Consider the following 72089-nt stretch of genomic DNA (forward strand, 5'->3'; position numbering starts at 1 on the left):
GTCAGACTATAGGCTTTTTGGAATCTGGTCAAACTGAGCGGCAGGTTGCTGTCCGCTTTAATGTGAGTGAGAGCGCTGTTGGTAGACTGTGGCAGAGATTTCAAGCTAATGGGTGGGATATGCACGTGGCCCAGGTCGCCCGAAATGATAAGCACATGGTGATCACTGCGTTAAATAACAGGTTCCTTAACACAGCAGATCTTCAGACTTCAATGTTAACAACGTACGTAAGGATATCCAGGAGCAGTCAGTCAGTCGACGTTTTAGGGTAGCTGGACTCCGCTATGGGCGACATGCAGTTCGCCCACTACTAACACCAAGTCACAGCCAGGCGCGTTTGAGATGGAGTAGACATCATGGCCGCTGGAATCAACATCAGTGGTCTCGTGTGCTGTTCACAGATGAAAGCAGATTTAATTCTATACAACTGATGTTTGCTAGTGCTGTTTGAACGTTTTGCCTGTATGTCACGATGTGTCAGCTTTGCCAACACATTAAACATTATGATGACACTCTTAGTTCTATTATTTCTGAGAAACATGTGCTATATATGATTTCACCCTCTATTAATGACACCTAGTTATATGTTACATTTGTCTGTTCTGTTCAGGTGACGTTTCAGCAAGCTTGAGATTAAAATGTGGCACTAGTTTTGTTGAAGAATGTCAGGATGACGGTTTGTACATTTGAACAATGTTACCACAATCTATTTGAAGAAAGGGACCACTATTCTAGTTCACTATAACCGTAGTTCGTCGTACGTATTTCGACTTAAATATAAATCATTTTGCTGGTACAAAACAATTCTTTATTCCTGTCAGTTCGATATAAACGTACCTTACTGTTTTACCACTTTAAGAAACTTGGGAAGAGACAGTTTCTGTTAACCCTCACGAAGATGACAAAATCTTCCATATCCCCCACCGATCCTGTTTGCAAATAGTTTAACATAAATGATGTACATTTATCACATAATATCACATTAGTGATGACTATAAAGGGAAGTGCATAATGCATCCATACCAAACACACGCAAAGTCAAGACAATGTTAACCTTACCTGTACTCCCTCACTACCTTTATAAAATACAGGCACACGCAAGAAAACACAGAAAAAAGTCCTATCAAGCCCGATTTGGTAAGGAACAACAGTTCTGGGTACAAATCTCGCCTCCGTTTCACCTGGAAATACTAAATAGATCGAAAAAACCTAATGGGCCAAATTCAACCCTAGTCTGTTGAGCATTCAAAGTTTCATGAAACAGTGTTTTGATGAATAATGTGGAATACATTTCCAAATTTGACCCACCAGTGACAAAAATGATTGTGCAACACATTCCCGCGTTTATTCAGGTAAACGATTTACTAGCCTTTGCATTTGTTTATGATGGGTGCCATCCGTGGGTGTCATGATGTCATACGTCATTATGTTTACAGACAGTGCCATCAAGAAGAATGGAGTGGTTCTTACCACGGCTCCGGGTTTACAGTGCAAAACATCCTACACACTGCACCTAAACATTTCGGAAGTTGGAAGAAAACTATAAAGAAATGTATCCTACTCGTGGATGAGACCAACGAGTACACGTCCATTGCTTTCCCAGCTGTTCCTCCTGGTATGTGGGTTCAATAGATCATTACAATAATCTTTACTTATCCTTACTTTTATCTTGATCACGACAGTATGGGTGCTCGTATCCTTATCTTCGCGTTTATCATAATGTTCAGTAAGAGCAGAAGAAACTGATCGGAATTAATAAAATACGTTGTCTCAAGCCTACCCTCATGTAATAGAAATTCGTGGGTTATACCGTTGCCTATTGTGATTGAGTTGTTCTTTCTACTTGTTTTAGAAAACCAGTTCCGACAAGAAGACGAATGTCCATCACGTTTGTATCTGATATGCTTTTCCTCTCAGAGGTACCGCAAGGATGGATGGCGCACCTGATTTGATTAACATAGGAATTTGGTCGATATAACATAAATGTCATATATGAGTCAATATTCAACAGATATGCTGCGGGGTTCTCTTGAAGAAGTATACGAGGAGGCGGCGAGGGAAATGGTGGACGCGGCCAGAACCATGCACACAACTACTGTGGAAATGATCCGAGTCTTCTGTCCCGACCAGTCCAAGTTAGCCACGTACAAAGACGCAGTGCTCAAGGCTATACCAGACCTCTCCACCATGACAGGTATGTAAGACAGGTATGTTTGTTTGGTGTTTAACGCCGCACTCAGCAATATTCCAGCTATACTACCCATCAAAAGTTTAGACTCACTAGTGTAAATGTAGCCACTTACTTCAGTCAACTGTTCTAAACTAGATTTTGCAAAATATTCCATACTTTTCAAAGGTACTGTTTATACATGTACTGATGTATTGTAAAAACAAATTCGAAACGTTGAAAACATTATTATCATGAGTTCAATAAATGGTGAAACTCAGTGAAAATTGGCAAAGTTCTTAACAAAATTCAACACCAAGAGACAGCTGTTCACATGCACGATATTTGCACATGCGTTCCAGCAATTTGATGCATGATCCTCTTGCAACATCATCTGCATAAAGTTTGCAATTGGTTCACCCAGGATGTAGAGAAATTCATCTTTTATGTAACCATATATATATATATCATCCAAAACTGTGTTCCACAGGAGATATCGCTTATGTGAGATCATATATCTCCTAGGAGATATCGTTTTGACAGTAGATTTTGTACTATGCCCTGACAATGCTATGATGTCATCAACTTGATGACGTTACAATGGTATGACATTCCTGCACTGCAAGTCTAATGGTAGTACAGTGTTGAGAGATGTACACTTTTCATTGAAACCTAATGAATGAATTTTTATGAAAAATAGAATTTCACCCTCGTGTCTACTGATGTCAATTATATCAACACTCGTTGATAAAGGTAAATATATCCTCGGCAAGCCTCGGATATTTGTAACTTTATCAACTAGTGTTGATATAATTGATATCAGTAGACACTTGGGTGAAATTTTTTATATATATACGAACGGTAATAGCTATGTCGTCATCATGCTTAACGTCATACGCATGATGATGACATAGCTATTACCGTTATGTGTCGCCTATGACGACACTCAGCTTTCATTGTACACCTGAAGAGCCGTTGAACGGCGAAAGATCCTGTGCAGATATAAAGGAGATTTGGCAAGAAGAAATATCTGGACTCATATTTTATATATTTATTGCTTATGCACCTGCAGAAATCACTTGTTTGTATATATATAACATATAGTGAGTTTTTTAAGTGAGTCTAAACTTTTGATGGGTAGTATATGTGACGGCGGTATGTAAATACTCGTCTTGGTCAGACAATCCAGTGATCAGAATCTAAAACAGGTATGACCAAATGAATGCATTTGAAGATAAATCTTATCAGCAACAACAAAATTAGTTAAAGTACCACTGAACGAAAGAATGTGCTTTTGCACCGCTTTCAGCAAAATTGAGGCAATATCGAGGGCAAGGTACAGACAGAAATGTGCTTCACACACAGTGCCCATTTGGGAAAGACGAACGAGTTCTTCAGCCAATAGTCCGAACTAAGACGAGATAGGATATTAAATTTCATCTAGTGCAGACATGCTCACCTTTAAAGCGAACACCCAGTATAGTCACTATTGGATAGTGATTAATAATATTATGTTTATGAAATACCTACTACCTAGTTTTGAATCATTGTCATGTCATAAATGTATTTGCTTTTCGTCTCACAAGACCACGAAACTTCTTTGTGTGGGATTCTAGAAGTTGGTGAGTACAAATAGACAAACTTTATTGATAGCGTCTTCTTTTTTTCGGGAGTGCGACGTTTCGATACAGATTCTTGTACCGCTTGTTGCACTCCATCCTCGATAATCTCCAGGGTATGCGTTACATTCACTCTCCACTATACCCTGGATGCACCCACGGCTTGGCCCGATGATTTTATTACCTCCCTTGGCTGGCTTTTTTTCCAATCAGGTGTCTACGATTGGAAGTTGAGCGAACGAATCACAACTCACTTTCGCTTCTTAATTATCTAACCGTATACATTTGGCAACACAATTGATGCAGAGGTACTCTGAAAGAGGTAGAAGGAGTTCTTTTATATATTTTTTGAAAGTTTCAGATCTGTCAATTTGTCTGTATTATTTCCTCAAAAATCTGAGTGGCACTGCAAACAAAGCTTCACGACTGCTACCGCTATCTTTGTTGACACTGGCAAGCACGGATGTAATGGCGGCTTAGCTGACTGGCCACTGTGAGTATGCAAAGCCAGCAAAGGGAGGTAATAAAATCATCGGGCCATTTCCTGAAATGGAATATCCCAAGTTACGTTTCCTGCCAACAGGAGGACTGAAGTCTCGTATAAAGGCATTTAAAAGGAGAACATCAAAAACAGAGACAACGGACGATGGTGTGCTTGAAACATTTGGCCTTAGTGTAAAGGCAAAGGTATGTTCCACATTGACAATCAAGGAGATACTGTTGCCCAGTAATTAAATCGCTGAATCTACACGCACATGACCCGCACGTCACGTATAAGATAAGACCCATGGAAATATGCACTATGATGCAAGATGACACTTGCTGGAGAAGCCGCAAAGGACTGTTCTAGCCGAAGGTGTTAACATGATCAACCAATCCCGAGAAGAGGTTTATTCAGCTTAAAAAATGCCTGAATGCAAGAAATATCAGAAAGATAAACACGCAAAACATCGCCATACGTATTAGTTAGACAACAACATGGCTGTATTAATCAAGTTCCATGAACACCTTCTTTACCATTTCATCATGTAATAACGTGTTCGAGTGTGGAATAACTTTACAGAATGTCATGACATGTTTCATTACCCCACCTCATATAATTATAAGAATGTCCATCTCTGATCTCACGTGACCTTGAACAAATGATCATGTACGCCCGGGCACGGCCGTACACCGCCCAAGCGGGATATAAATCTTTGTCAGGCAGAATAAATCATTTATACCCCGCCTCATGGAAAAAGCATGCATCCATGATTTGGGATACACGGAGTTTTATGCGTCCCTCCCATTATCACAATCTTACAGTTTGTATTGGCATAGCATATTTGAGTGTACCTTTCACTATATGTAATACCATATTTTAAGTTGCCGATGCCTGCAGCAGAACGCCCCAGTAGGAACGAGTCTGTAGCGTCAGTGACAGTGTATTGTCAGGGAAATAAGTGTGACGCAATCTTTAAAAAGCTGGCAGACAGATGTGATGAAGACTTCACCAGGAAGGTTGTGGACCAGCGGATACAGGAGCTGACGTCTTCAAAGGTAATAATACACGAGCAGTAAAAACATGGGAAGCAGGATGGGCCCCGGTGCAATATTCCCGATTCCCAGACTGACAATAGATACCTACTAAATGTCAGAGTAATTCATTCTTACTACAAAGAAGCAGGAGCTTTATCTGACTTTATCGATTTATTCCAATGCAGCTAAAATTCTAAGAACCATTTATGTCAGGTAGGTGTCAATGTGAGGTAGATGTGTACCCGCTACCGATTTCTTCATATTTTCAAAAGTACACGAAATTACTCTCCAGTACATTTCTTCTCGATCGCCTGTCCTTCAACAATAGTGTCCCTTTCCTATCAACCTCAGATTGAAGAATCTTGAGGCGTTTGCAAAGAAAGAGAGCGTACATGTCAACACATTAAAAGATAGGGGTGAGGTACATCTGAAGGGGCCATTCCACAGCTTCACCAAAGTGTGCCATCATTTGGATGAAATTCTACAAACAGTTGCTGATCTGGGTTTTGTGGGTAGGTATCATTGTTTTGGTTAAATATCTACGGAAGCGTAGTAGGGCCACGGTGAAAATTTTTTTGGGTCACTATCTCCTACGTAGGACTTAATATCTCCTACGTAGGACTTAGTATATCCTACGTAGGACATACTATCTCCTACGTAGGACATACTATCTCCTACGTAGGACGTAGTATCTCCTACGTAGGACTTACTATCTCCTACGTAGGGCATACTATCTCCTACGTAGTACTTAATATATCCTTTTTAGGGATGGTTATTAAGTTGAGAAATGTTTGGCTATGCAGGACGTTAGATAGTCGAAATGTGAGTCAGTGAATATTCATGACACTAACGCAGTGTTACTATACAGTGTTATTGTATGTGTATTACGTTAGGGTGACGTGGACCCTGTTCTTATTGCAGTTATGGAGATTTCGGTATGGTTATGTTTAATCTAACATACATACATCTATTCACACACACAAACACGCACACACACACACAGAGGTGGGTGGGATGGTTGGGGTGAGGTTGTGATATGAAACACGACCTTCGCAAGTTTTTGCTTGTCTTGGTGGGGCTAGGTTGGATTGGATGCAACGCTCGTTTGCGGTTTTATTCGTAATTGTTTACAGGTTGACTTGACTGGGGTGGACAAGCGTTGAGTGCGGCGTAAAACAATACGAAATTCAAAAAGGCAAAGAATTGTCATTATACTTATTTGTATAAATATCAGGGGATACGTACACATAGATTGCCACCGATAGTCTAAGACACGTCTGTACACGTAGATTATGATTCATGTGCAACGACCTCTGAAATATCCAATGCATAATAGTCAAGTGTAACCAAATGCAACATATAACAGTGAACTAACTGCAACGCATAATAGTAGAGCAAACTGAACGCAAGGCAGTAAAGTATAACAGTCGGTCCAACACAGTACTAATGTGCAACAATTAGTTGAACACACGACTCTAATAGTGAAGGAAACAGTAGACTCTCATAGTAAATTGAAACACATGATAGTAGACTCTAACAGTAAATGAAACACATAACTGTAAACTCCAATAGTGAATGAAACGAATGACTGTAGACTCTCACAGTGACTGAAACAGTGAAACAGGAGATTGTGTGCGTGTCTGGGGCTTTAAGTCGACCGTTTCAGATTAATCCATATAAACATATATCGATCATCTCCTACAGGAAATATTAAGTCTTACGTAGGAGATACCCACTTAGGAGACACTAACTCCTACGTAGGAGATACTATTTACTACGTAGGAGATACCCACTTAGGGGAAAATAGGTCCTACATAGGAGATACTAAGTCCTACGTATGAGATAGTAAGTCCTACGTAGGAGATAGTAAGTCCTACGTAGGAGATACTAACTCCTACGTAGGAGATACTATGTCCTATGTAGGAGATACTAAGTCCTACGTAGGAGATACCCACTTAGGAGATACTAACTGTCTGCTCTTTGTCAAGTGAGATACTAACTCCTACGTAGGAGATACTATGCCCTACGTACGTAGGGAGATACCCGTACTTTGGGAGATATTAATTCCTATGTAGGAGATATTAATTCCTACGTAGGAGATAGTAAGTCCTACGTAGGAGATATTAAGTCCTACGTAGGAGGTACTATGTCCTACGTAGGAGATACTAAGTCCTACGTAGGAGATACCCACTTAGGAGATACTAACTCCTACGTAGGAGATACTAAGTCCTACGTAGGAGATATTAAGTCCTACGTAGGAGATACTAAGTACTACGTAGGGAGATAAGTAAGTCCTACGTAGGAGATAGTAAGTCCTACGTAGGAGATCAGTACAGGTTTCACCTTGGTGGGATTGTTGTTAAAAACCTAGTGGTTTGAATTTGATGTTGATGCATCCTTTCTGATGCCAGTGACGTCCTCTTAGTCGTCGCTTATTGGCACTGTGTGGTTCTCTGGACAAAAGATTCATTAATTGGTTGTGTATTTCCTTTCACTTTAAGAATGAAACATGAACACGTTTTTCTTACGTGAATATTTGTGTATGTCCATCTAGCTTATCCCACTTGCTGGGAAAGCTTCGAGTCTGACCAGAGGGTTTTCAACGTTGCTGAAGGAAGCATAGAATACCTGAGTGTGAAGAACAGTTTCATGACGGCATTGGGTGAGAAGGGACATCGTGCTACCATCTTTAAGGTAAACAACGTAGACATACAAAAATGGGATTAACTCGGTACCAATCAATGTGATCTGATTTCAAAACTTTCCAAAGCTCATACAGTCGATGTGTTCCCCATGGCTGTTAGGCAGTCAGAGAAAATCTGTACACAAGGCATAGCAATTAGCATCTCATTGTTCATTAGGAAGCATATCAGTATCTTTATTTTTCACCTCAGATTGAGAGGATTCAGATTCGACACCTGTACGAGCAGTACCAGATCGAGATGCGGACAGTCCAGATGGAGCATCCCTCCAAAGACAAGAACGCATGATGTGCATCATGACGTAGAAGCTGTTCCCAACATCAACAAATATGGCTTTAATAGGTCTTACAGCGGAAAGAACGGTCAGTTGACTATCGGAATAACCTCTTAAATGATACCATTGGTAAACGTCATGAAAGACCAAAACATTATCACATTGAACAAACATTTGTGATTAAACAAATTACACATTATTCTAATTTTAGCCATGGGTAGCGGAATAGAATTATATACCCACTCTGATCTCTTCACATTCACATGGAATGACAGTGACTAAACACTTTATTGAGAAATATGTTGGACAGTGTGTGTTCGATTGATCTTTAACACCGCACTCAGCGATATTTAAGGAATATGGCGGCGGTCTGTAAATAATTCAAGTCTGGACTAAACTAAACAGTGAACCACAGCAAGAGCACATCTACGCAACTGGGATACGATTACGATGACATGTGTGACAGAGAGACAAAAACAGATAGGAAATTCATTCAGTATAACGGCAATAGGCCTGTAATACAGGCAATGTTTGGTTGCATGAATCACGAATGTCAGTGAAGTAATTGATTAACCCACTCATGTCCACATGTTTAAACAGAATATTTTAAGCAGTCCAGCGTCGCAGCATCAGATACCTTAAATAAATCTTGACATGGTGTATTTCCAACGTACTTTTGATCTCTGGACAATGTCACAGTAGCCTTGTTACTCTGTGTGCTTTAGTTCAAATACGCTTAGACATGGACATAACAACCAAATATTATGTTTTGTCTTGCCGGTTTGTACAAGTATACCTTTCCATCCACAACGGCCTTGTTGCTTTGATGTGAGAGTGGAGTGCCGGGGTGGAGGCGATGTGCGCGAATAATAACAATGTCCGTTGCCTACTCAGTACGTAACTCGTCGCGCAAAAGAAATCTATGATCCACATCCGACTTGTTAGAATTCGATCCTTTAAAATCACAATCAGCAAACTCTGATACATCAGAATCTGCAGGGTCATCGATCAAGACATGTTCCTGAACCTGATCCCTTTCTTGCTTCTTCTTGCTTTCTGCTTTGGAAACAGTCCTATTGTACCGCTGTGATTGGAATGAGAGGAAGCTTAAATAATTGGTAGCTTAAATAGTATGTCATTCAGTTTTCTAATTTCAGCTACCCTGTACGGACAAGGTGTGTACTTCGCCGTGGATGCAAGCATCTCTTCTATGGACATGTACTCTCCTCCAGACACCTATGGTATCAAATATGTCTACAGGGCTCGGGTCCTGACGGGCAGATACACCAAGGGGGATGCCAAAATGAGGGACCCTCCCCTTGTTGACCCTACTCGCTCTGTCAGGTTTACCTCAACCACAAACAACACTTCACGACCATCGCTGTTCTGCATCTATCGGGACGCACATTCCTACCCAGAGTACCTGATCTCTTTCCAGCTGTCACTGCCTCAAACATCATAGATCAGAACTCGGGACAGCGTCAGAAGGGCAGCTTTGATCATAGACTTGAGGACCTGCTTGTGTAACAAATATTGTTTTCTTCGTTCATGTCCAAGTCTTTCAAAGCAAATGGTAGCCACTATAACCTGCTTTTACTTCATAATCACTACTAAACATTATTCCATAGCGATATTTGTAATAGTTCGAATTCTGTAAATTGGTTGTGGAGAAATGGGCGCTTATAGGTAATTGTGTTCATAAATTCAGGTTATTCAATTTTAGTTTACAACATTATAAATTGATTGTGGAGAAAGGGGGATTATGGGTAATTGTGTTATTAAACTCAGATGTTTCAATTGTAGTTTACAAATGTCTGTTACAATTTAGTTTTGGTATGTGAACATTACAAAAATGTTCTAGGTTGTTGAGTTGTATGTAAACAAAAAGTCTTTATCTGACAAAAAATGACAATAATGAAAGAGAGAGGCATTGACTAATCTGCCACGCATATTCCACAGGGTTCCAACGGTGTAAATGAATGACTAGTATAGGGGAGGTAACTGTACATGGGTCAAACACATTAGTGAAACAAACATCAGTGGAACCACATTATTAAACGATATTGCATTGGGACGAGTATTTTGTTTTCTTCTAAATGTGTCTGGGTCACTGAAACATTTTGAATCATTTTATTCATTATATTTGTACTGGTTCTGTTAAGTCTGAGGGGTTTAAGGAGAATTATACAAAAAATCAATCAACGAGTATTTAATTTCTTCAAATATTTTCTCGTTATTTACATTACTATTAAAGTTTTCATTTTTTCATTTTACATCGAATGGATTTTCGTAATGCCAATAATTTCCTATTCCTTGAAATGATTTCAAAACAAGAAATTTTGATTTTTTTTCTTGATGCTTCCATTATTTTCTCGTAATTGTGAGTATTTTCTCTGTTTTCTTGTTTAGGAAGACGTATTCATGTTGACATAACTTTTTTAAAAGTTTCCGATATATCCTGGTTACGTTCATATTTTTCCACTTGAATTCAAACTGTGAAAATTCTATGCCAGAGAATACCTCATACGAACCTCATAAAATGGGATGGCATAGCACATCAAGTTCACATATGACGAGTCATATTTAGTTAATCCACCAGCATGTAAATGTAATTTGTTTCATAGTAACCAGTTTTGACTCTCCTCAGAAACATTCAATGTCGCGCACAGGGCAAAATAGCTGTTACAATTGTGTGACTTGAACATCAGCGGTCTTGAAAAGCAGCATGCCCTGCCGGACCAATAGTACTCGTGACTCATGTAATTTTCTTAAAACAGTGAGCATAGCTTGTGTGACACCGCATATCTTGTGTGACACCGTACAATAATCCTGCAATGCGATGGTGGTTCGGTTAGTATTGTAGAAACACAGGATTACCTTCAAGGCCTACAGGAAGTAAGGGCAAACGAGCACAGTGTGGGAAGAACTTGGTGACATCCTCGTTGATCTTGTAGTCTGTCTGGAGGTCGACGTTCTGTGTTTTCCTCTACACGCAGTGGGCAAAATGAAAGTAACATCCTTTCCAGGCGGAATCGGGAAACAATCGAACTCTCGTAACTGTACATAGGCCATTGTAAAAATGATACTAGCTTTTGTAACTTGATGGTATTTATACAATATGTAAGATCTGTAAGTGTACTGTGTGGCACTGATTGAGTGAGCAAATTAATTATGTTTTTCAAAGTGTAGTTGGATTCCATTGTGTAAAAGGCCAAACAGTGTTCAAAATAAACAGAGATATCATCAGAAACGTAATTGTCATTCATCAACATGGAGGGGGAAATGAAAAATTGAATGGTCCCAGCTATATCATCATAATTTCAACTCAAACATCCAGATATTACACGTATCGGCTTTTGAGGTTATATCTTTCATTTCTGAAGCCAAGATGAGGTAAAGCTATTCATTTAACCTATAACTGTTGAAAAAATGGTTATTTTATGATCTTAGTTTGAACTTTTCTGTACTTCGATTTAATTAAAGCTGTCAGAAACTTGAACCATAATGAAAAAAAGCAGATTTGAGACAATTGTCTATGGAGGTCTGTAAATAATCAAGTCTTGACCAGACAATCAAGATAATCCGTTATATATTGCTGAGTGAGACTTTAAACAACAAACAAATGTCATGAATACTTACGTCAAAATGGTCATGTTGTCTCCATTAAACAAAATTGCTCCGTGCATACCTGCACCAGTGACTGGTCACAGGCAGGTGTGTGTTAACATGGACACTGGTTTATTCTTTCCATGGCTGACAGACCACTGTAAATAAGCTTGATTTGTTCAGTATGCCAACTGAGAAAGAAATCTGCCAAAATCATTCATCGGCGCTAAAAACGTTAGACGTGACTCTAAAACCTGAAGACATATCCATTCTTCTTTTATACTGGATTCCAAAGCTACATAACATTCTGGGTCCATTAAATGTACCATCAAATTCTTGCGTCAAAGTTTAATCATTATCCTTAAAGGGAGACTTTCTCTTTATTCACACACAGTATTTAAAACAAGCGCAATTGATACCATGTGGATTCTCAAAAAAGCTCAAAAATGCAATTTTGTACAGACACAAACGGACCGAAGTCCATTCTGTTAAAAACATTTTACCACTATCCCACATTACAAACCTAAGAATAAACTTCATTCCTGGATATACGTAGATATCTATCCTCAGAGGTTCTGGACAAGTGGTCAGGAACGAAAGTAAATGCCATTAGAAGTTACCAGGGAGTACATAATGTTAAATGCTGAACCTCCCGTTTGATAGCATATATGTACAAATTGGGGGTAAAACATTTGGACAAGAAGATTGCTCCATATGGACACCAATGGTAAATACTCCTGGAGTTGCGCCCTTGCCTGTTTGGCGCGCTGTGGTAGTTGAGTTCAAGATTAGACAGGAAGGCCTACTGTCTCATACTTTGCTCCCTGCCACTCCTAAATAACACATGACTAGTCCCTGAAAGGTAGTGTAATTTGTTATCTTGTTGACGTAGTTTTCTAAGAATACAAACGTTTTGCTGACTCCACCATTGTCTCTGTGCCATTTTTTCAATGCTGCATCCTAAATGATGCAGTAACTAAATGGATAAATCAAATTTTGACAACACAAGCATCTATTGCTGTCAAAAGATTAAAAAAGAGCATGAGGTGGATACAGAAATATGTATAAAACACAGTTAACGCCTTTGGTGTTTACATTTCACAACCTCTGACGTACAGTCAATCATGCTCTTTTCATCAAGATTTCATGGAGTGTCACTTAAGTCCCCTGTTTTTGTTGTTTAGTTTTTGCTTGTGGTGTTTGTTTTGGGTTTGTTGTTGTTCTTTTTTTTATTGTTTCTTGGGGCGTTTGATGTGTGTGTGTGTGTGTGTGTGTGTGTGTGTGTGTGTGTGTGTGTGTGTGTGTGTGTGTGTGTGTGTGTGTGTGTGTGTGTGTGTGTGTGTGTGTGTGTGTGTGTGTGTGTGTGTGTGTGTGTGTGTTTGTTGTTTGGTGTTGCTTATTATCTTGTACAGTCAGTTGACTCTGCTCTTGGGATGGGATTCTTTAGGATCTGGAAAGGGGTTTTGCCGCTTCATGTACAGCCTCTTTCAACAACTATGCGATTACATCTTTTATATACTGATGTTGATAAACATTATACCGCCAAAATAAATGAGCGTCACAACCCCATGGTCGCCGGACTAATTCTGGTAACAAACTGGCACATACGCACGCATTTGTTAATTGAACAATTTATAACATATCGAGAATATCAGACGTCATGAAAGACTAAAAGAGTTGTGCTTTAAAAAATCACACAATGTCATCTTGTATATTTGGTTTTGGGGTCACTATCTCCTACGTAGGACATACTATCTCCTACGTAGGACTTAGTATCTCCTACGTAGGACTTACTATCTCCTACGTAGGACTAAGGGTCTCCTACGTAGGACTTACTATCTCCTACGTAGGACTTAGTATCTCCTACGTAGGACTAAGGGTCTCCTACGTAGGACTTACTATCTCCTACGTAGGACTTAGTATCTCCTACGTAGGAGTTAGTATCTCACAATAGCAGTCGACCGCCTCCGTGGTGTAGTAGTTAGAGCGTCCGCCCGGAGAGCGGAAGGTCGCCGGTTAGATGCCCGACCGCGTCATACCAAAAGACATATGGTACTTGTTGGTCCCTGCCTGGCGCTCGGCATTAATGGATACAACAAGGACTGGTCTGCTAGGAGTCAGTATAATGTGTCTGAGTAGGGTATTCATGCTTCACTGCGGCATAGTATCTCAGTGGGCTAGCACTATAAAACCAGCTTCAGTCTGGGCTAGTACAAGCAGGCGCACATACACATACACACGCATGCACGTCGTCATATGAGCAAAATATTCTCAAGCACGACGTTAACCCCAATTTCACCTCACCTCACAATAGCAGTCTGTGGTAACAATGTTTACAAAGCAGCAAGTTTATTATCTTTACACAACAGCTTGTCATTTGAGATGCATTTGCTTGACGACTTGGTTATGTAAATACCTTCCACGACGTTCTATGCTATGCTGGATTACTTAAGTTCTTGAAAATTACAAACGACACCTAATTCTGAAAGTATTTCATATACAGTAAATCAACAATTGTTTTCATCAGATTTGGTAATAAAATATGATAGTGACAGCTTTTGTTTTGACTGTGCCATAAACTTCTATTCATTCTTAGGAAAAATATCATTGTACATTTTGTAGTTGTATGGTTAGCATACTTTATTATGGGAAAAATATGTGAATATCTAGAAATATTTCCCTTTGTACATAGCGACATTTTGTTTGTTGTTTAACATACAGCAGTGTTTTAACTGTATGAGTCTGGATCAGACAAGCCAGTTATTGACGTCATGGGCATCTATATACACATTGGGGATACGATGACAAGTATCAGGCACGTCAACGAAGCTGTCAGGACAATAACGTTTGACATGTGACTCTTAACACTAACAAGCGGGTCGCACTATCGAATAGTTTAACCATGTTAAAAAGCATATCCTATTGTCAGAAACTCATCATAGCCATGTTGTTGACTGACTGACTGAGTTTGTTTTTACGCCGCTTTTAGCAATATTACAGCAACATCACGGCGGGGGACACCGGAAATGGGCTTCACACATTGTGCCCATGTGGGGATTCGAACCCGGATTTTCGGCGTGACGAGCCAACGCTTTAACCATTAGGCTTCCCCACCGCCCCGCCATGTTGTTGAACTTGTTAAAAGTAACTATGTGCTATTGTATGCTTGGCAGTTGAAAACGAAACAGAAGGTACAAGAAAGTATATTCACTCTCCAACATGAAAACATTGGATTCGACGTGAAAACTACAGCTCTGATTCATGACAATTATGAACTTATCATTAAAACACCAGGCGATCGTCACCCTTCAGCCCCCTTTCAAAGATAAACCGGGGGACACAAAAAGACGAAGTAGAGGTCATTGTGACACTATTTGTTTCTGATAAGAATACCCAATCATCACAAAGAAGGAAGTGATGTGTCACGCTACCTCGCTGTCAGTATAAAGGGTATGGGCTGTGCTCCCCTCAATTAGACACTTGAATATATACTGGAATTGGTGTCACTTTCAGGTAAGATGGTTGGTGTATGTATCTTACAGGGATTGTGGTTGTAGAGTAGATGGTTGGTGTATGTATCTTACATTGGTTGGAGTATGGAGTATTTAAATATACACTATGGTTATATACTTGAGTACATGTACATGTGTGTGGAGTATTTCTATGTGTATAAGTGTAGACTATGGTTATATACTTGAGTATATGCGCATGTGTGTGGAGTATCTCTACGTGTATTAGTGTAGACTATTGTTATATGCGTGTGTACATGTACATGTGTATGGAGTATCTCTATATGTTTAAATGTAGACTATGGTTATATACGTGTGTACATGTGCATATGTATGGAGTAGCTCTATGTGTATAAGTGTAGACTATGGTTATATACGTGTGTACATGTGCATATGTATGAGGCGTGTACTTGTGTTTGCGTCACTCATGTGTGTGTGTGTGCGTGCTTGCGTGCGGGCCCATGTCTATACCCTCGCAACACGAAGTGAAAGCTTTGTTTGTTGGAGAATTCTATGGGTATAAAACGCATAACTGTCTAGCAAGATCATCTTTAAACCAGGAAGTCGCCAATCATAAGACTATATATGCACATAACAACCTTTGGACCACTTACTCTGAGCATGGATGGCTCAGAATGTGTTAATATCATGTACAAGCACACGTATCCATGGTTTGAGAGGTATTCTAGAAGCTGTAATAGGATTGGGAAGTGTTTATTAATGATCAACGAGAGCAGCGTTTCCATAAAGACTTGTCATTCCTCGTATTACCATTTCCATCATAAAGATTAAAGTAATTCAAGGATCTGATTCGTAACATATGAAACGCACGACACACATTTAGGTTCTTAAATGTAACACTTGTTTCACTTTGGCACACGTTTCTAGGTAACGAAAACACCTATTTGCATATGTGCAAATACTAACCTCCTAGTTGACGAGCGCCACTGGCTAACCTGACATATCACTGACATACCCTTATTATCAGAACTAAAATTGCTGTACTCCATTCGCTTATGGATCACTTTCAAGTAGCCATGATGCCAAGTGTTTGCCACAAAGTAAGCTGAACTACGACAGAAGTGACAAACACACGCAAAGGCACGTACATTGTTCACTTGAAAAGTTCTTGAAAGGTCTATTCTACAAGTCAAAATAGGGGTATTGCATTGGAAATTCCTTGTTGAGTTGTTTACGAATTATACTTTCCTCCAGTCAGACATTCCACAAGAATGGCTGGTACGTTCCGTTTGAACAACCTGGGGCCACGTAGGATGATGGTCTTTGAGCCCGGTGAGAGGAGACCTCTGCAGGGTCAGGAAGGATGCACCATAGAAGTCAATGAGTATCAACCTCAACCTATGAAGTGGTCGGAAGGTTTGTCTGTTTGTATTTTGATTAAAACCACTCTGAGCAATATTCCAGCTGTATGGAGGCAGTCTGTAAATAATCAAGTCTGGACCAAACAAACCATCATCATGAGCATCGATCTACGCAGTTATAATACAATGATCCCGGATCTTCAAGGGTTTGGTGGGAAAGGTAGGTTTGAAGCCGACCAAGTGATCATCGGAGTTGAAGAGCTTGTATCGTTTTGGAAAAGTACTTGTTGCACAAAATGATGGCAAAATATTAAGTTTGTTTAGGATATTCGCTTGACATGCTAGGAATCCTAACACGTTTGTATTGTTGGATAAGATGAAATCGCATGGCTTCCACTCGCAGAAAAACGCATCGTATTTAAAAATCCAGTAATTACAGTTACAATATTAACAGAGACTTTTTTGTATCTATTCTACATGTCTCAAGTTCTGCAAAACCGATCTGCTCTTATCAAATTAGATCACATTGTTTGGTTGTTGCAGATACACACTTCAACAGGTCCTCTCTCATGGATTTGAAAGTGAAGGAAGCAGTGAGTTCACTTTGTGACTGGCGCGATAGGGCCAGATCAGTGTTAACAAAAATAACTGGTTTTGTTTTGTTTTCTTTGTAGCTTAACGCCGCACTCGGCAATATTAAAGTATATGGCGGCGGTCTGTAAATAGTCAAGTCGTTTATTATGGGAACAATGTGTGAACATTTAGAAATATTTTCCTTTTTATACTCTTAAAATAAGAAACGCATAGGCGATTTTGAGAATATTGGACTCATGTAGCTTTCGGCAAAAACACTACAAATGTACTATTTCTTTCCCAAACATCATCTTTGTGTGATTGTAAACCGCTTCAGCGGCAAAAGGCGGCAATTTTAACTTTCCCCTTGTTTTAGAAGCGTTTGAAGAAATATTGATCACTTTGAAAAGGAAAACGTTTTTTATTTTGTGCTTCCGTTTTGCCTGGAAAAGAGGAAATCATGATGCCACGAATGAGTGCCGCCAATTTAAACATCACCATAGGCCGCCTTGAAGCTGGGGAGTCGCAGTCAGCAGTTGCCCGACATTTCAAAGTCCATTAGAGCACCATATATCGCATTTGGGATAGTTTCCTGCATACCAATTCCGCCCAAGATGCGGCCGTCCAAGAGTTACCACCCAAACCCAGGACCGCTACATCTGGGTTGCTCACTTGGGTCATCGTCTTGCCACTACCGTGGAGACCGCACAACGAATCGATCGTTTGAGAGAAGAATTTCTGACCAAACTGTCAGGAATCGATTGCGTGAAGTGGACATACATACAGCACGCGTCACGATCCGCTACCTTGCCATTTCTAACGTCAAAATTTGTCTGCTTTACTGAGACCATTACTGGCCGTGTACATGATAGTTCTTTACCATTTCAGTTGCATGAATTGCACCTACGAAGATTAAGGGGACCTGAAGACAAGCGTTCAGGTTTAAGTATGCGGTTTAAAACTCCGTTTTCCAAGAACAGTTCAATATAGTTCATAGTATATAGATTCCATTTGTGACATGTTTGACAAAAACTAATAACTTTTATGATAATGATTTGTTCAAAGCAAGGTCCTTTATATAAGAGACCAAACCGTTTCTATAATCTTACGAAATATTTGCAAAAAGCGTTTGTCCATTGCACAATTTTTCAACTATATAATAAACATATATTAATGAATCACTATCAATAGTGATTGTGCCTGGTGTTCGCAAAGAGGTGACCTTATCCTGCACCACCTTTACAAATCTTTCTATGCACCTTTGTCCCAACTGGAGTTGTATTGGCGACTCTAATTTAGGAAGGAGCTGAAGGTAACCAAAGGTGACCATGTGCTGCGTTGCTGGTCTGAACATAGAATATGCTATATAGAGGTGATTTGTCACGTCTCGGTTTAGTTACTGTTCGGTTGATTCGAACTGTTGGATGAAAAGTTCGTTCCTCATGTCAAAGACCAGGGTTACACTCCTAAATGGGCGCAGTGTGTAAAGCTCTGTTTTGTTTATTGACTCAATTTTGCTGACTGCGGTACACTAACAACATTATATCATTCAGTGGTACTTAAACCATGAGGGTATAGAAGTTGTTATCCATAAAGTCTGTCTTATAATGCTCACGAAAAGTGACTGCGAAAAGAGAAGCATGTCAGTCAGTTATATACGTGTAAAATGCGGCTTTCCTTTCATACCATATTGAGTGATATCTCAAGTTACGTTTCTTGTTATCAGGATACCTGAGGTCGGGTAGAACAGAGTCTCCAACGGAAGTTGGTGTGTTAAAATGGATGACAAAGGTAAGTTCCACACTGATAATCGTGGAGGTATTGTTGCCCAGGTGTTCAATCGCCGACTGGATACGCTCATAGTCCGCACGTTTGAATATGTTATACCAGTCCAATAATTAATGTCAATAAATGTGTAATAACATATTTTAAAGTCGGAGGATGCCTGTAGTAGAACTCCAGGGTAGACACCGGTTTAGAGTGCCATTCTCACTGGGTGTCAGGACACTGCCAGACAGATGTGATGAAGATTGCACCAGGAACGTTCTGGATAAGCGGATACCGAAGCTGAAGTCTTCACAGGTAATAAAAACATGGAAAGCAGGATGGGAGGCAATCTTCCTGATTCCCATACTGAAAATGGATAGCTCTAAATGTCCAATTAATGGTACTCATTTTGTTCTTACTACAACAAAGCAGGAACTTAATCAGACTTTATCGAGATTTTGGAACACAGCTAAAATTCCAAAAGATATTTATGTGGGTAGGTTTCATTGTGAGGTAGATGTCGCGTACCATCTACCATTTTATGGTAAATATTTTTAAAAGTAAAGTAAATTACTCTGCAGTGAATTCCTTCTTGATCGCCTGTCCTTTTCCTATCAACCTCAGATTGAAGATCTCTGTGGCGTTTGCAAAGAAAGAGAGCGTAGGTATCTACAAATTAAAATCCCAGTGGTCAGGGTTCGTCTGAAGGGACCACCCAAGGCCTTTACCAAAGTGTGTCATTATTTGGATCAGACTCTACAAACAGTAGCTGATTTTGGTTTTGTGGGTAGGTATAAATGTTATTTGTTAAATATCAGTGCAGGTTTCATCATGGTGTTGTTGTTGTGAAAGCCTAGTTGTTAAAGTGTTCGCTTGTCGCCCCGAAGCATCATTGAAGACGTGCTTGACTCATGATTGTTTACGTATTGAATTTGATGTGTCTGGGCTTGCTCCTTTATGGCGCAAGTGACGTCCACGTAATCGTTGCTTATAGGAAACAGGTACGAAGAGATGTATCGAAAATTTGGATTGGAAGAATAAAAATTACAAACTTGCCTTTGAGCGTTTCCTCTTTAATAATTGGGTCTGGTTCTCCAGACAAAAGACTAATTAATTCTGTTATGTATTTCTTTCACTTCGCGAATGAAACATTAGCACGTTTTTCTAACGTGAGAATTTGTGTATGTCCTTCTAGCGTATCCCACTTGCTGGGAAAGCGTCGAGATCTGACCAGAGGGTTTTCAAAGTTGCTGAAGGAAGCATAGAATACAAGAGTGTGAAGAACAGTTTCATGGCGGCTTTGTGTGAAAAGAGATCATGCTACCATCTTTAAGGTAAACAACGTAGACTTATAAGAACGGGATTAACGTGGTATTAATCAAAGTGACCTGATTTAAGTAATATTTTCAAAACGGTCATTACAACTGATGCATTCCCACTGACCATTAGTCAGTCACAGAAACATGTACACAAAGCATAAGCAATTAGCATCCTGTAGTTCAGTGAGGAGGCTTATCAAAATATCTTCATTTTTCACCTCAGATTGAGAGATTCAGATTCCGGATCTGTACAAGCAGTACCAGATCGCGATGCAGACTGTCCAGAAGGAACATCCCTTTCAAGATAATGAACGCATCATGTGGCATGGAACTGACGTAGAAGCTGTTCCCAACATCAACAAATATGGATTTAACAGGTCTTACAGCGGAAAGAACGGTCAGTTGACTATAGGGATTACCCTTTCAAATGATGCCAGCGACGAACGTCACGAAAGACCAAACATTACCACGTTGAACGAAAACATTTGTGATTAAACAAATCACACATCATCCCAATTTAGCAATAATTATCTGGAGTTGAATTGTATACCCACACTCATTTCTTCACATACACATGGAATGACAGTGACTAAACGCATTATAAAGATATATGTTGGAGAGGAGTTTGTTTGCTTGTTCGCAAAATATTTAACGTTGAACTCTCAGGAATAATAATGAAGTTGACTATCCATAGAACTTGGTTTTCCTTCAACTTCTAAAAAAGTCTTCCCTCACTGTCTCTATATAGAGCTCTCAAGGCTTTATACTACACTTCCGGTCCTCGTTGCCATGCTTTCTTTATGTTTTTACTGTAGGTGTATTGAAAGTAACTATAATAGCTTACTGTAGCTCTTTTACAGGGTACCAAGCAAAACATACAAGACAATAGGGATTTATTTAAAATAACTTGTTTATACCTTGACTTCACAATGTTATATCGATCGCATCTCCGTTTCGCGCACTTCACGAGAATGCGTTTTTCGCGGGAACAAAACCATCCTCGGCCTTTCTCTTCTGGCGCAGTGGACGTTGATACTTTGCAGTAGTTACCGTTTGATCAGGTTGGTGTAGAGGCGACTGTATTTGCTGGTCGTGGGGGTTGTAACATGTCAGAGATTTCCTGTTGAAGTGGGAGGAGGTTCCCTTGTATGCCTGGTCTTCTGTGCTTCTGTGTCCAGTGCGCTGCATGAGAAGCTGTTCATCAACTTTCTCGTTCAATAAACGAGTTGCTAAAGTAACCTGAAACACATATTCATTTTTTTTTGTCAGAAAATACGATAATAACAAGTGACGTACGTGATCATTATCATGTAAGTGAAGTGCTTTCAATCTCAATGCTAAGTTTGTTTTCAGACAATAAAATACAAATTACCTTGCCCGAGTGGCAGATTTTAGGGAGATTTTATCGAGCGAGTGCATATCCAGCTTCTGTTGGTAACAAGGCTCGTCTGTAAAACGATCTTTCCGATGGTACACTTTCCAGATACAGTCACAGAAGTTTGATGAAACATCTCGTTATCGGGTTGTGCATATTGACGAACTTTCTTATCGTGTAAACAGAATAGCTTTGGGGCATGTTATCAGTATCGGTTCAATATACAACGTTCAAGTAAATATATCACAAAATGAACCATTTGATAATGAACTAACCTGAATTCAACTTTTCCACTTTGCTGAAGTCTGCTTTGGTTGTTTTTGCAAATTCCGCCCCTGAAGTCGAAATCTCCTCGTTCGTTAGTGCCAATCTGGAACTGATCCACCAGCAACTTACTTTGCTCGTCTGCCGCCCTGAACCCAAATACTTATCAACTGTGAAAGTAAACGAATTTCAGGAGTTGTTGAGCATCATCATTGCCAAACACTCCTGTGTCCCATAACTTCATTTCATCCTCGAAGACAGGTTCTGCTCGTTTTATGTTTACTTCTATTCCGTTACGATTAGGTTCTTTCATTTTAGCGTCAAGTGTTGCTCAGAAGCTTGCACACGTGGGTACTTTGTCATCAAAACGTTCTAATCAAATCGTTTAAATTCGTCTCTCAGAAAACGCCAAATACCACCACATCTCTTCGCGAACACCTCTGCCATTATTTTCCCGGCGGATAATCAAGACTGGGTATCTCAAGCATTAGTGTTATATAATTGTAAGACAGTTTCCCACATGAAGCTTAAATATTTTCAGCACTGTTAAACCGAAGTGCTTGATGCCATTCTATTTTCTGATTTCAGCTACTTTGTTCGGACAAGGTGTGTACTTTGCCGTGGATGCAAGCACCTCTTCCATGGACATGTACTCTCCTCCAGACACCCATGGAATCAAATATGTCTACAGGGCTCGGGTCCTGACGGGCAGATACACCAAGGGGGATGCCAAAATGAGGGACCCTCCCCTTGTTGACCCTACTCGCTCTGTCAGGTTTACCTCAACCACAAACAACACTTCACGACCATCGCTGTTCTGCATCTATCGGGACACACATTCCTACCCAGAGTACCAGATCTCTTTCCAGCTGTCACTGCCTCAAACATCGCTAGATCAGAACTCGGGACTGGGTCAGAAGGGCAGCTTTGATCATAGACTTGAGGACCTGCTTGTGTAACAAATATTGTTTTTCTACGTTCATGTCCAAGTCTTTCAAAGCAAATGGTAGCCACTATAACCTGCTTTTACTTCATAACCACTACTACTAAACATTATTCCATGGCGATATTTGTAATAGTTCGAATTCTGTAAATTGTTTGTGGAGAAATGGGCGCTTATAGGTAATTGTGTTCATAAATTCAGGTTATTCAATTATAGTTTACATGTCATTATAAATTGATTGTGGAGAAAGGGGGCTTATGGGTAATTGTGTTATTTAACTCAGATGTTTCATTTGTAGTTTACAAATGTTCTGTTACAATTTAGTTTTAGTATGTGAACATTACAAAAATGTTCTAGGTTGTTGAGTTGTATGTAAACAAAGTCTTTATCTGACAAAAAAAATGACAATAATGAAAGAGAGGCATTGACTAATCTGCCACGCATATTCCACAGGGTTCCAACGGTGTAAATGAATGACTAGTATAGGGAGGTAACTGTACATGGGTCAAACACATTAGTGAAACAAACATCAGTGGAACCACATTATTAAACGATATTGCATTGGGACGAGTATTTTGTTTTCTTCTAAATGTGTCTGGGTCACTGGAAACATTTTGAATCATTTTATTCATTATATTTGTACTGGTTCTGTTAAGTCTGAGGGGTTTAAGGAGAATTATACAAAAAAATCAATCAACTTGAGTATTTAATTTCTTCAAATATTTTCTCGTTATTTTACATTACTATTAAAGTTTTCATTTTTTCATTTTCCATCGAATAGATTTTCGTAATGCCAATAATTTCCTATTGCTTGAAATGATTTCAAAACAAAGAAATTTTGATTTTTTTTTTCTTGATGCTTCCATTATTTTCTCTCGTAATTGTGAGTATTTTCTCTGTTTTCTTGTTTAGGAAGACGTATTCATGTTGACATAACTTTTTTAAAGTTTTCGATATATCAGGTTACTTTCATATTTTTCCACTTGAATTCAAACTGTGAAGATTCTATGCCAGAGAATACCTCCATACGAACCTCATAAAATGGGATGGCATAGCACATCAAGTTCACATATGACGAGTCATATTTAGTTAATCCACCCGCATGTAAAATGTAACCAGTTTTGACTCTCCTCAGAAACATTCAATGTCGCGCACAGGGGCAAAATAGCTGTTTACATTGTGTGACTTGAACATCAGCGGTCTTGAAAAGCAGCATGCCCTGCCGGGACCAATGGTACTCGTGACTTGTGTAATTTTCTTAAAACAGTGAGCATATCTTGTGTGACACCGAATATCTTGCGTGACACCGTACAATAAACCATGCAATGCGATTGTTGTTCGGTTAGTTTGATGTAGAAATTGTAGAAACACAGGATTACCTTCAAGGCCTAGAGGAAGTAAAGAACAAACGAGCACAGTGTGGGAAAGAACTTGGTGACATCCTCGTTGATCTTGTAGTCTGTCTGGAGGTCGACGTTCTGTGTTTTCCTCTCTACACGCAGTGGGCAAAATGAAAGTAACATCCTTTCCAGGCGGAATCGGGAAACAATCGAACTCTCGTAACTGTACATAGGCCATTGTAAAAATGATACTAGCTTTTGTAACTTGATGGTATTTATACAATATGTAAGATCTGTAAGTTTACTGTGTGGCACTGATTGAGTGAGCAAATTAATTATGGTTTTTCAAAGTGTAGTTGGATTCCATTGTGTAAAAGGCCAAACAGTGTTCAAAATAAACAGAGATATCATCAGAAACGTAATTGTCATTCATCAACTTGGAGTGTAAAATGAAAAATTGAATAGTCCAAGCTTTGTCATCAACTCAAACATCCAGATATTACACGTATCGGCTTTTGAGGTTATATCTTTCATTTCTGAAGCCAAGATGAGGTAAAGCTATTCATTTAACCCATGACTGTTGAAAAAATGGTTATTCTGTGATCTTAGTTTGAACTTTTCTGTACTTCGATTCAATTAAAGCAGTCAGAAACTTGAACCATAATGAAAAAAGCAGATTTGGCCTGGACAATTGTCTATGGAGGTCTGTAAAATAACCAAGTCTCTGACCCAGACAAATCAAGATAATCCGTTATATATTGCTGAGTGAGACTCGAAACAACAAACAAATGTCATGAATGGCAGGTGTGTGTTAACATGGAAACTGGTTTATTCTTTCCATGGCTGTCAATACACTGTAAATAAGCATGATTTGTTCAGTATGCCAACTCGAGAGAAGGAAATCTGCAAAATCATTCATCGGCGCTAAAACGTTAGACTTGACTCTAAAATAAACCTTGAAGACATATCCATTCTTCTTTTGTACTGGATTCCAAAGCTACATAACATTCTGTAGAAAGAAAGATGTATTTCTGGGTCCATCAAATGTACCATCAAATTCTTGTGTCAAAGTTTAATCATTATCCTTAAAGGGAGACTTTCTCTTTATTCACACACATTATTTAAAACAAGAGCAAATGATACCATGTGGATTCTCAAAAAGCTCAAAATGCAATTTTATACTGACAGAAACGGACTGAAGTCCATTCTGTCAAAACATTTACCACTATCCCACATTACAAACCTAAGAATAAACTTCATTCCTGGATATACGTAGATATCTATCCTCAGAGGCTTCTGGACAAGTGGGTCAAGAACGAAAGTAAAATGCCATTAGAAGTTACCAGGGGTACATAATGTTAAATGCTGAACCTCCCGTTTGATAGCATATATATGTACAAATTGGGGGTAAAACATTTGGACAAGAAGATTGCTCCATATGGACACCAATGGTAAATACTCCTTGAGTTGCCCCTTTGCCTGTTTGGCGCTGCGATAGTTGAGTTCAAGATTAGACAGGAAGGCCTACTGTCTCATACTTTGCTCCCTGCCATTCCTAAATAACACGTGACTAGTCCCTGGTAGTGTAGTGTAATTTGTCATCTTGTTGACGTAGTTTTTCTAAGAATACAAACGTTTCTGCTAGCTCCACCATTGTCCCTGTACCATTTTTTCAATGCTGCATCCTAAATGATGCAGTAACTAAATGGATAAATCAAATTTTGACAACACAAGCATCTATTGCTGTCAAAAGATTAAAAAAGAGCATGAGGAATGGATACAGAAATATGTTATAAAACACAGTTAACGCCTTTGGTGTTTACATAACATGAACATCTGAGGTACAGTCGATCAATCATGCTCTTTTCATCAAGATTTCATGGAGTGTCACATAGTCCCCTGTTTTTGTTGTTTAGTTTTTGCTTGTGTTGTTTGTTTTGGGGTTTGTTGTTTTTGGGGTTGTTGTTGTTCTTTTTTTATCTTGTACAGTCAGTTGACTCTGCTCTTGGGATGGGGATTCTTTAGAGGATCTGGAAATAGGATTGCCGCTTCATGTACAGCCTCTTTCAACAACTATGCGATTACATCTTTTATATACTGATGTTGATAAACATTATACCGCCAAAATAAATGAGCGTCACAACCCCATGGTCGCCGGGCTAATTCTGGTAACAAACTGGCACATACGCACGCATTTTAGTCAATTTGAACAATTTATAACATATCGAGGAATATTCAGACGTCATGAAAGACTAAAACAGTTGTGCTTTAAAAAAAATCACACAATGTCATTTTTGTATTATTTTGTTTTGGGGTCACTATCTCCGACGTAAGGACATACTATCTCCTACGTAGACTTCTAGTATCTCCACAAAGTAGGACTTAGTGTCTCCCTACGTGGAACTTAGTATCTCCTACGTAGGACATACTATCTCACTACGTAGGACTTAGTATCTCTCCCACGTAGGACTTACTTATCTCCTACGTAGGACTTGAATCCTCTCCTACGAAGGACTCTAGTATTATTTCCTACACGTGGGACTTAGTATCTCCTACGTAGGACTTAGTATCTCGTACGTAGGACTTAGTAGTCTCTACATGAGGACTTACTATCTCGTACGTAGGACTTAGTATCTCAAAACGTAGGACTTAGTATCACCCACGCAGGACATTCTATCTTCTACATGGGACTCAGTACCCTCTATGTAGGACATACTATATCTCCTATGAAGGACTTAATATCTCTCCTACGTAGGACTTACTATCTCACTTAGGAGATACTAACTCCTACGTAGGGGATACTAAGTCCCCTACGTAGGGAGTTAGTATCTCTAAATTTGGGTATCTCCTACGTAGGGACATAGTATCTCCTACGTAGTACTTAATATTTCCTGTAGGAGATGATCGATATACGTTTATATAGGATTAATCTGAAACGGTCGACTTAAAGCCCCCAGAACCACGCACACAATCTCCTGTTTCACTCTGTTTCAGTCACTGTGAGAGAGTCTACAGTCAATCCTTCATTCACTATTAGAGTCTACAGTTATGTGTTTCATTTAACTGTTAGAGTCTACTATCATGTAGACTTAGGACTTAGTATCACCACGTAGGACATATTATCTCCCTACGTGGGACATACCATCCCCTACGTAGGAGTTAAGTATCTCACAATAGCAGTCGACCGCCTCCCAGTGGTGTAGTGGAGTTAGAGCGTCCGCCCGGAGAGCGGAAGGTCGCTCCTGATTAGATGCCCGACCGCGTCATGCACCAAAAGAAAAAAAGCATATGCGGTACTTGTTGGTCCTCACCTGGCGCTCGGCATTAATGGGTACAACAAGGACTGGTCGGCTCGGAGACGGTATAATGTGTCTGAGTAGGTTATTCATGCTTCACTGCGGCATGGTATCTCAGTGGAGCTAGCAACTTACTAAAACCAGCTTCAGTCTGGGCTAGTACAAGCAGGCGCTGACATACACATACCACACGCATGCACGTCGTCATATGAGCAAAATATTCTCAAGCACGACGTTAACCCCCAATTTCTCCTCCACCTCACAAGCAGCGGTCTGTGGTAACAATGTTTACAAAGCAGCAAGTTTATTATCTTTACACAACAGCTTGTCGTTTTGAGATGCATTTGCTTGACGACTTGGTTATGTAAATACCTTCCACAACGTTCTATGCTATGCTGGATTACTTAAGTTCTTGAAAATTACAAACGACACCTAATTCTGAAGTATTTCATATACAGTAAATCAACAATTGCTTTCATCAGATTTGGAGTAATAAAATATGATAAAGCGACAGCTTTTGCTCTGACTGTGCTGATAAACTTCCTATTCATTCTTAGGAAAAATATCATCGTAATATCTTTAGGAAGTTGTATGGTTAGCATACTTACTACGTAAGTGCATGCGAACATCTTAGAAATTTCATTTCCTTTGTACGGCGCAGAAGTGGATTTGCTCGGTTGTTTAACATACAAGCAGTGTTTGAACTTCCAGGCGAGTCCGGAACGTATCAAGCTTCCGTTGGCTGAATTTTCATGCGTACCGGTATGGCCATTACTGGGGATACGATGACAAGTATCCAGGCATCATCAACGAAACTGTCAGGACAGTCGCGTATCAACAACGTTACTCTTACCACTTAACAAGCGGGTCACACGATCGAATAGTTTAACCATGTTAAAAAGACATATCCCATTGTCTACGAAACCTACAATAGCCGCGTTGTCGACTGACTGACTGAGTTTTGTTTTGATGCCGCTTTTAGTGGAATACCATAGCAATTAACCGGAAATGGGCTTCACATTTGTGCCCATGTGGGGATTCGAACCCGGGTTTTCGGCGTGACGGGCCAACGCTTTAACCATTAGGCTATCCCACCGCCCCGCCATGCTGCTGAACTCTGCCAGCAAATCGTTCCGTTCCAGTAGCTGCTGGCAGCAGTTGAAAACAGAACAGAAGGTACAAAGAAAGTATATTCGCACTCCGCCATAATGTCATGGGATTCGACGTGAAAAAACCATACCGGATTCCGCTTAATAAATTATGAATCAACTTATCAATAAACAATTCAGCGGATCGTCACCCTTCGGTAATCACTCTCTGCAGATGTCCCGTAATGTACAAAAGATATTTGCATGAGAGTCAGCTTGTGACACCATTTGACTTTCTGATAAGAATACCCAAATCATCACAAAGAAGGTAGCTATGCGTTTACGCCAATACGCTGTCAATTATAAAAGAGTATGAACATTGTGTTCCCTCAATTAGATGACTTGAATATATATACTCGAATTGGTGTCACTTGCAGGTAAGTATGGTCGCCGTATGGCGTATCTCTATAGGGATTGTGGTTGCAGAGTAGATGGTTGGTGTATGTATCTTACATGGGTTGTGGTTGTACAGTTACATGGTAGGTGGCATGTGTCTTGCCAATGGTTGTAGCTGTACGAGTACATGCGTTTGGTGTCTAAAATCATCTTACATGGGTTGTTAGCTTGCAGAGCATAAGCATGGTTGGTGTCTGTATATTATATGGGTTGCGGGTTGTACCCATGGCTTTCTGGTGTATATATCTTACATGGGTTATTGGCTGTACAGCACATGGATGGTGTCTGCATGTATTACATGGGCTGTGGCTGTACAAGTACATGGCCAGTGCGTCTGTATATTAAATGGGTTCTGGGTATAAGAGTACAAAGGAGCTGGTATATACTTATATCTTACATGGAGTTTGGCGTTTGTACAGTCCAAGGTTGGTGTCTGTATATTAAAGCAGTATAGTGGTTATTACCAGTACACGGTCAGGTGTCCGCATATTACATGGGTTACAATGGGATTTTGTACAATTACATGATTGGTGCCCGTATAATTACATGGGTTGTAGTTTGTACAGTAGATGAAGTTCCCGTGCCAGCATATTACATGCGTTGTGGTTGTACACAGTACATGGTGGTGTGCATATATCTTACATGAGTTGTGGTTGTACAGCACATGCTGGAATTATATATATATCTTACATGGGTTGTGCCGTTGCTACGGTACAGCAGTTCAATCTGTATATTACTTGGGTTCTGGTTGTACAGTGCCAGATAAGTTGGTGCATTTACCCGGCATGGCCAGTGTTTAGGCTACACAGTAGATGGTTGGTATATATCGTGTTACATGGTTTGTTGTTGTACCAGTTGATGCTTGGGTGTTTATATCTTACATGGAGTTGTGGTTATTACAGTAGGATCGTTAAGCGCATATATATATATCTTACTTAGGTTGCGGCTCGTACACAGCAGATGGTAGGAATTATCTATCTTACATGGGTTGTGGTTGTTCAGTAGACAGCTTGGTATCGTATATGGTACTACCAGTTGTTAGCTTGTACAATTTGAAGGTTGGTGCATATATCGAAGCATGGGCTGTAGTTATGTACAGATGATAGTTGGTGCATATATCTTACTTAGGTTGCAGTTTGCAGGCTACATTTGATGGTTTGTGTATATATATCTTACATGGGTTGTGGTTCTACAGCAGACGGTTGGTGTATATATATACACATAGGTTGTGAGCTTGTACAGATGATGCTTGCCGTAGTATCTATCTTACTTGGAGTTGTGTTTTGTGCCAGCAGATGGTTGGTGTATATATATCTTACATACGTTGTGGTTGTACAGTATATGGTTGGTGTATAGCACCCCATATGGGTTGTGGTTGTACAGTTGATGTATTAATTGTATCTATCTTACATGGAGTTGTGTTTGTACAGTAGAATGTCGGTATAAATATCTTACATGGGTTGTTAAGCTTTACAGTTGCATCAGAACGGCTGTGTTTGTGTAGAACGTCGGTGTACATATTTTACATCTTCGTACAGTTGAAGGTTGGGCATCGATCCAAATGAGCTGTGGCTTGTACAGCATAAGAGGTGTAAATATCTTCAGGCTGGTGTATATATCTTACGTGGCCAGCTGTACAGTAGATGGTTGGTGTATATCTGGGCTGTGGCTGTACAGTAGATGGTTAGGTTTGTTGCCGTACAGTAGCTTACATGGGTTGTGTAAATGGTTGGTGTATCTATCTTTACATTGGCTGGTTGTATTTAGAGTATGTATATTCTTACAGCTGTACAGATGATGGTTGCATCTATCTTACACGGGTTGTGGTTGTACAGCTTCAGGAGGCGTATATCATGGTCGGTGTCTGGTGTATCTATCTTACATGGGATTTAGAGGCGTATATATCTTACATGGTTGTACAGTATATGGTTGGTGTATATATCTTACATGATGGGTCCATATCTGGTTGTACAGTAGATGGCTGGTGCACATGGTTGGTGTATATATCTTTCATAGGTTTTGGTTGTACAGTACATGGTTCGGTTGGTAGATGTATATATCTTACATGGGTTTTGTTTTCAGCAGAACAAATGGTGTAAATATCTTACATAGGCTATGGTTGAACAGTTGATATGTCTATATCTTAAATGGGTTGTGAATTGTCTGGTATATATATTATGGGTTCCGGTTGTACAGTACAGTAAGATGTTCGGTGTCTTTATCGCTAAGCATGGGTTGTAGTTGTACAGTGCAGATGGTTGGTGTATATATCTTACTTAGGTTGTGGTTGTACAGTTTATTGGTGGGTGTATATATCATACATGGTTTTGTTGCTGTACAGTTGATAGTTAGTGTTTATATCTTACATGGGTTGTGGTTGTACAGTAGATGGTTGTTAGTTAGATCTATCTTACATGGGTTGTGGTTGTATCCACATGGGCTATAGATGGCATTGGCTGGTGTATATATCTTACATAGGTTCTGGTTGTACAGTAGATTGTTGGTGTACATATCTTACAATGGGTTTAGTAAGCTAATTACAGATTAAAGAGTTAGTGTATATATCTTACATGGGCTTTTGGTTTGTACTGGAGATGGTTGGTGTATCTATCTTACATGGGTTGTGTTTGTACAGTAGATGCTTGAATTGTAATGTATTCTTACATGGGTTGCTGTTGGTCCGAAGTTTAGGGTTGGTGTATATATCTTACATGGGGTTGTTGTTGTACAGTTGATGGTTGGTTGTATCTATCCTTTACATCGGTTGTGGTTTGTACTGTAGAATGTCGGTGTATATATTTCACATGGGTTGTGTTTGTACAGCTGAGAGATGGTGTATATATCACGCACATACGTTGTGGTTGTACAGCATATACGTATTTTGTATATATCTTACATATGGGTTGTGGTTGTACAGTTAATGGTTGGTGTATATATCTTACATGGGTTGTGAAGTTTGTACAGTTGATGATGTTAGTGTCTATTATTTTACATGGGCTGTGGTCTTTTACAGTACATAGTTGGTGTATATATCTTTTCGGAACATGGGCTTTCAGGCTGTAACAGTACGCAATGGTTGGTGTATATATATTACTTGGCTTGTGGCTTTCGTACAGTTACATGGTTGGTGTATGTATATTACCATGGGTTGTGGTTGTACAGTATTTGGTTTTGTGTATTTATCTTATATATGGGTTGTGGTTGTACAGTGCAGATAGCTGTTGTATATATCTTACTTAGGTTGTTGTTGTACACCTTGAAGGTAGGTGCATTTATCTTACATGGGCTGTGCTGTACACAGGGGATGGTTGGTGAATATATCTTACATTGGTTGTGGTTGTACAGCATATGGTCAGTGCATATATCATACAGGTTCTGGTTGGCCACAGCAGATTGTTATGCAATACATCTTACACGGAGTTGTGGCATGCTCAGAGATTAGAGCAGTGTATATACCTTACACATGGTTTTGGTTGGTACAGATGATGCATTGGTGTATCTATGTACAAGGGCTGTGCCTTGTACAGTACAGATGGTTGGTGTATGTATGTTTACATGCTGTTGTCATTGTTGTCCAGTTTAGGCTGGGGTACATATCTTATACGGTCTGTTGTTGTACAGCTGATGGTTGAATTATCTATCTTACATCGGCTGTGGCCTTGTACTCACTGTAGAATGCGTTGGTGTACATCCTTATTTTTTACATGGGTTGTGGCTGTACAGTTGAGGTTTGGTATCTATCTTAAATTGTTGTGGTTGTACAGCATATGGTAGGTGTAAATATCTCCTGTGGCTGTTGTTGTACAGTAGATGGTCTGCGTGATATATCTTGTGATCGCTGTAGTTCCAGTACAGTATTGCGTCGGTGCATATATCTTACATGGGCTGTGGCTGTACAGGCCAGTTGATGGTTGGTACATATATCTTTTACACGGTTCAGTTGCTGTACAGTTTACTTTGCCATGTTTATATCTTACATGGGTTGTGGTTGCGCCAGTAGATCGTTGGTGCATATATCCTACCAGTCAGACCGGTAAAACTGCCGGGTAATCATACGGGCCGTATTGTATTGTTTAGGCGCGTATACATCTGCAGCATGGGTTTTGGGTTGTACAGATGATGGTTGGTGTATCTATCCTTACATGGCTGTGGTTGCCAGTTTGAAAAGTAAGTGCATATATCTTACATGTTCTGGGCCGCACAGATGATGGTTGGTGCATCGACCCTTACATGGGTTGTGCTGTACAGCTCTTAGAGTAAGCGTATATCATCCTATACGGCTTATGGTTGCACAGCAGATGGTTGGTGTATCCATCTTTACATGGCCGTTGTTGCACAGTAGATGGCCGCTGTACATATCTTACGTGGGTGTGGATGTGCTCGCACAGTAGATGGTTGTGCAGGCATCTGCCAGGGTTGTGGTTGTAACAGTTGATAGTCTTGTGCATCTATCTTCCAAATGCCGGTACTGTACAACATATGGTTGGTGTAAATATCTCTAGGTTGTTTTGTACTGTAGGATGGTTCGTGTATATCATCTTACATCGTATTGTGTTTGTCTTGAAGTGGTGAATGTCGGTGTAAATATCTTACATTAGGTTATGGCTGAACAGTTGGATGGTTAGTGTCTATATCTTAAATGCTGTGGGTTGTACAGTACATGGTAATGCATATACATTACTAGGTTGTATAGTACAGCATATGCCTGGTGTCTGTATACGTACATGTGGTTGTATGCAGGCAGATAGTTGCCGCATTATATCTTACTTAGGGCTGTTGCTTGCACAGTTGGACGGTTGGTGTATGGCATCCGCGCAGCAGTGGCTGTGGCTGTACAGCTTTAGAGTTAGTGTGGTATATCTTACATGGGTTTTGGGTGTACAGATGATGGCTGCTGTATCCATCTTGGCTAATGGGTTGTAGTTTGTACAGCAGTTGGTTGGCGTATATTATTCGCGGCCAGTGGCAAAACAGCATATGGTTGGTGTATATATCTTACATGCTCCCCGTTGTACATTTCGTTGGTTACGGTAACATATCTTACATGGGCCGTGGCTGTACAGATTGCCAGTTGCATATATCTTACATATCATCCCTGTATTGCAAGGATGATGGGCCGGCATTCATTCCGGCACGGGTTGCAGGCTTTGTGCAGTAGACATTTTGTGTATGTTTCCTTACATTTGTTGTTGTCCTGGTTTAGGTTGGTGTATATCTGCATACGGGTTGTTGTTGTACAGGTGATGCCTGGTGCATCTGTCTTATTAATCGGCCGTGCTCAAAACCCGCAGAAGTTCGGTGCATATATCCTTACATGGGTTGTGGCTGTACAGTTGATGATTGGGGTTTCTATCTGAAACGGGCTGTGTGGTTAAAAGTACATGGTAGGTAAAAATATCTTCTTAGGTTGTTGTTGTACAGTAGATGGTCTCGTATATATTCGCACCTGGTTGTGCTTGTACAGTAGAAACGCCTGCGCATCTTACATATGGGTTGCTAAACAGTTGATGGTTAGTGTCTATATTCATATGGATTTCGTGGGTTGTACAGCATGGTTTATGCGGGCTATATCGTAATATTGGTTGTTTGTACAGTACATGGTTGCGTATATATCGTACACAGCTGTGGTTGTACAGCATATATGGCCAGCCAGGCCCGTATATTACATGGGCTGTTGTACGGTAGATCGTTCGTGTATTTATCTTACATGTATGTAGCTTAAGGCTAAGGTAATAGACATAGCCCGTACATATTTTAGCATCGGTTGTGTTTGTTCAGTAGAATGTCGGTGTAAAATATCTTTTACATAGGTTGGTGGTTGAACAGCTGATGGTTAGTGTCTATCTCTAAAATGGGCTAGTGGCTGTGCAGCAAGCATGGGTTGGTGTATATATATTACTTGGGGCTAGGTAGTACAGTACATGGTCAAAAGTCTGTATATTGAGCATGGGTTGTGGTTGTACAGTAGATAGTTGGTGTATTTATCTTACTTTCTAGGTTGTTAGTTGCATACAGCTTGGATTTGGTTGGTGTATATATCTTACAGTGGCTGTGGTTGTACACAGTTTAGAGTTAGTGTAATATATCTTACATGGGTTTTGGGGTGTACAGATGATGCTGGTTGCTGTATCCATCTTACATGTATTGTGTTTGTACAGCAGTTGGAAGCCATGCATATATCTTGGCATGTATTGCGGCCAGCAGTAAGCAAGGCTTGGTGTGAAGGCATTCATACGTGTTCAGCAATAGATTTGTTGGTGTACATATCTTACATGGGCTGTGGTTGTGCTGCATTTAGAGTTAGTGTATATATCTTTACATTATTGGTTTTGGTTGTGCCAGATGATGGTTGGTGTATCTATCTTACATGGGGCTGTGGCCCGTGGCCAGGCAGATGAAGCTAGTGCATGTATCTTACATTTGTTGTTATTGCTAATAACCGGGTTTAGGTTGGTGCGTATATATCTGGCATGGGTTGTTGTTGCGCAGGTGATGGCTGGTGTATCTGTCTTACATCGGTTGTGTTTGTACTCGCAGAATGTCGGTGTATATATCTTACATGGGTTGTGGCTTCGCTACAGTTGTGCTGATGATTGGGGCTCTATCTTAAATGGGTTGTGGTTGTACAGCATATGGTAGGTGTAAATATCTTCTAGGTTGTTGTTGGGTAGGCAGTAGATGGTTCGTGTATATATCTTGCACATCGGCTGTGCCTTGTACAGTAGAATGTCGGTGTAAATATCTGGCACATGTTAAGGTTAGCGTGCCTGTTACGTTAGCGTCTATATCTTTACATGGATTGTGGTTGTACAGCACATGGTTTGCGTATATATCGCGTACATTGCCTGTGGCCGTACAGCACATGGGCTGGTGTATATATCGTGCATGTTGTAGCTGTGGCCAGTGCATGGTTGGTATTCATTACATGGCCATATGTTGTACGGTAGATCGTTCGTGTATTTATCCCGCATGGGTTGGGGAAGTTAGTGCCAGTAGATTTATTGCGTATGGAGATCCTATACGGGTTGCGCCTGTACAGTTGATGGTTGGTATATATATATCTTTACATGGTTTGTTGGTGTAAAGCTAACGGCTTAGTGTTTATATCTTTACATACGGGTTGTGGCTGTACAGCAGATCGTTGGTGCATGGCTATCTTAATTTTAGGCCGTGGGTGTACAGCAGATGGGGTGGGTGTGCATCTCATCCTTTACATGGGTTGTGGCTGTAGTGCATTGCCGGGCGTATATATCTTACGTGAGGATGTAGTTTGTACAGTAGGGATGGTTGGTGTATATATCTTACATGGCTTGTGGCTTCGCCGTGCCAGTTGATGGTTGGGGCATCTTTATCCTTAAATGGGTTGTGGTTGTACAAGCATATGGTTGGTGCATGCATCTTTAAGCATGGGCTGTTGTACAGTTTAGGTGGCTGGTGTTTGGCATCTTTACATGGGCTGGTTGCTGTACAGTTGATGGTTGGTGTATCTTCTTACATCGGGTTGGGTGTTGGCGCAGTGAACGTCGGTGCAGATATCTCATACGGGCTTTTGGTTGCACAGCGCGACGGCTGGTGTTGTGTATTTTCGGAATCTATACGTAATATCGCGCGTCGTACCAGTAACAGGCATACAAAATAATTTCTACGCTGAGCTGCTTACTCAGGAAGTGGGGTTACATACAGGGTCCCGTGCGACGTAATTTTGAAACTCTTAAATCACGCTACCGTCGCCATAAGGCTGCCGGTATATTGCCTTCAAGCATATATGTATCTGTCCTCACAAGCTCAATACATCGCTACAACCATTCCTCTCAAGTTTTCACCAGCTGGAAACTTTTGCTGCCTTACAAAATTGTAAGAAAATTAAACCCACTCCGCAATTGATGAAAACTGATTAGAAGAAAATCCTCTTCCATTTGAATCAAATTGAAAAGCCTTCAGTGGCAAACATAAATGTCTATATTCTTACTTTGAGTGGAAAACAGCTTCTTAACAATAATATTTACTGATAACACCTAATGCCTGCTGATGAGCAGTCTCACTACACTCATATCGACCCGAGACGCCGACCTTTAGGGTAACGCCTCTTTTGGGGTTCTTCTTCTGCATCCGATGCAACGGTTTCCTGGTTTTTGACTTCTAATTTCCTAATTTCTTGGTTCTTGCCAACCCCTTTAGATCCCGTATTAAGAACACATGGTTGTTGTGCCATCACTGTGCTTTCTGTTGATCCCGAAATACCATTAATTCCTGCCTAATTTTGTAATTGATCATTGTCGCAACCTCCAGGACGTGGTCTCATCTGGTCAATATGTCTTTCCACCTGTTGTCCACGGAGTATAGATAATCTTATCACCCAGTTGCACCTAAAACTGTCCCCTGTAATTCATCTTGAGCCTTGAACTCCCAAAGTCAAAACAAAGACAGTTTGTCCCATACGGGAAGAATCTCTGGCACCAGTTTCATCATTTTGATCATCAACCTTTCCTCGTGCTTATTCCCGGCAACGCTGATAAACCTTAGTTCAGAATAAATGATGCCCGCGGAGCAACCGGTAGCCGCCAGTCTCCTGTTATTGCAAAAGTACGGACAGCTCGCCCCGGTGCTATAAATGCGGCCTTTCAGTTTGCGAACATCACCTGTTGGCTACCTTTCTTTAGGTGCCATCTTGAAAGATTCCACAGCCTCTGCCGTCCAGAGCATTAGTAGCTGGGTGGTTTGGCACTGTCCTAGTGTGACGAATAAGCGTTCCTCAAGGAATCTGGAATTCTCCGAGTAAAATCCAGCCCTCAATGGTTGATACAATGTACTCGGAAGACCAAATGTTATGCAACATTCTTTCTTGAGATGATAGTGACGGGCTGTGTTTCTCGAATCGAGGAATAACTCAATTCACTTGAATGTGACCACCTCACGACTAAAGGAGCGCAGGTCCTGAATGGTCCGGGTAAAGCCGATATGAAGTCGACTATGGCGATACGGCCACCAACCTGCTTAAGTGAGCGCCATGGTGTTGATTTCCTTGCTACCCCAAGTAAAATCTAAGATATTTGGTTCCCACCTTTTCTAATCTGACTGGTCCTGGGTCACCGGCCATATTGATTTGATTCCGGGCCAAATTAATTTCCATTCTGAGAATCTCATATATATTCCTGAATGTTCACCTTTTGCATGCAAAGCTCTTCCAACAGTGCTTTCCTCTCGCGAAGCCACTGGGAGAACTTACTCTTGTGCCCCATGGGCATACCATCTTGGCTCCGCACTCAGCCCCTGGTACTCCTCTTTTTTTTCTGGAAAGGAGGTCAGTCTGCTCGGATCCTCCTCAATATACACTTCGTACATCCTTCCTGCAGTGTGTAGGAGCAAATTGAACTTTGTTCGTAAACACGGGCCTTCCCGTGAAATTCCCAGAAAGCACCTTGGCCTGCAGCGGAGAAATTTTCGGTCAAACCTATTTGACCTAACATCAAATCACCGTGCTGTGATTCCATCGTCATCTTGTTTCGATATGAGGAAGCGTGACAACCTACCTCCATCAGCTGGATATCTGGCTGAGGGTTCCGTATTCAATTCCTGCAGTTGAATCGAAGTAAGTATCAGTCCCCATCTTTGATGCGCGACGCAGCCAATACCGAGTTTCTCGAAGGCGAGAATAACTGCTTCAGTAATGGACGATGATTCCGTCACCAGCGGTACTTTATCCAGCGCGCGCGGTATTATTCCGGAATTTTGACATCGCATTAAATGCCTGCAGTCCTTCTTTTTCCAACTGTGAGTAGTTTGCCCTGTGTCGTCAGTTTGCGAGAAGCGCAGCGCTGGCAGGCCCCTCTTCCGAATTCGATGCGCTGCAGCACAGCCCAACTCCGTGCAGCAGCTGGCCTGAGAGTGTTCAAAGGTTGGTCCAAACTGTGGTGCACCTTGCAGCGTATCGTCAGATTTGGCGAACCTTTTGATTCCGGGGAATTATTTTTGTTCCCTTCTTTGACCAGTACCAGTCCTGTCCCTTCTTCAGAGAAGATCGATCGCTTACAGTGGTGCTAATTGCACTTCAGCGTTTTCTGTGCGCCGAACTCTTCGCGGTATGATCTTGTTACTCCCGTGATACGAATCTTTAAGTTCCGGTGACGGCTTACCCCCGGGTTCTGCGCTTGCTGGACGTCCTTGGACTTTTTCTTCTGGTCGGATGCATTCCTTCCTTATCCACTTCGAAACCGCGAACTCACCCGGTTTCGAGGGAAAACGCAATTTTGATCTGTCTCGAAGCTCAGTCCCGCTTTTGCAGGTAGTACCCTGAAGTACCGTTTTCGCGTTTGGACATACGGTTATTTCAACAGTTTGCTGTGGCTGAATATTGCTATGTCATTCATGAACACGACTACCCTTTCAGCCTTTGAGAACCCATCTCACTTCTGGCCCCGAAGAGTGCCGGTGCTGTGCTCACACCAAGGCGGTACCGCCGGAACCGGATAAAGCCCTGAAAGTGTAAGTACATGTAGTCAGTCTTCTTGACTTCTCACCGTTCCAACCCCCGCCGACAAGCATGTCAAGTCCAAGTTGGTGAATTCCTCACCTCCATTCAAATTGGCTAACAGCTCTTCCACCTTGGGAATCGGGGTAAAACTCTCACTTAAAACCCAATGAGAGCTGTTCTTTAGTCCCCTTTCATGTTTTAATTCTCCAGATGACTTCAGGACGGTAGAAATAAACGGAGGCCCAATGCAGCACTACTCTAAATAATATCTTCTCCTTTTCCATTCTATCAATTTCTTCCTCCACCTTTTCTTTCAGCGCAAGTGGTACTGTGCGAGCTTCTGCGTTAAATACTGGATGGGAGTCTGTTCTGACATCTAATGTCACTGTGCATTCCTTTGAGATGTCCTAGACTCGTCAAACACTCTGGAATTCCCAGGAACAGCCAATCAATGCTGTCTTGGCCCAATCCCTCGAAGATTTGATGTTGTGTGTTGAGGAGAACACTCCTTTCCAAGGTTCCAAATGTACTTCAACCAGCTTCCTTCCTAATAACGATGAGAGCTTCTCCTGTCCACCACTATTAGAGACAGTGTTCTGATCTCATTCCGTGTCAACCTTCACACTTAGCCTCTCCCAATACTGGAATGTTAGTTCCTAGATATGCTTCTAGTCTGCATGTGCCAAGTCACGCATGTTTGGAAATGTTGACTTGTAGACTTCCCTTTATTGACTAAGGTAACACCTGACCCTGAATCCACCCTGCCAAAACCTCATTGGCTTTTCTATTTCCACTATCACAGTCTCTTCCACTTTCCAGTACCTCCTTCCTGCAGTACATGGGCAGCAAATCGCGAACAGCCCTCAAACATTATCTCTTCATGTTCTGCTTCACGCCCTGGCCTCAACATCAATGTGTGATGTGAGTAGATTTCTCGGATTACCCCTTGGGCTGTTTCCTTTAAAATCCTCCTAAGTTTCTGGGGTGTCTGGCATGCAATGGAAGATGTCCAACCTACAAAGTTGGTTACATCAATTTGAAATGTATGCACACCTTGGTGGCAGATGTTCTGTCGAGTTGCACCCAGTGCATGGCCAGAAAATGTCACCCCTAATTTTGTTTCTTGGTGGTCCAGTTCTCTGAGATGTTGACAACTTGTTGACTGAGGAGGTGCCCGCTCGAACGCCTCGGCTCCCCTTGCTGGGCTATTTCCATCGACAACGCTTATATTTGATAGGCTGCCAAATGTCATTGTAGCTTCTCCTGTAAATAAATCCGTCGTCTAATTGCTTCACTGTACACCCGGCAAACAAATCTGTTCCTGTAAATCCACTTTGGTTAAATGTGTCCATCATAATTCGTAATCTTTCTGGGTAATTCTTGGCAGGTTAGCCGCCAAACGTATTTATGCCTTCATCTGATTCTCGAATCCGTCCATTAAAATGTATTAAAGCGAGCTGTACTAACGTTAGAGGGGGGGCAAGATAAGTTGTGTGAAAGCTCTATTCTGGCCAGCACCTTAGATGTTTCGCAATTTCTGGTTTCGGTGAAAATGTCGTTAATTTTAGGTGCAGTCTTCGGTTCCCATGGACGAGCCAAATAATATGTAATAATTTTGGTCATCCACTATATTATTTGCCGTCATGCTCGATTGGAAACGCCCAGCATACGTTGGAAAATCTTCCTCTTACCCAGTAACAACAGGCACACAAAAAGTGACTGGTGCTGTTTCGGTTGTTGTTGTACAGTACATGGTTGGTGTATTTATCTTACATCAGTTGTGGTTGTAGAGTAGATGGTTGGTGTATGTATATTACATTGGCTGTTGTTGTACAGTAGATTTGTGGTGTAGATATCTTACATGGGTTGTGATTGTACAGTAAAGTGGTTGATGTAAAATATCTTACATGGGTTTTGTTTACAGTATATGGTTGTTGTACATATCTTACATGGATTCTGGTTGTACTGTAAGTGGTTGGTGTATATATCTTACATGGGTTGTGGTTGTACAGTATATGGTTGATGTATATATCTTACATGGGTTCTGGTTGAACATTAAGTGGTTGGTGTATGTATCTTATATGGGTTGTGGTTGTACTTTACATGGTTGGTGTATATATCTTACATGGGTTGTGGTTGCACAGTAGATTGTTGGAGTATATATCTCACATAAGTTGTGGTTGTACAGTATATGGTTGGTGTATATAGCTTACATGGGTTGTGGTTGTACAGTATATTGTTCGTGTATATATCTTACATAGGATGTGGTTGTACAGTATATGGTTGGTGTATGTATCTTACATGCGATGTGTCTGTACAGTAGATCGTTGGTGTACGTATCTTGTAGGGATTATAGCTGCATAGTGGATGGTTGGTGAATGTAGCCTACAAGGGTTGTGGTTGTACAGTATACGGTTGGTGTATATATCTTACATGGGTTCTGTTTGTAGAGTAAATGGTTGGTGTATATATCTTACATAGGTTGTGTGTTGTTGCGGTTGATGGTTGGTGTACATATCTCACATAGGTTGTTGTTGTATTTCACATAGGTTGTGGTTGTACAGTATATGGTTGGTGTACATATCTCACATAGGTTGTTGTTGTACAGTAGATGGTAGGTGTATATATCTTACATGAGTTTTTGTACAGAGGAGTTGTTGGTGTATATATCTGACATGGGTTGTGTGTTTCTTAAAGTAGATGGTTGGTGTATATATCTTACATAGGTTGTATTGTTACAGCATATGGTTGGTGTATATATCTTACATAGGATAATGGTTGTACAGCATGTGGTTGGTGTATGTATCTTACATGCGATGTGTCTGTACAGTAGATCGTTGGTGTACGTATCTTGTAGGGATTATAGCTGTTTAGTAGATGGTTGGTGAACGTATCCACAAGGGTTGTGGTTGTACAGTATACGGTTGGTGTATATATCTTACATGGGTTCTGTTTGTAGAGTAAATGGTTGGTGTATATATCTTACATATGTTGTGGTCGTACAGTAGATGGTTGGTGTTTATATCTTACATGGATTGTGGTTGTACGTTAGATGGTTGGTATTTTTTATGTTATATGGGGATTTGGTTGTACATTAGAAAGTTTGTGTATATATCTTACATGAGTTGTTATTGTACAGTAGATTGTTGGTGCATATAGCTTACATGGGTTGTGGTTGTAGAGAAGATTTTTTGGTGTATATATCTTACATGGGTTGTGGTTGTACAGTATATGGTCGGTCTATATATGTTACATGGGTTGTGATTGTACAGTAGATGGTTCTGTATATATCTTACATAGGTGGTGGTTGGACAGTATATGGTTCGTGTATATATCTTACATAGGATGTGGTTGTACAGTATATGGTAGGTGTATGTATCTTATATGGAATGTGGCTGTACATTAGATGGTTGGTGTATGTACCTTGTAGGATGATGGTTGTACAGTAGTTGGTTGGTGTATGTACCTTACATGGGTTGTGGTTGTAGAGCATATGGTTGTTGTATATATCCTCACATGGATTGTGGTTCTACTTTGAAGGTTGGAATTTTATGTTATATGGGTTGTGGTTGTACATTAGGTAGTTGGGGAATATATCTTACATGGTTTGTGGTTTACAGTACATGGTTGGTGTACATATCTTACATAGGTTGTGGTTTTACAGCATATGGTTGGTGTATGTATCTTACATGGGATGTGGCTGTACATTAGATGGTTGGTGTACATATCTTACATGGGGTACGGTTGTACAGTTGATGGTTGGTGTATCTGTCTTACATGGATTGTGGTTGTACAGTACATGGTTGGTGTATATATCTTACATGGGTTCTGGTTGTACAGTAGTTGGGTGGTGTATATAGCTTACATGGGTTGTGGTTGTAGAGTAGATTTTTGGTGTATATATCTTACATATGTTATGGTTGTACAATATATGGTTGGTGTATATATCTTACCTAGGATGTGGTTGTACAGTATATGGTTGGTGTATGTATCTTACATGCGATGTGGCTGTACAGTAGATGGTTGGTGTATGTATCTTGAAGGGATTATAGCTGTATAGTAGATGGTAGGTGTATGTACCTTATATGGGTTTTGGTTGTACAGTATATGGTTGGTGTTTATATCTTACATGGATTGTGGTCGTACAGTAGATGGTTGGTGTTTATATCTTACATGGATTGTGGTTGTACGTTAGATGGTTGGTATTTTTATGTTATATGGGATTTGGTTCTACATTAGAAAGTTGGTGTATATATCTTACATGGGTTGTGATTGTACAGTAGATGGTTTCTGTATATATCTTACATAGGTGGTGGTTGGACAGTATATGGTTCGTGTATATATCTTACATAGGATGTGATTGTCCAGTATATGGTAGGTGTATGTATCTTATATGGAATGTGGCTGTACATTAGATGGTTGGTGTATGTACCTTGTAGGGATGATGGTTGTACAGTAGATGGTTGGCGTATGTACCTTACATGGGTTGTGGTTGTAGAGCATATGGTTGGTGTGTATATCTTACATGGGTTGTGGTTGTACAATAGATGGTTGGTGTATATATCTTACATTGATTGTGGTTCTACTTTTGAAGGTTGGTATTTTTATGTTATATGGGTTGTGGTTCTACATTAGGTAGTTGGTGAATATATCTTACATGGGTTGTGGTTTTACAGTACATGGTTGGTGTATATATCTTACATAGGTTGTGGCTGTACAGCATATGGTTGGTGTATGTATCTTACTTGGGATGTGGCTGTACATTAGATGGTTGGTGTAGATATCTCACTTCGGTTGCGGTTGTACAGTTGATGGTTGGTGTATGTATCTTACATGAATTGCGGTTGTACAGTATATGGTTGGTGTATATGTCTTACATGGGTTGTTGTTCTCCAGTACATGGTTGGTGTATATATCTTAAGTGGGTTGTGGTTGTAGAGTAGATGGTTGGTGTATATATCTTACATGGGTTGTGATTGTACAGTAGATGGTTGGTGTATATATCTTACATGGGTTCTTGTTCTCCAGTACATGGTTGGTGTATATATCTTACATGGGTTGTGATTGTACAGTAGATGGTTGGTGTATATATCTTACATGGGTTCTTGTTCTCCAGTACATGGTTGGTGTATATATCTTACGTGGGTTGTGGTTGTACAGTAGATAGTTGGTGTATATATCTGACATGTGTTCTGGCTGCACAGTAGATGTTTGGTATCTTCTATGGGTTATGGTTGTATACAAAAGATGGTTAATGTATATATCTTACATGGGTTGTGATTGTTCAGTATAAGGTTGGTATATATATCTAACATTGGTTTTGGTTGTACATTAGATTGTTAGTGTATATATCTCACATGGGTTGTTGTTGTACAGCAGATGGTTGTTGTACATATCTAACATGCGTTGTTGTTGTACAGTAGAAGGCAGGTGTATATATCGTACATGGATTGTGGTTGTACACTACATGGTTGGTGTATGTATCTTGTAGGGATTATAGTTGCACAGTAGATGGTTGGTGTATGTATCTTACATGACTTGTGGTTGTACAGTATATGGTTCGTGTATGTATCTTACATGTTTTGTGGTTGTAGAGTAGATGGTTGGTGTATCTATCTTACATGGGTTGTTGTTGTACAGTACATGGTTGGTGTATTTATCTTACATCAGTTGTGGTTGTAGAGTAGATGGTTGGTGTATGTATATTACATTGGCTGTTGTTGTACAGTAGATTTGTGGTGTAGATATCTTACATGGGTTGTGATTGTACAGTAAGTGGTTGATGTAAATATCTTACATGGGTTTTTGTTTTACAGTATATGGTTGTTGTACATATCTTACATGGATTCTGGTTGTACTGTAAGTGGTTGGTGTATATATCTTACATGGGTTGTGGTTGTACAGTATATGGTTGATGTATATATCTTACATGGGTTCTGGTTGAACATTAAGTGGTTGGTGTATGTATCTTGTATGGGTTGTGGTTGTACTTTACATGGTTGGTGTATATATCTTACATGGGTTGTGGTTGCACAGTAGATTGTTGGAGTATATATCTCACATAGGTTGTGGTTGTACAGTATATGGTTGGTGTATATATGTTTCATAGGTTGTTGTTGTACATTAGATAGTTGGTGTATATATCTTACATGGGTTGTGGTTGTACAGTTGCTTTGTGGTGTATATATCTTACATGCGTTGTGGTTGTACACTAGAAAGTGTAAATGTATGGAGTATCTCTGTGTATTTAAAAATAGACTATGGTTATAGACGTGTGTACATGTGCATGTGTATGTAGCATCTCTGTGTGTATAAGTGGAGACTATGGTTATATACGTGTGTACATCTGCATGTGTATGGAGTATCTCTACATGTTTAAATGTAGACTATAATTATATACGTGCGTACATGTGCATGTGTATGGAGTATCTGTCTGTGTATCAGTGTAGACTATGGCCATATACGTGTGTGCATGTTTAAGTGTATGGCATATCTCTACGTTTTTCAAAAGTTGACTATGGTTATATACGTGTGTACATGTTCATGTGTAGGGTGTATCTGTATGTGTAGAAATGTAAACTATGGTTATATACGTGGGTACATGTACATGTGTATGGAGTATCTCTATGTGTATAAATGTAGACTATGGTTATATACGTGTGTACATGTGCATGGAGTATCTCTGTGTGTATAAGTGTAGACTATGGTTATATACATGTGTACATGTGCATGTGTGTTGAGTATCTGCATGTGTTTAAATGTAGACTCTGGTTATATACGTGTGTACATGTGCATGTGCATGGAGTATGTCTAAGTGCATAAATGTAGACTATGGTTATATACGTGTGTACATGTATCTTACGTGGGTTGTGGCTGTAGAGTAGATGGTTGGTGTATGTATCTTACATGGATTATGCTCGACAGTACATGGTTGGTGTATGCATCTCACATGGGTTATGGTTGTACAGTACATGGTTGGTGTGTATATCTTACATGGGTTGTGGTTGAACAGTAGATTGTTGGTGTATATATCTTACATGGGTTCTTGTCGTACAGTAGATGGTTGATGTATATATCTTACATGTGATGTGGTTGTACAGTAGATTGTTGGTGTATATATCTTACATGGGTTGTTGTTGTACAGTAGATGGTTGGTGTATATATCTTACATGGGTTGTGGTTGTACAGTTGATGATTGGTGTATGTATCTTACATGGATTGTGCTTGTTGAGTAGATGGTAGGTGTATGTATCTTACATGGGTTGTGGTTCTACCGTAGATTGTCTTTGTATGTATCTTACATGGGTTGTGCTTGTTGAGTAGATGGTAGGTGTGTGTATCTTACATGGGTTGTGGTTGTACGGTAGATGGTTGGTGTATATATCTTACATGGGTTGTGGTTGTACAGTAGATGGTTGGTGTATCTATCCTACATGTGTTAATATTGTACAGTATATGTTTGGTGTATATATCTTACATGGGTTCTTGTTGTAGAGTAGATGGTCGGTGTATATATCTTACTTGGTTTCTGGTAGTACAGTAGATGGTTGGTGTATGTAACTTTTATGGGTTGTTGTTGTACAGTAGATGGTTGGTGAACATATCTTACATAGGTTGTGGTTGTACAGTAGATGTTAGGTGTATATATCTTACATGGGTTCTGGTTGTACCGTAGATTGTCGGTTTATGTATCTTACATTGGTTGTGGTTGTAGAGTAGATGGTACGTGCATGTATCTTCCATGGGTTTGTTTGTGTACGGTACATGGTTGGTGTATATATCTTACATGGGTTGTGGTTGTACAGTAGATGGTTGGTGTATGTATCTTACATGGTTTGTGGTTGTATAGAAGATCGTTGGTGTATGTATCTTACATGGGTTGTGGTTGTACAGTATATGGTTGGTGTATATATCTTACATGGGTTCTGTTTGCAGAGTAAATGGTTGGTGTATATAGCTTACATAGGTTGTGGTTGTACTGTTGATGGTTGGTGTATATATCTTACATAAGTTGTGGTTGTACAGTAGATGGTTGGTGTATATAGCTTACATGGGTTGTGGTTGTAGAGTAGATTTTTGGTGTGTATAGCTTACATGGGTTCTTGTTGTACAGTAGATGGTTGGTGTATATATCTTACATGTGATGTGGTTGTACAGTAGATTGTTGGTGTATATATCTTACATGGGTTGTTGTTGTACAGTATATGGTTGGTGTAATTATCTTACACGGATTCTGGTTGTACAGAAAGTGGTTGGTGTTTGTATCTTGTAAGGATTATGGTTGTACAGTAGATTGTTGGTGTATGTATGTAACATGGGTTATGGTTGTACAGTATATGGTTGGTGTATATATCTTACATGGGTTCTGGCTGTACAGTAAGTGGTTGGTGTATGTATTTTATATGGGTTGTGGTTGTACAGTAGATTGTTGGAGTGTATATCTCACATGGGTTGTGGTTGTACAGTAGATGGTTGGTGTATATATCTTACATGGGTTGTGGTTGTACAGTAAATGGTTGGTGTATATATCTTACATGGGTTGTGGTTGTACAGTAGATGGTTGGTGTATATATCTTACATAAGTTGTGGTTGTACAGTAGATGGTTGGTGTATATATCTTACATGGGTTGTTGTTGTACAGTAGACTATGGTATATATACGTACATGGGTTGTGGTTGTGCATGTGGATGGAGTATATATCTACATGAGTTGTTGTTGTACAGTACATGTAGACTGGTTGGTATATACGTGTGTACATGTGCATGTGTATGGAGTATCTCATGTATTTAAGTAGATGGTAGACTATGGTTATATACGTGTGTACATGTGCATGTAAAAATGTGTATGGAGTATCTCTATGTGTATAAGTGTAGACTATGGTTATATAGGTGTGTACATGTGCATGTGTATGGAGCATCTCTATGTGTATAAGTGCAGACTATGGTTATATACGTGTGTACATGTGCATGTGTATGGAGTATCTCTATGTGTTAAAATGTAGACTATAGTTATATACATGTGTACATGTGCATGTGTATGGAGTATCTCTGTATGTACTATGGTCATGGTATACGTGATGTGCATGTTTAAGTGTATGGCATATCTCTATGTGTATAAATGTAGACTATGGTTATATACATGTGTACATGTGCATGTGTATGGAGTATCTCTATGTGTATAAATGTAGACTATGGTTATATACGTGTGTACATGTACATGTGTATGGAGTATCTCTATGTGTATAAATGTAGACTATGGTTATATACTTGTGTACATGTGCATGTGTATGGAGTATCTCTATGTGTATAAGTGTAGACTATGGTTATATACGTGTGTACATGTGCATGTGTATGGAGTATCTCTATGTGTATAAGTGTAGACTATGGTTATATACGTGTGTACATGTGCATGTGTATGGAGTATCTCTATGTGTATAAATGTAGACTATGGTTATATACGTGTGTACATGTGCATGTGTATGGAGTATCTCTATGTGTATAAATGTAGACTATGGTTATATACGTGTGTACATGTGCATGTGTATGGAGTATCTCTATGTGTTTAAATGTAGACTATGGTTATATACGTGTGTACATGTGCATGTGTATGGAGTATCTCTATGTGTATAAATGTAGACTATGGTTATATACGTGTGTACATGTGCATGTGTATGGAGTATCTCTATGTGTATAAGTGTAGACTATGGTTATATAGATGTGTACATGTGCATGTGTATGGAGTATCTCTATGTGTATAAATGTAGACTATGGTTATATACGTGTGTACATGTATGGTTGTATGTGTATGGAGTATCTCTATGTGTATAAATGTAGACTATGGTTATATACGTGTGTACATGTGCATGTGTATGGAGTATCTCTATGTGTATAAATGTAGACTATGGTTATATACGTGTGTACATGTGCATGTGTATGGAGTATCTCTATGTGTTTAAATGGTAGACTATGGTTATATACGTGTGTACATGTGCATGTGTATGGAGTATCTCTATGTGTATAAGTGTAGACTATGGTTATATACTTGAAGAATACATGTGCATGTGTATGGAGTATCTCTATGTGTATAAGTGTAGACTATGGTTATATACTTGTGTACATGTGCATGTGTATGGAGTATCTCTATGTGTATAAGTGTAGACTATGGTTATATACTTGTGTACATGTGCATGTGTATGGAGTATCTCTATGTGTATAAGTGTAGACTATGGTTATATACTTGTGTACATGTGCATGTGTAATGGAGTATATCTCTATGTGTATAAATGTAGACTATGGTTATATACCTGTGTACATGTACATATGCATGGAGTATCCCTATGTTTATAAGTGTAGACTATGGTTATATACCTGTGTACATGTGCATGTGTATGGAGTATCTCTATGTGTATAAGTGTAGACTATGGTTATATACCTGTGTACATGTACATGTGTATGGAGTATCTCTATGTGTATAAGTGTAGACTATGGTTATATACCTGTGTACATCTGCATGTGAATGGACTATCTCTATGTGTATAAAATGTAGACTATGGTTATATACCTGTGTACATGTACATATGCATGGAGTATCCCTATGTTTATAAGTGTAGACTATGGTTATATACCTGTGTACATGTGCATGTGTAATGGACTCTCTATGTGTATAAATGTAGACTATGGTTATATACGTGTGTACATGTGCATGTGTATGGAGTATCTCTATGTGTATAAATGTAGACTATGGTTATATACGTGTGTACATGTACATGTGTATGGAGTATCTCTATGTGTATAAGTGTAGACTATGGTTATATACGTGTGTACATCTGCATGTGAATGGACTATCTCTATGTGTATACATGTAGACTATGGTTATATACCTGTGTACATGTACATATGCATGGAGTATCTCTATGTTTATAAGTGTAGACTATGGTTATATACGTGTGTACATCTGCATGTGAATGGACTATCTCTATGTGTACAAGTGTAGACTATGGTTATATACTTGTGTACATGTACATATGCATGGAGTATCTCTATGTGTATAAGAGTAGACTATGGTTATATACCTGTGTACATGTACATATGCATGGAGTATCCCTATGTTTATAAGTGTAGACTATGGTTATATACGTGTGTACATGTGCATTTGTATGATTCGTGTATTTGTGTTTGCGTCACTCATGTGTGTGTGTGCGTGCTTCCGTGCAGACGCATGTCTATACACTTGCAACACGAAGTGAAAGCTTTGTTTGTTGAAGAATTCTATGGGTATAAAACTCATAACTGTCTAGCATATCGTCCTCAAACCAGGAAGTCGCCAATCATAAGACTATATATGCACATAACAACCTTTGGACCACTTACTTTGAGCATGGATGGTTCGGAATGTGTGTTAATACCATGTACAAGCACGCGTATACACCGTTTGAGAGGTATTCTAGAAGCTGTAATAGGAATGGGAAGTATCTATTAATGATCAACGAGAGCAGCGTTTCCATAAAGACTTGTCATTCCTCGTATTACCATTTCCATCATAAAGATTAAAGTTATTCAAGGATCTGATTCGTAACATATGAAACGCACGACACACATTTAGGTTCTTAAATGTCACACTTGTTTCACTTTGGCACACGTTTCTAGGTAACGAAAACACATTTGTTTGTTTACTCATAACCATTGCATATGTGCAAATACTAACCTCCTAGTTGACGAGTATATGCGCCACTGGCTAACCTGACATATCACTGACATACCCTTATTATCAGAACTAAAATTGCTATACTCCATACGCTTAAGGATCACTTTCAAGTAGTGATGATGCCAAGTGTTTGCCACAAAGTAAGCTGAACTACGACAGAAGTGACAAAGGCACGTACATTGTTCACTTGAAAAGTTCTTGAAAGGTCTATTCTACAAGTCAAAATAGGGTATTGCATTGAAATTCCTTGTTGAGTTGTTTACGAGTTAAACTTTCCTCCAGCCAGACATTCGACAAGAATGGCTGGTATGTTCCGTTGGAGAAGCCTAGGGCCACGTAGCATGATGGTCCTTGAGAGCGGTGAGAGGAGAACTCTGCAGGGTCAGGAAGGATGCACCATAGAAGTCAAAGAGTATCAACCTGGTGAGTTGGTGGGAAGGTTTAAATTTGTTGGTTTGTTTTTTGTTAAAAAACCACTCTGAGCAATATTCCAGCTATATGGAGGCAGTCTGTAAATAATGAAGTCTGGACCAGACAAACCATCATCATGAGCATCGATCTACGCAGTTATAATACAATGATCCCGGATCTTCAAGGGTTTTGGGGGAAAGGTAGGCTTGAAGCCGACCAAGTGATCATCGGAGTTGAAGAGCAGAAAAACGCATCGTATTTAAAAATCCAGTAATTACAGTTACCATAAGGTACAATATTAACAGGGACTTTTTTAATCTATTCTACATGTCTCAAGTTCTGGAAAACCGATCTGCTCTCATCAAATTAGATCACATGGTTTGGTTGTTGCAGATACACACCTCAACTTGTCCTTTCTCAAGCAGCAGATAACGGAGGTCGCAGTGAGTTCACTTTGTGACTGGCGTTTTGTTTTGTTTGTAGCTTAACGCCGCACTCGGAAAAATTATAGCTATATGGCGGCGGTCTGTAAATAGTCAAGTCGTTTATTATGGGAACAATGTGTGAACATTTAGAAATATTTTCCTTTTTACACTCTTCAAATAAGAAACGCATAGGCGATTTTGAGAATATTGGACTCATGCAGCTTTCGGCAAAAGCTACAAATGTACTATTTCTTTCCCAAACATCATCTTTGTGTGATTGTAAACCGCTTCAGCGCCAAAAGGCGGCAATTTTAACTTTCCCCTTGTTTTAGAAGCGTTTGTAGAAATATTGATCACTATGAAAAGTGATTCCGTTTTGCCTGGAAAAGAGGAAATCATCATGCCACGAATGAGTGCCGCCAATTAAAACATCACCATAGGCCTCCTTCACATTTCAAAGTCCATTAGAGCACCATATCTCGCATTTGGGATAGTTTCCTGCAGACCAATTCCGCCCAAGATGCGGCTGTCCAAGAGTTACCACCCAAACCCAGGACCGCTACATCCGGGCTGCCCACTTAGGTCATCGTCTTGCCACTACCGCGGAGACCGCACAACGCATCGATGTTTTGAGAAGAATTTCCGACCAAACTGTCAGGAATCGATTGCGTGAAGTGGGCATACATACAGCACGCGTCACGATCCGCTACCTTGCCATTTCTAACGTCAATGTCTTGACATGGCCTTGCCGAACATCAGATGCAGGAAGAGTGGGGAACAATTCGTCCACTTATCCAAACTGTGCCGAGACACTGCCGAGCATTAATTGCTGTCATTGGTGGCCACACACAGTACAGACATTGACGCCATCTTGTGGGCTCAAGTAAACAGAAACACAACATTGAAGGCTGGTGTTGTCTTGGCTAACTCCTTGTCTGTAGACTTTTTAAATTGTCACCTTTTTACCATTGAAATTACATGAAACAAGTGCTCTTAAACTAACGCAATAAATTCTTCTAAAAAGGTTGACCTTCTGTTTGTTGTTTAACTCAACACTTAGTAGTGTTCCAGATGTAGGGCAGATGTCAGTAAATAGTCGAGTCTGGAAAAGACAATCCAGTGGTTAACAGCATGAGCATCATTGAACGCAATTGGGATTTGATGACGTGTGTCAACCAAGTCAGCGAGCCTGACCACCTGATCACGTTAGTTGCCTCATACGAAAAGCATCAGTTGCTGAAGACCAATTCTTACCCGGATCTTCACGGATCATTTATTTCATGGTAGTTATGTATGCGTCATTGTTAAGTAAAGCTGGAACCAAACGTCAGTATAGGCACCATGCAGTGTCCACTAACGTTGTGTTTGCAGGATGACGTCATCGTTAGTTCCGTTGGACAAAATCAAAACATGCTGACTGGACAACTTTCCAGATGTATTTTGAGGGCTGCAGGGGAAGAGATAGGAGAAGAGATTAGGACACAACGCCCAGCAGGTTTACGTGTTGCTGAGATAGTTGAGACATCTGGCGGAAGGCTGAAGTGTAAAGCAATATATCACTGTCGCCTGCCCCACTGGACGAACAAGCTGTCTAAACCAGACGTGGTAAGCAGTAAGGCTGATTTTAGATATGTTGCTTTTCTACTTTTTTCTTGTTTATCTTTTAGTGAGTGAGTGAGTTAAAATTTTACATCGCATCGGCAATATTACAGCCATATAGCGATGAAAACAAGGTAATCAATCTAAATAGCAGTCGACAAAGGACAGTAAAACAACTAGAATATCACAGATATAAATGTAAAACTAATAATTAAATCTAAAACATTTTAACCATAGAGGACAATACAATATAAAAATAGGCTTTAGATCGCCCAAAACTGAAGGTAGATCACCATACTAGGGACGATGGGGACTTACAGTACCTGTGCTACCTGCATTGACCCTAGTTGGATTTACACCATCCCTTCAGCCGCTGGCGATTGTAGGAAAATTTAGCAGGCAGTTAAAAGAACAAAGATACTACGTTTAAAATATGGTAAATTTACATTTTACTTTGAAAGTTTTGGGACTTACGTACCCTCTCAGGAGGACCATAATTTTACAGTACTTTAACCCCCTTTGAGGGTACAGCCACTAACAATCTAAGTTACTAATCTAAACTACCAACCTTTAAAATATAGCTATTTACAAAACACGTTACTCAAAGTTCATCAAATAAATCAATCTCTTTTAAAAAAAACAATAATTAAATGAAAACTAACATTTGTCAAAAAATCATTCATTGTTTTGACATTGAAATATTTATCCCTTATGATGGAGAATTCAACACAGTTTATCTTTTACATGTAAATCACATCTAATAACATATATGCTTTAAAAAAGTGTAATGTGTTTGGAAATAGTTCCTTCTGGCAACAACGTGGCCAAACGTTGTTCAGTTCTAGAGCTCTCAGTTACAGTCAAGTTGATTAATACAGTAATAGTCAGACGTGGAGCGACAGGGTAGTCTAGTGGTTAAAGTGTTCAGGTTCGATGTGTGAAGCCCATTTCTGGTGTCCCCAGCCGTGACCTTGCTGGGATATTGCTAAAAGCGGCGTAAAATTAAACACGAACACACACATCGTCAAAGTTTACAGTAACCGTTGCTTTTATTTTGTAAGGTGTTAAGACAAGTTGTCAGTGATTGCATCATCAACGCTTCGACTCAGGGATACAAATCCATTGCCTTTCCTGCCCTTGGAACTGGCAATCTTGGCTACCCAAAGTACGTGACAGCAGCGGCCATTATTGACACTGTGCGGGAGTTTGACAATGTTCCTCTTTTCCTTGCGGACGTGCACGTCGTCGGTTGTCCAAATGACGTTAACTTTGAAGGGGTAGGTACCTGACATCTGAAGATGTTTTCAAGCGAAAAGTTTACTTGGATGTGTCTGTGTCATTGCCAACTCGCTTTTTCGCATGATATCATCATTCCTATAAATAGTTTAAAAACCCAGAGCTGATGCTAAATGTATTTATAAATTTTCCTGTTATCTATGAAGAAGTCTAGTATTTCATATATCGTAGTAAACCTCGGTAACGTGTTGGCATTTGTGGCCAAAAATGGCCCGAATCTTTGAAGATGTAGACGCAACTAGTATAACGGAAACGTAAGTGTGCTTCATACAGATAGATGTATTCTGAAAGTGCTTCATGCATCTTTCAATACATAGCGAGAAGACAAGTCATGTGCTGCAAACAGGAAAGGCACAAAAGTAAATTGCCAGGCATTTATAGACACATAGATTTGTGACAATGTAGGAAGGTAACGCCAAGTTGCAGCAGCATAATGCCACCCCACTGGTTGCAACAATAGAATCAGATATTGTAAGGCAGCATAACATTGTTGTACCACCATGGCTACCTGTTCCCCAAGACCGCATCCCCCTCCGACCATTATAGAACATATTTCGGATGAGATGGAAGTATGCATACGACAGGACCAGAACCAAGGGATAACACTACTATCCCGGCTGACACACTTGCCGTACATGTGATATTGTTTGATACTTTCCTTGTACCAAGTTCTTTGATCAGATAAGTAACATATTGACGTTATGATGGGTGTTTTATTATATATCTATGTGTTACGTTTCTGTGAAAACCTTCTTTTGTTATCTTTGATTTCTCTGCTATACTGAGACCATTACTGGCCGTGTACATGATAGTTCTTTACCATTTCAGTTTTGTAAAAGGCACCTACAAAAAGTAACGGTACCTGAAGACAAGTATTCAAGTATAAGTAAGTATGCGGTGCAAAACTCCGTTTTCCAAGAACAGTTCAATATAGTACATAGTATATAGATTCTATTTGTGACATGTTTGACAAAAACTAATAACTTTTATGATAATGATTTGTTCAAAGCAAGGCCCTTTATATAAGAGACCAAACCGTTTCTATAATCTTACGAAATATTTGCAAAAAGCGTTTGTCCATTGCATGATTTTTCAACTATATAATAAACATATTAATGAATCACTATCCACTAGTGATTATGCCTAGTGTTCGCAAAGAGGTGACCTTATCCTGCACCACCTTTACAAATCTTTCTATGCACCTTTGTCCCAACTGGAGTTGTTTTTGCGACTCTAATTTAGAAAAGAGCGGAAGGTAACCAAAGGTGACCATGTGCTGCGTTGCTGGTCTGAACATAGAATATGATATATAGAGGTGATTCGTCACGTCTCGGTTTAGTTACTGTTCGGTTGATTCGAACTGTTGGATGACTCAATTTTGCTGACTGCGGTACACTAACAACATTATATCATTCTGTGGTACTTTAACCATGAGGTATAGAAGTTGTTATCCATAAAGCCTGTCTTATAATGCTCACGAAAAGTGACTGCGAAAAAGTGAAGCATGTCAGTCAGTTATATACGCGTAAAATGCGTCTTTCCTTTCATACCATATTGAGTGATATCTCAAGTTACGTTTCTTGTTATCAGGATATCTGTCATCGGGTAGAACGCTACCTACATGGACAAGCTCCAAAACAGAGTCTCCAACGGAAGTTGGTGTGTTAGACTTTCAAACATTGATACCAAAGGTAGGTTCCACACTGATAATCGTGGAGGTATTGTTGCACAGGTGTTCAATCGCTGACTGGATACGATCATGGTCCGCACGTTTGAATATGTTATACCAGTCCAATAATTAATGTCAATATATGTGTAATAACATATTTTAAGCCGCAGATGCCTGTAGTAGAACGCCAGGGTAGACACCGGTTTAGAGTGCCATTCTCACTGGGTGACGCATTCGTCAGGACACTGCCAGACAGATGTGAAGAAGATTGCACCAGGAACGTTCTGGATAAGCGGATACAGAAGCTGAAGTTTTCACAGGTAATAAAAAGCATGGAAAGCAGAATGTGAGGCAATCTTCCTGATTCCCATACTGAAAATGGATAGCTCTAAATGTCCAATTAATGGTACTCATTTGTTCTTACTACAACAAAGCAGGAACTTAATCAGACTTTATCGAGTTTTTGGAACACAGCTAAAATTCCAAAAGATATTTATGTGGGGTAGGTTTCATTGAGAGGTAGATGCCGCGTACCATCTACCATTCATGGTAAATATTTTTAAAAGTAAAGTAAATTACTCTGCAGTGAATTCCTTCTCGATCGCCTGTCCTTTTCCTATCAACCTCAGATTGAAGATCTTGAGGCGTTTGCAGAGAAAGAGAGCATAGATATCAACACATTAAAATCTAGTGGTCAGGTTCGTCTGAAGGGGACCACTCCAAGGCCTCACCAAAGTGTGTCATTATTTGGATCAGACTCTACAAACAGTAGCTGATTTTGGTTTTGTGGGTAGGTATAAATGTTATTTGTTAAATATCAGTGCAGGTTTCATCATGGTGTTGTTGTTGTAAGCCTAGTTGTGAAAGTGTTCGCTTGTCGCTCCGAAGCATCATTGAAGACGTGCTTGACTCATGATTGTTTACGTATTGAATTTGATGTGTCTGGGCTTGCTCCTTTATGACGCAAGTGGCGTCCACGTAATCGTTGCTTATAGGAAACAGGTACGAAGAGATGTATCGAAAATTTGGATTGGAAGAATAAAAATTACAAACTTGCCTTGAGCGTTTCCTCTTTAATAATTGGGTCTGGTTCTCCAGACAAAAAGACTAATTTATTCGTTATGTATTTCTTTCACTTCGCGAATGAAACATTAGCACGTTTTTCTAACGTGAGAATTTGTGTATGTCCATCTAGCGTATCCCACTTGCTGGGAAAGCGTCGAGTCTGACCAGAGGGTTTTCAACGTTGCTGAAGGAGGCATAGAATACAAGAGTGTGAAGAACAGTTTCATGGCGGCTTTGTGTGAAAAGAGAGATCATGCTACCATCTTTAAGGTAAACAACGTAGACTTATAAGAACGGGATTAACGTGGTATTAATCAAAGTGACCTGATTTAAGTAATATTTTCAAAACGATCATACAACTGATGCATTCCCATGACCATTAGTCAGTCACAGAAACATGTACACAAAGCATAGCAATTAGCATCCCGTAGTTCAGTAGGAGGCTTATCAAAATATTTTCATTTTTCACCTCAGATTGAGAGGATTCAGATTAGGGATCTGTACAAGCAGTACCAGATCGCGATGCAGACTGTCCAGAAGGAGCATCCCTCCAAAGAGAATGAACGCATCATGTGGCATGGAACTGACGTAGAAGCTGTTCCCAACATCAACAAATATGGATTTAACAGGTCTTACAGCGGGAAGAACGGTCAGTTGACTATAGGATTACCCTTTCAAATGATGCCAGTGACGAACGTCACGAAAGACCAAACATTACCACGTTAAACGAAAATATTTGTGATTAAACAAATCACACATCATCCCAATTTAGCCATAATTATCTGAGTTGAATTGTATACCCACACTCATTTCTTCACATACACATGGAATGACAGTGACTAAACGCATTATAAAGATATATGTTGGAGAGTGTTTGTTTGCTTGTTCGCAAAATATTTAACGTTGAACTCTCAGGAATAATAATGAAGTTGACTATCCATAGAACTTGATTTTCCTTCAACTTCTAAAAAGTCTTCCCTCATTGTCTCTATGAGCTCTCAGGGCTTTATACTACACTTCCGGTCTCGTTGCCATGCTTTCTTTTGTATTTACTGTAGGTGTATTGGAAGTAACTATAATAGCTTACTGTAGCTCTTTATGGTACCAAGCAAAACATACAAGACTATAGGGATTTATTTAAAATAACTTGTATTTACCTTGACTTCACGAAAATGAAGTTTTTTCGCGGGAACAAAACCATCCTCGGCCTTTCTTTCTGGCGCAGTGGACGTTGATACTTTTGCAGAAGTTACCGTTAACGTCGGTGTTGGGGTTGCCGTATTTGATCAGGTTGGTGTAGAGGCGACTGTATTTGCTGGTCGTGGGGGTTGTAACATGTCAGAGATTTCCTGTTGAAGTGGGGAGGAGGTTCTCTTGTATGCCTGGTCTGCTGTGCTTCTGTGTCCAGTGTGCTGCATGATAAGCTGTTCATCAACTTTCTCGTTGAATAAACGAGTTGCTAAAGTAACCTGAAACATATATTCAATTTTTTTGTCAGAAAATACGATAATTACAAGGGACGTACGTGATCATTATCATGTAAGTGAAGTGCTTTCAATCTCAATGCTAAGTTTGTTTTCGGACAATAAAATACAAATTACCTTGCCAGAGTGGCAGATTTTAGGGAGATTTTATCGAGCGTGTGCATATCCAGCTTCTGTTGGTACCAAGGTTCGTCTGTAAAACGATCCTTCAGTAGTATAGGTAACGACAGTCCGGGACCAGGGTAGCCAAAGCTTTATTACATAGATAAAGCTTTAGTCGGATACCTTATTCTTACTGTCATTACCTATACAGAAAGCCTTATTTCCTAAATAATGCTTTAGTTGGATCAAGCTATGAAAACATTTGTTTGATCAAATAGCCTCTATGTCGTGTTGACGGGAGGTAGCATTGTGTCATACGGTACGATTAATAATTCTTCTTTTACAAACCCTCTGCCTGGCCCATCCATTAAGTAGTTCATTTTATATATGTCCACGTGTCGCTATGTCACGTTGACCTCAAGGAAACAGTTTAATGTGAATCGCCTAGGATCTCTTTGGTGTTTGTAATAAAAGCTTGCTGGGCTTTTTTCACCCCTTGTTCTATGTACTTTTTTTTCTCGTCCTCACTGATAGCAGCAGACTTACGAGACTTGGATCGAATCTCTTGTTTCATTTTGTCATATTTTGTGAGTTCAGAGAGGATTGAACGAAACTCCTCCTCCGAGATCTTACTGTCAGTGAGTGCCGTGGAAATACGCTCACTCACCGTGTTCAGCTTTGCTTCGGCCAGAACCCTGATTTCGTCGTGTTTCAATGCTTTACGATGCAGTCTGCGGGATACAAGCTTAAGCCCCAACCCCAACACCCCTGTCACCCCAGCTGTTATTTCGAGCCCCATCACTATAGGTGCGGCCACGATGGTAGCTAACAACCCAACACCTGCCACCCCTAGGCCCATGCTGGATGCCATAAGGGTAGTATCGGTCCCGTCCACGGCATTGAAAGCTCTATGGTACTTCTTATATAGTGCTTTCCGCTTATCGCGGTCTTGTTCTAGTTGACGTTTTACATCGCATAACTGTCTCAAGCGGAACCCGTCTACGGTTTCCAGGGTCTTCGCTACTTCATCTACGCCTGGGTACAGTCCCATCCTATAATATATATTACAAAAGATATTTTAATTGGGTATCAGTTAATAGTTGGTCAACGTACCTGAGGTTTATAAGGCCTATGTTCTTGGTTAGGTTAATATAGGGAAATTCAATAGGTAACTTTTGTTCTATACGAAGTATAGAGGGGTTTATTAAGGGGGGCAGCAACCTTCCGTGGACCGAGTCCCGCCGTATGACGATACTACAATGGTGACCATTAAATGAACCAATAGATAAGTCTATTATCACCCCACGTAAAATACCCCATATTGGAGACACATCGTCGTCTTTTAAAAAGAGTTTTATGATTAATGTGGAGCCTGGACGTATAGATATATTAGATAGTGGGCCAGTGGGTGTTAACTCTGCTCCAATCCCGGGTGTATCTAACATGTATTCCATATGGCCTGGGATTCGGGAAACTCTTATAGGTTGAGAACCATGAGGTTGAAACCCCCCGAGCAAGATACCGCTGTTCTTAATTTCGGTGATATCCCTAGTGATAGACCCACCACTACGAAAAGAGATATAAGGTGAGGTGAGGGTTAAGTTGACTATCCATTTAGGCTCTTTAAAATCTGATAACGACACCCGCCTATACACGTTGTCTTTCAAGTGCAGGATGTATAAGGTGTCTTCCTCACCAGGCTGATCGAACCCATCCGTGTCCCCTAGATCGTTAAGCGTAGTGTTGGGGTGAAGCCAAGACATTGTTATAATACTATTATGATATAATTTCCAACTAGTTTTCTGGTACTAGTTCAGGGATATAGCTCAATCCCATAATATATTTTAATTGGGTTTCATTTAACCTTCGATTAATGTACTTAAAGCCGACAATACTTAGATTAACGTGCGTGTAAAAAAGCGGGGTCTTAGCTCTACGTCCATTAAGGAGACGAACCCCATCAAGGCTTGCTAAAGGTTTGTTTCCCGATACCTTAATAATACAACAACGTTGGTTATTACACCTGTCTTGCCAACCTATCACCATATCCTCTATAATGTAAATATAATTACTAGTCAAACCTATATCTCCGAGATAGACGTCTATGAGGAATGTGAAGTTTTCCGTGACATTTCTAAAGACCTCTTGGTAATCGAGTAATTTGATCTCTGTCTTCACCGTCCCACTGGAAGCTAACATGTTACCCGAGTGGTCTGGTATTGGTATGACTTGTACACTAGATTCCGGAACGAACGATCCTATAATCATACCGTTGTTCCTAATCTCGGAGATAGTATTATTTTGTTTCAAGGAGATATAAGGTGAGGTGAGGGTTAAGTTGACTAACCATTCAGGCTCTTTAAAATCTGATAACGACACCCGCCTATACACGTTGTCTTTCAAGTGTAGGATGTATAAGGTGCCTTCCTCACCAGGCTGGTCGAATCCCTCCGTGTCCCCTAGGTCGTTAATCGTAGTGTTGGGGTGAAACCAAGACATTGCTATAATACTATTACGAGATAATTTCCAACTGGTTTTCTGATAATAGTTCAGGGGTGCACTTCACCCCCATGAAGTGTATGTTGTCGGGTAGGAATATCTTGGTTAGTGATATAGTGTCTTCCACGACCACGGTGACACCCTGCAGACTGGTTTTGGAGTCGACACCCACCCGCACGTAAACGTTGCAAACGTTATACTGTTGTTGTTTTCCCCACCGGAGTTTGACCCCCCTTCACGATCTCTACATCATCCCGCGATGGTTCCCCTAGGTAGACTTGGATGACCAGTGTTGAGTTCGCCGGTAGACTCTCCAGGATCCTGACCACGCCTTCGAATTCAGACACCAACTGCAATACCACGTTTTGCATGCCCGCTTTACTCGATAGCATGTGGGCTGCCATACTGGCGAGTGGGCTGATGACTACGCTACGTCTCTGAGTCGGGACATAAGCCACGAGCAGGATTCCGTTGTTTACGACTTTGTTTAGGTGGTTGTCTTTGTTATCCGTGAACACATAGGGGGAGCCGAGCCTAATGTTGAGAAACCAGTCGGCTTTATCGGGTAATAACACCCACTTGTCATCATCGGTGAAGACTAGCGTATATGGCTTGTTTCGGGCGATGGTAGTGCTCTCAACATCGTCTAAGTCGAACAGTTTGCCCCCGAACGATGGGTATATCATCCAGTTATCATCACCGGTGTTGACAAGGGTGTACTTAGTGTTGACGACCGCTCCTGAGGTATCTACCATATCACTTAGATTGCTAGTACCATTGGAGGGGACTTCAACGCGTTTGTAAATGCTGTTTTTCAGTTGCAAGGCGTACAATTTACCATCTACTCCGGGGTCGTCGAATCCGCGTGTGTCCCCGAGGTCGGAGATCCCCACATTGGTGCATTTTTTTCAACTTCATTCCAGGACCTTGTGCGCTGGTCATTTTATGTGCAGCGTTATGCTGAGGTATCCTATATTCACGAGATTATGATTTATATCTAACACCGATATTATCAGCTCAGGGATGTTGCCCTGGGTTAACCTCTTATACTGCCGCGGTGAAAACGACTCGGTTCTGCCGTCGTTGTATTTCTCCGTTTTCACCAGTACGGCTCTCAGTATAGTGGAAGGGTGACCCCCTTGAATGTTGTCCGTTGTGCTCACCTGACTGAGATGAATGCACAGCTCTCGGTACGGTACTAGGTCGGGTAACTTCGTGCCTGTGGCGGTAGTCGTTGGTTTTATCTCGTCAGGCTGTATACCGAGTGTCCTCGCCAGTGGTCGACCGAGCCTCAAGGAGTTTCTTCCGTTGTTGATTAACACCACTGTACCGTTTGAGTCGTTCATCTTGAGTTCGGCTCCCAGGGGTTTGAAGACCTCGTCGCTTAGAGAGCACACGCTGTAGTAACCGTCAATTATCTTGTTGCTAGCGCCACCTACGAACAGTTTATTGTTGCTAGCGTTGATGTTAGTCCATCGCGGTAGGTAGGTGATATCGCACAGTGCGACTTCGAGTTGACCCGACGTGTTATCGATCGCGTGCGTCAGCTGAACGGCCTCGCCGCTCGTTATTCCTGGAAGTGTTATGTACATGTTAGAGTATATAAACTCATTATATAATAGTTTTAAAATGTACTCCCCTGGAGTGTTTTACCCTAAACTGGACGTAGATTTCCCCCACATGAAGATCGTGGTCGCTGATGGGTTGTATTTCAACACCCAGTTCATAGATGTGTTCGGTCAGTATAAGTTTTCGGTGACTAACGCTAAGGTAGTTCACGCTTGGTTCAACAACCCGATGCAGTTCTGGCAGAATCAACTCAACTTCGCCGTGTGGTGCGCTACAACGGGGTGTGGTGTGGCATTGACCGACACTCGGCGTGGCTCACTGAGTCAGTCTGTGTTCACGTTTCACGTGTACTACCAGGTCAGACGTATCCTCAAAGAGATCAGCGTCCCGCTCCCACAAGAAAAATCGTGGAATGCAGTAAACAACCAGTACGATAGACGGGCCTACGAACGTATTTGCAACGAATTCGAACTAAACACGAAGACGGATTGGCGTTTGCCGGGACCGAACCACGGGTTGGGTATCCCCATCGTTCACAATATGCCCCTCGTGGAAGCCAGCGAGAAGTTGAAAGAATGGGGATACAAGTCGTATCATATCACAACAAACGAGTGGGATGACCGTTACATGGCTTTCGACAACAGCAAGGATTACAGAGTCTGGAGGTTTGAGCAGGGGGAAGATGGCTGGAAAAAGTTCATGCTGGACACGTCGAAAGGGTTTACTCGTGCTGGGGTAATCAGGTTAAACGACTCGATTCGAACGTACGTGTGGGCGCTGTTGGGTGCGCAGACGCAAACGCGTTCCAATATCCTAGGTAAGGGGACTGCTTACGACGCTCAGAAACAGTTCGTTGTCAACGTTGAGGATGCTATTAATGCTCCAGTTGATCTCCCGAGTGCCATCAAACGCTACCAAGACGTGTTGGAATATGCCAGGTCGAAAGTCGACTACGTGTTCGACGTGGGACTGTACATGGCTCCGAGTGATATGCAACTGAGAGTAAAAAAAGTGGTGGGCTACAACAACGAAATAGTCATAGCCACGGCGGGTCAAAAGTTGGGCGTCAACCTCGATGTCAACGTCCCCCACGTCCCACCACCCACGACCGGTGAAACGGGTATAGTAGCGCCACCCCCGGAGCCTAGGGTTCAACACACACACCTACAGCCCCCTGTGGGGTCACCCCCACACGTTCAGCAGCACATCGATCGTAAAACAGCCATGGTGGTTGGTGGGGTAGCTTTGGGGCTCATTTGGTTAAAAATTCCTTAGCCGCTACGTACACCAGACCCGCCACGGCGACGATGGCTGCCCACAGGTTTTGACTAAGCCACGTGGCAGTTTTAGCCAGAGCGCTCAGCAACCACGAGACGATGCTACCCAGGATGCCAGGCAGGGCTTCGGCGGCCTTACCAGCCAGTTTAGCCAGGGCCTCCCCGAGTTTTTTTATCCAGTTACCACTTGGTGGTGTACCGCCACTTGGTGTAGACGTGGGGGTACCCCCTGTCAGTGACACCACCAGGGTTGATATGATGAAGCCCAATGCAGTCAGAATGCTGGCGATGGTGATCCCTTGCTCCCGGAACAGGGTCCGAATCCTGTCGGCTAGCGTGGTGTCTTCATTTAGAACTTCGATCGATGGTTTCCGGTACTTTCGACTGATCTGCGATCGGAGGGCTTCCTGGTTCGAGGAAGCGGATTCCAACCGAGTCCGTCTCTCGTCTTCCAAGTTTTTTATTCTCTCCTCGATACGGCGTTTCATATCATCGTCTTCAGTTTCGGTGAGTTTTATTTTCTCGCGAGCGATGCGCTCGTCGACTTCGTTCAGTTTCCCCATGTTGTTAACGAGTTCTCCACGTACATGTTTCAAGGCTTCGTCTAAACCTCGCAGTTCCCTCAGGGGAAATTCGAGCCCAGGCAAGGGTTTGTCATGGTACGTAGCCAATATTTTTTCGATACTGTCCGATGTTTCTTTAGCATCCCCAGTATTGGCCCTGGCTACTTGCAGATCTTGGACGACCTTCGGGGGAAGCTTAGACCGTGCGCCACCGTAATCTATGAAGCCTAGTTCCCCACGGAGCAGTTGACTCCCACCAGGGCGACTTGTGAGTGTTGACAAAGCATATGGTTTCCCGTCTTTTTTTATGATATCAGCCCACGGGTAAGCCTTCAATCGCAGCGTGCCCTTCTTATCGACCATAAACTTGGAATAGTCCCTCCCCAACGGCTTGATGTTGTCTTTATTTTCAACTGCGTCGTAATAATCATCGACGGCCGACTGTACAAGTTCAGTACTTAAGGGGAACGAGGTTTCATCCTGGGTATTATCATCCCACATATCCTCCATAGGTATTTCCTCATAACCACCTTCAGCCATTATTTAGTATTAAAACTTATATATTTCATTTATATAACAATGTACGGTAGAAAACTAGATCCTTTCAGAAGATCGAGAGAGCCACTAGGTGTCAAAGCCGTCGTCAGTCGGTGACCATCACCAACAATCCCAGCAAGATAGACCAGAATCAAACGCTGCTGGTTAGATTTCCAAACCTTGGCGCGAATGACCTCATTGTACCAGGCACTGTTCGACTGGCGTTCAACCTCACGTTGACCTCCGACAACGACAAACGCGAGCTAGTGCGGAACGTAGGTCGAGCCATCATCAAGAAAACCACCATCAAGATCACCGGTAACGAGGTGCTGAGTATCGACGACAGCGATGTGTTTCACTGCTACAGGGACCTCTGGAAAAGCGAGGAGAACGGCGTCAATGACGTGTACCAGGGCATCAGCAAATCGACCAGGTCAGCGCATTGGGTATGCCTTCACGGCAGACCAGTTAGACAAGATCACGGACGGTGAAAGGCCATCGCTCAAGCGTCACGGGAACAGGTTCTGCGTGCGCTCGACTTCGAGTTGCTCACGGAAACAGCGCCGTTTTACCAAGCAGCTGGGTGATAGGCTTGAATCTGAGCTCACGTTTAATGACTACAGCAAAGTAGTGCGTACGCCGAACGGTGATGAGGCTAGTTATACCATAGACAACATCTCTCTGGAGTTCGACATGGTCACTAACCCGGAGCTGGCCAGGCAGGTTCGAAACCAGTACTCGGGGAATGTGGCCATCCTGTACGATCGCATACTGAGGCATAGATCCATCGTGCGGGATAAAGGCGACACTGTGTGGAATATCAACCTGAACGCGTGCGGGCGCGATCGATGAAAGGCATCCTGATCGTCCCCGTGGAGGATTACGAGCCGTTCCGGAGGGACAGCGAGAAGTTTTTCAACCCCGAGATTGAAAAGGTGGAAGTGACCATCGAGGGCGTGCCCAACCAGCTGTTCAGTCATGGTATGAGGGCATACCAGCAGTGGGATGAGATAAAAAAGCTGCCGAGCAAACATCCATACATAGCCAAAGACCTGGACCTATCATCCGTGCAAATCGGTGAATACTTAACCAACAAGTACGCGCTGTGGTTGGACATGCGATCCACGGATGACGATAAACTACACGGTAGCGGACGCCGTATAGACAACGGTAGTGAGGGGATTACTATCCAGATTACCAAGAAGGCTCAACCCGCTGGCAAGTTGAAATTATATCTGTACGTAATTATGGACGCGCAACTTAATATAGACAATGGGAGATTCGTGCAAGCCATCTATTGATGGCGCTAAGCCATCTAATGGGTGCAGGCAGTGGCCTGCTGATTTACCACGCGACCCACACTGCGCCATAGTGTGCGGGCAGACTGGCTGTGGGAAGACCGTTTTCGTGTTGGATATGTTGGAGGGGTACTACAGGGATGTGTTCGACCACATCGTTATCATGTGCCCTACTCTGAGCATGAATAAAACGTACACGGAAAGACCTTGGGTGATGACGGACCCGGACGTACACAGAGTCGATCCGGGGCCACGTCTACAGGACTGGTTGAAAGCTTACCATATGAAATTTAAAGGGGAGTCGACGCTGTTCATACTGGACGACTGCAGCGCTAATCGTGAGATAACAAAAAAGAGAGACATGCTATCGTACCTGGCCTTCTCCGGCCGACACGCAAATCACAGCGTCTGGGTGCTAACGCAGAAGTTCAACTCGGTGTTGAAAGACCTCAGGGAGCAGACGCGATGGGTGGCCTTATTTCACTGCAAGGACAGGGATTCGTTCGAGGAGTGTTTGAGAGAGAACGATGTGATGAGCAAATTAGAACGGGAACGGGTGAAGAAACAGCTAGCTGAAACTAAACACGCTAAGCTCGTGCTCAAGACCGACCAACCAGTGGCCTATAGGGTGTTTTAGCTTAGCAATGCTTAGCAATGCTTAGCAAATGCTTAGCAAAGCTTAGCAATGCTTAGTATAAATACTTAGCATTTAGTTATAGCTATGGTATTTGAAGTGTTTGTCGTGTGCAACTTAACCTTTATTTCTCTGTGTTTCGCTTATATCGTATATTATATAGTTAAAACTAAAACTTACTTATCACATTATAGGATGGAGTGTGAGGAATTGCTCGAACAATTGTTGGTACCCCAATCACCACAGGTGGACGATGATAAGCGAGAGAAACTGGTGGCGTTGGCTGTTGGTGGCAAAGCCAAACATTACTTTGGGGAGTACACTCGGATAAAATTCACAAAATGTCAGCCGAAGAAATCGATAAACTGTACGCTAAATACGAGGCTAGACTAGGTTCAGAAATGACAAAACAATAGGATCGGCTATGACTCAGATATACACTGGTATTGTATCATACTTCCTTCCCATCCCCCCGGAGCGTCGACTTTACCTGTGGGAAGACCTCGAGAAAGACCCTTTTATCGAACAGGCCTTGAGCTCTATTAGCTGCGAGCTGTACCACAAATACGGTATGTTGTTAGCCCCGGTGACGGCGGCGATTATCACGGCAAAGCATTGTCAATTTGAGAGGAAAAATAATAATAATAGTATAGATGGATGCTGCACAGACCCAGACCCCTTCAGAGGAGACGGTGAACCCCCCCGTTGGGGACCCCACCCCAACAACTGGAGGGAAACCCCCGAACTGGAGGTGAACCCTCCCACAGTCACCAGGCAGAAGAATCCTAAGAGAGTAGCTGCCGGTAAAAAACGGTGGTGTAACCAACATAAAATTATTAAGGTGACCCACCCGTCTCGATTATTGTTGGTTGTATGCGCAACTGCTGCCGTGGCTATCTCGTGGTTATATACACGACGCAGTGAGGGTCTCCCTCACAGGGAGCTCCCGGAATTAAAAGTCAACCCGCATATCATGCAATAAAATATATATTTTTATATCATATACATAATGTCTGAGGGGAAAACGTTCGTCAACGACGCATACCACGCCACAGTGGTCGCCAGTCTAGCCGTAGGATACGCTCGGTTGACCAAAATGGTGCTTAAACAACCAACTATCAAGCTAGATTTCAACCTGCAGGATATGGGTATGCTAATAATGAACCTTGGTATGGCGATGGCCACAAAAGACATCCTAGTAAAACAAGGGATAATACCTGAAGATATTATGAAATAAATATAGGATGGCCACGATAGCTATGATGGTCGGTGGTGCGTTAGTGAATGCCCTGGCATTTTCCGGGAGTAATTTCCTCTTTTCGAAACTACGAGAGTCACACGCGGCTGAAATACAAGCCGAAAGAAAACGGCACGATCTCGCTATTGAGAAATTACAGACAGCACAGGCCGAGTACGCTAAACAACGCCTCCAGAGGATCGATTACATTAACGAACAACTCAGGCGTGAAAACCATGCCGTTCAAACATTCCACGATGTCGACGACGCAGCGAGAGAATACTTCTTATTAACTGGTAAACGATTGGAGCCACTACAGAAGCCAACACTCGCTCAGTACTACACACCATCCAAGGGACAAATGGACCGTGAACTGACCTTCATAGCACTGGGTATAGCGGCGACTGCGTTGGTTGTGAAACAATTAGACTAATACACATATAAGTATGCTAAACATGTATCGATGTGAATATATACTTATGGGGAAGACCGAGACGTGTGGTAGGGAATGCGGTACTCATGGGTACTGTTGTTTCCACATGGGAAGTCCCAACTACTCGTGTTCTGTGTGTGGTATAGGGGTCAAAGGACACTACTGTTTATGTAAAGCACACGGAGCGAACGTAGTCAGGCATCGTCTAATCTACGAGAATAAAAAGGAATACATAACAGAACGGAGACGGCTTCTCAAAATAGACCCCAATTAGAGATTATTACACACTTACGTATAGCTATGTTTGTGGACCTTGATCCCAGTGACATCGAATCTCGGGTAAAAAAACATACTCAAAGATAAACTGAACTTACGGAGACGCTTCAGATTTCAGGTAATATTGAAAATGGTATGGATTAAAGAGGGTGTTAAGTATACTCGTCCCTTCGTATGTGGGAGGACCATCACGACTCAACACCAGATAGATTGTTTTACAAGTATATCGGAATACATGATCAATTTCAAGGAATGCTTTATCCAACAATGCGAGTACTGGATCGAAACAGCCCATCTAAAAATAGTTGATATAACACCTTATCATTTTTTACCTTACGGCGGTCCAATTAGACATTAGTTATTATGTGTGTACACAATGACTACTATACAGTTCGTACGCACTGAGCGCGCTGTAGGTAAGTATTTAAGAGGCTGGCGCATGCATGTTAATAGGAACATAGATGTCGCAGATATTAAGCCACTGATAGATGATAAAATAAAACAGGAACTAGCCAGTCTGGGAAGTATCAAATTTCAAATCACAGTTAAAATGACACTCGAGAAGAATGTGGGGGATGTCACCGAGTACGTTCAGCCTTACTTCCGAGGTAAACAAGAGGTCGTGACCCAGATAGAGACTATAAACGCATCGATCGATACTAGTTTTCAGCAGATACAGGAATACCTAGAACGCTACACACACTTGGGATCTGGGTGGGCTGTAGATAAAATCGATAATGTCTATCTAGACATAGCTAACTACGTGCCGTTCAGAGGTGGGTCATACCTAGACTTGCCTCCCTACTATAAGAAAAAACAGGCCATAGTCAATGTCAAGAATAGAGGAAACGATTGCTTGAGATTAGCTATCAGATCAGCCTTGTTTCCAGCTGACACTCATTCAGACAGGCTTTCTAGCTATCCCCAAGACGATGGACTCAACTGGGATGGTATAGATGAACCAACCACCATATCTCAGATCACTAAAGTAGAAAAACAGAATAATCTAGCTATAAATGTCTTTGGACACGAAGACAATACAACAATAATACACAGGCTCAGCTCGTTGGTGGGGAAACGTGTTATCAATATATTCATGATCCAACGAGGTGAAAAGTATCACTACACGTGGATAAAACATTTCAGTCGGTTGTTGCACGATCAGTCGAAACACGATGGGAAAAAACACTTTTGTATGCGATGTCTGCACGGTTTCAGCCGAGCTGATTTATTAGAATCCCACCAGGAGTATTGCCAAGGTGTGGGACAGACGGCCATACGCGTCGACATGCCCGAGGAAGGTGACAATATCCTAAAATTCTACAACCACAAGCACCAAATGTCCGTGCCTTATATTATATACGCCGACTTTGAAGCATTGGTCAAACCAATTAAGGTTGTTGGGGGGACCCCCAATGCTCTACCCATAGGTGAGAGCTTCACACACAAAACACAAGAGCATGAAGCATGTGGATTTGGATACATAGTCGTCCGTTGTGACGGTGAAACGAAATCTCCCGTAGTATACAGGGGTCCTAACGCGGTTGAAAGGTTTCTAAAGTGTTTGCAGGAGGAAGAAGAAATTATTAGGAACGTGTTGTATAGAATCGCTCCCATGCGTATGACCCAAGCCGACAGGTTAGCTCACTCCCGTAGCATTAACTGTCACGTGTGTGACTCACCACTGAACGGTGATTCGGTGAGAGATCACTGTCACATAACCGGTAAGTATAGAGGCGCCGCTCACAACGCGTGTAACCTTAAACTTAGAATCAACCATAAGACAATAAACATCCCCGTTGTCTTTCACAACTTAAGAGGGTACGACTCACACTTGATCATGCAGGCCATCGCGAAAATCGATGGTAATATAACGTGCATTCCCAACAACATGGAGAAATATCTCTCTTTCAGCTTAGACGGACTTAGGTTCATTGACTCGTGTCAATTTCTATTGTCGTCACTAGCAAGCCTGATTAAAGCCAACGATACCTTCCCTATCACCGATCGATACACAGACGCCGAGACTAGATCCCTGCTTATGAGGAAGGGTGTGTACCCCTATGAGTACATGGATAGTTGGACTAAGTTCACCGAGACCAGACTACCCCCCATCAGAGAATTTTACAGCAATCTGACCGACTCGGAAATATCCGAAGACGATTACTCGTACGCTATTAATGTATGGAATAAACTTGGTTGTAAAAACCTGGGTGACTATCACGATCTGTACTTGAAGATGGATGTACTACTATTAGCCGACGTATTTGAGACATTTAGGCGGACATGTATCAAGCAGTATAAACTAGATCCGGCATGGTATTACACCAGCCCAGGTCTGTCGTGGGATGCCTTGCTTAAAAAGACCGGAGTTAAGTTGGAATTGCTTACTGATTATGACAT

General features: G+C 41.1%; 4 protein-coding genes and 1 long non-coding RNA gene across 8 annotated transcripts; all 5 read left to right on the top strand.

Moving 5' to 3' along the window:
* The first annotated feature begins 1483 nt into the window (after positions 1–1483).
* LOC124268136 lies at positions 1484–8292 on the top strand. The gene is made up of 7 exons (XM_046703152.1): positions 1484–1615; positions 2012–2194; positions 4370–4473; positions 5152–5325; positions 5656–5816; positions 7859–7998; positions 8199–8292. Exons 2-5 carry the CDS (start codon positions 2014–2016, stop codon positions 5668–5670), a joined length of 474 nt encoding a protein of 157 aa, XP_046559108.1. The 5' UTR covers positions 1484–1615; positions 2012–2013; the 3' UTR covers positions 5671–5816; positions 7859–7998; positions 8199–8292.
* A 5-nt stretch (positions 8293–8297) lies between these two features.
* LOC124268139 lies at positions 8298–11688 on the top strand. Its single transcript, XR_006896214.1, has 3 exons — positions 8298–8368; positions 9438–11641; positions 11674–11688. It is a non-coding gene; the product is annotated as an uncharacterized LOC124268139 (long non-coding RNA).
* A 3546-nt stretch (positions 11689–15234) lies between these two features.
* Positions 15235–19692, top strand: LOC124268137. Of its 4 annotated transcripts, XM_046703156.1 has the most exons (7): positions 15236–15399; positions 16611–16772; positions 17261–17310; positions 18179–18236; positions 19017–19081; positions 19225–19372; positions 19682–19692. In XM_046703156.1, exons 2-6 carry the CDS (start codon positions 16628–16630, stop codon positions 19255–19257), a joined length of 351 nt encoding a protein of 116 aa, XP_046559112.1. In that variant the 5' UTR covers positions 15236–15399; positions 16611–16627; the 3' UTR covers positions 19258–19372; positions 19682–19692. The 4 variants fall into 4 exon arrangements, with proteins under 4 accessions (XP_046559109.1, XP_046559111.1, XP_046559110.1 ...); XM_046703153.1 differs by lacking the exons at positions 19225–19372; positions 19682–19692 and having other exon boundaries at positions 15235–15399; positions 19017–19184; XM_046703155.1 differs by lacking the exons at positions 19225–19372; positions 19682–19692 and having other exon boundaries at positions 15235–15399; positions 18179–18230; positions 19017–19184.
* A 954-nt stretch (positions 19693–20646) lies between these two features.
* LOC124268145 (protein mono-ADP-ribosyltransferase PARP15-like) lies at positions 20647–22974 on the top strand. The gene is made up of 2 exons (XM_046703164.1): positions 20647–20773; positions 22604–22974. Exons 1-2 carry the CDS (start codon positions 20647–20649, stop codon positions 22972–22974), a joined length of 498 nt encoding a protein of 165 aa, XP_046559120.1.
* Positions 22975–29103: 6129 nt separating this feature from the next.
* On the top strand, positions 29104–58045 carry LOC124268135 (protein mono-ADP-ribosyltransferase PARP14-like). Its single transcript, XM_046703151.1, has 10 exons — positions 29104–29119; positions 51595–51735; positions 52117–52166; positions 53520–53753; positions 54809–55024; positions 55872–55929; positions 56634–56734; positions 56877–57032; positions 57342–57502; positions 57908–58045. Exons 2-9 carry the CDS (start codon positions 51612–51614, stop codon positions 57486–57488), a joined length of 1086 nt encoding a protein of 361 aa, XP_046559107.1. The 5' UTR covers positions 29104–29119; positions 51595–51611; the 3' UTR covers positions 57489–57502; positions 57908–58045.
* The last annotated feature ends 14044 nt before the right edge of the window (positions 58046–72089 follow it).

This window comes from Haliotis rubra, unplaced genomic scaffold (genome assembly GCF_003918875.1).
Source record: "Haliotis rubra isolate DU_JTF1 unplaced genomic scaffold, ASM391887v1 Scf1364, whole genome shotgun sequence".
NCBI lineage: Eukaryota > Metazoa > Mollusca > Gastropoda > Lepetellida > Haliotidae > Haliotis > Haliotis rubra.

Excerpts from the sequence above, each read along its gene's own strand:
- LOC124268137 (XM_046703153.1), top strand. The coding sequence starts at position 16,628 with ATGGCTGGTACGTTCCGTTTGAACAACCTGGGGCCACGTAGGATGATG. Across the intron at positions 16,773-17,260 it reads ACCTATGAAGTGGTCGGAAG|ATACACACTTCAACAGGTCC; the intron begins GTTTGTCTGTTT and ends TGGTTGTTGCAG. Across the intron at positions 17,311-18,178 it reads ATTTGAAAGTGAAGGAAGCA|TTGCATGAATTGCACCTACG; the intron begins GTGAGTTCACTT and ends TTACCATTTCAG.
- LOC124268145 (XM_046703164.1), top strand. The coding sequence starts at position 20,647 with ATGCAGACTGTCCAGAAGGAACATCCCTTTCAAGATAATGAACGCATC. Across the intron at positions 20,774-22,603 it reads GTCTTACAGCGGAAAGAACG|CTACTTTGTTCGGACAAGGT; the intron begins GTCAGTTGACTA and ends TTCTGATTTCAG.
- LOC124268136 (XM_046703152.1), top strand. The coding sequence starts at position 2,014 with ATGCTGCGGGGTTCTCTTGAAGAAGTATACGAGGAGGCGGCGAGGGAA. Across the intron at positions 2,195-4,369 it reads AGACCTCTCCACCATGACAG|GAGGACTGAAGTCTCGTATA; the intron begins GTATGTAAGACA and ends TCCTGCCAACAG. Across the intron at positions 4,474-5,151 it reads GCCTTAGTGTAAAGGCAAAG|TTGCCGATGCCTGCAGCAGA; the intron begins GTATGTTCCACA and ends CCATATTTTAAG.
- LOC124268135 (XM_046703151.1), top strand. The coding sequence starts at position 51,612 with ATGGCTGGTATGTTCCGTTGGAGAAGCCTAGGGCCACGTAGCATGATG. Across the intron at positions 52,167-53,519 it reads AGCAGATAACGGAGGTCGCA|GATGACGTCATCGTTAGTTC; the intron begins GTGAGTTCACTT and ends TTGTGTTTGCAG. Across the intron at positions 56,735-56,876 it reads TTCAAACATTGATACCAAAG|CCGCAGATGCCTGTAGTAGA; the intron begins GTAGGTTCCACA and ends ACATATTTTAAG.